Here is a 72,089-nt window from a genome sequence, read left to right as displayed (position 1 = left end):
CTTACCTATTACTTAGAAGCATTAGTTTATATTTTATTGCAGCTTGTAATAACTCTATCATAAAATCTTCTCCATTATTTACTTCAACTTCATCTGTATAAATCCATCGGATCATAGCATACCCTACTTCAGATTTAACATCTAAATAAATAATATAATATTATATTTATACCCTACCTCATATTTAACATCTAAATAAACAATATAATATACTATTCAAAAAAAAGAAATGCAATGTGACTTTTCGCCGTCAGTATACCCTCACTCTATCATCGCAACAGGAACCGCGACACGTCGCTGAACCAAGCTGCTCTCCAGTGTTGCTGTGGCCATACCCTGTGTCTGGACCCACTGAAGGTGTCGGCGTATTTTAAAACAGCAGCTCTAACAGGACGGGACGTCTGGCTCGTAATTCGGTTTCACGAAGGCGTTTAAGGACTGTATGGTCTGAGATTCTATGCCGTCCGGGAATTGCTGCTGCAGTAGAGGTTGCTGTTGAGAACCGTTTCCGTCAAGGACGTAACCGGAAGTGACAATCCAGGACAGGTGGGGTCACTCTTGTTTGGCCTGGGCTTGAGTGGTCACGTGTTGAACTTCGCTCTCTGTACCTATCTCAAAGGCGAGAAATGGTACTCAGGAAAACATTCAGCAGCCTGGTTACATCTGTCTGGGATTCACCTGCTTGTAATCGACCTATAGCGTTGGTCTTTGTTCGGATGTGGTATTACTTGGTTCGTTGGGTGTTTACATGTGCAACTGATTTCGAAACCAGGAACCCCGGGATTTTAAAGGCCTTAGATTTAGGTTCCATGTCAAAAGTTCGCGAAGTTGTTAAATTCATGTGTCTTGGTACAATCAAGCAAAAACAAATTTCGACAAAAAGGATGATCAGTCCCAATTAGTGACCCTACATTTAAAACCAATAATGAATTTCTTTTATCCTTACATAATGACATTAAAAACAAGTAAGATTTATGGAAACAACTACCTCGTTAAAATAAAACAATTATGAAAAATAGCACACCTCATCTAAATATACAATATAATATCATAAAATCATCTTATCATGACATACCCCACCTCATATTTAACATCTAAACAAACAATATAATATTATTATTTATAAACCCATCTTATAGCATACGTCACCCTAAAATTTAATATTCTAAACTCATCTAAATAAACAATGTAATACTGATATTCTAAACTCATCTAAATAAATAATAATATTATTAACTCATCTAAATAAATAATATAATATTATTAACTCATCTAAATAAATAATAATAATATCAACTAAATAAATAATATAATATCATTAACTCAACTAAATAAATAATATAATATTATTAACTCATCTAAATAAATAATATAATATTATTAACTCATCTAAATAAATAATATAATAAACCCAGCTAAGACAGTAAAGTATTAAAGTAATGAAAAGGGGTTTATAATACCTTACTTTTCTGTACAGATTGGGTAAATGAAGATGAGCTTATGCCATACAGTGTAATGAAATGAAATGAAATAAAATGGGGTTAAACGTCCTACTGTTCTGCTCCTGTGCTGGGCTAATGAAGACGGGCATACGCCATACAGTGTGCTATGAGGGAAATTTTGCCCGGGCAGTGGCACTATCGCCTACTCTTATATCGATTTCCAACTGCCATGGGATCTTTTACGTGCATTCCAATGTATACACGGGACCTCGGTTTTTCGTCTCATCCGAAGGACGCCATACAGTGTAACATGAAGGAAATTTTGGCCGGACAGCGTTTCCCCTTGTCAGTGGTGCATGAAGGAGGGCTTGACAAAAACAGCTGTCTAGTTGTTCAGATGTGACGAATAAAAACGAGGTCTTGTATACGCATTGGTGTGCACGTAAAAGATCGCTTTGCCGTTGAAATTCGATATAAGAGTAGACCGTAGCATTGCTGTCCAAGCAAAATTTACCTCATAGTACACTGTATGGTGTACATGTATGCCCGTCTTCATTAGCCCAGTCGGAGCAGAACAGTAGGACGTTAAACCCCATTTCATTTCATTTTTCCATCCTAGACCAGTGACAAAGGGGAAACCCTGAGAGTAAAAATAATATACATTATATAAAAATAACCCACCTGTTAGAGCTAATTCATCAAGTTTTTGTAGATTTGTATTACACCACTCATCACTTCTTGACAACAAAATTAATTTATGAGCAAATATTTCACGTCCACCTTCCAATACAATCTTCAAATCACTGAAACAGTGAAATTAGAAATATAATACACAAATTCTACTAATGATATAAATTCAAATATTTGTGCATTCATACATTTACGGTAATAAAGGCACCATGCGATGGTGCACTATGTCAGTAATGTGCTGGCTCACCAAACTGTTGGGAGGCCACATGGTTAACGTATGTGCGTCGGATCAGAAGGTCTGTCATTGAGTCAAATGGCATGTTTTCAATACCCCGCTTATACCTGACAAGGAGTAGGGTCTTCTGTCCAACCTCATCAGTTTTCTCCGGGTCCTCTGGTTTCCTCCCACTGCTAAAGACCCCTACGCGCAAGTGAATTATTGAAATAAAATACATTTACCGTAATAAAGGCACCATATGATGGTGCGCTTTGTCAGTAATGTGCTGGTTCACCAAACAGAGGTTGGTTGGGTGGCCGCATGGTTATCGTGTGCACATGTTATATCATAAGGTCTGTCATTAAGTAGGTCTGTCATTGAGTCAACTAGCGTGGTTTCGATTCCCCACTTGTATGTGACAAGGAGTAGGTCACCTGTACAACCTCATTGGTTTTCCTCCCACTGCTAAAGACTCTTACGTACAAGCGAATTATTGAAATAAAATTGAATGATATGTTAGTTCTGAAATGACCTAGTTTGTGTGTGTGTGTGTGGGTGAGTGTGTGTGTGCGTGTGTGTGTGTGTGTCTCTCTCTCTCTCTCTCTCTCTCTCTCTCTCTCAAAATGTATATTTTCCCCTTTAATGATCAGTCACACTTCCCCTTTGAGACGGATTAACTTCATTTGAACAAATCAGAATAAAAAATACCAAAAACAGCATACCTATGAACTTTGGTTAGATTCTGCCAAGTGGATCAATAGAAGAAATGTAAAATTTTTACCCCCCAGACTGATGGAAGTAGGCAGGTGCATTATATAGGCCAGATGGCATTATAAAAAAAACAGTGCCTTGCCTACCTGTAACAAGGTTTATCAAACAGATCATAAATAAATTTCAATAAATCTGTTGTAAATGTATTTTGAACACCATAGCAACCAGAATTCAGTTCCATCTGATGCTTATGCTTGACAGCTACAAGATGATTCTGCTCCATTCTCAGTTTACTGATGACCAGTCTAGCTAAAACACAAAACAGATTAATTTACCATGTTCATTCATGTCATATAGAATAAGAAAATTCTTTGGGATTTATCTGGGCGTTATCCCCTTATCAGTGGTGAAGGACGACGGGCATGACAACTGAGCACCCTAAACAATGTTATCTAGTCAGTGTAATATAGAGTGAAGCTTTAAGCGGTGCTTGAGCAAAGCTCTTTTCCGGTAACACAGGAGCATAACTAAAACTGTCACCCACAGACTGTCGATTTAAAAAAATTCAGACCGGAACCGGATACACTGGGCAAAACTGGTAAACGCGTATGCCGACTTACCAAATCTCGCCCAAGCGAAATTACGCATCTCATAGAAATTTCTATGACGTGTCTAATCAATGACGTCACATATTTTTGACGTTAATGAAAACAATTCTCACACTTTTTTTTTTTTTAAAACAAAATTAATCATACAATTTAGATTTAAATTAAAATCAATTCGGAAAAACAAAATTTTTTAACATTATTTGTATCACTTGAGATACTTAATTGTGAAGGTTTAATATTTAGCCTAACAATTGAATTTGAACAATCACATCAGCTTCGCTCTACACAGTCAATGCCTGTTACACAATATGAACCAGTGGTTCTCAACCTTTTTTGCCAACGGCACACCTTGGAACACATGAAGAAATAGTGGCACGCTTGGCTAAATATATATGAAAAATATCTGAATTTTGCAAAATAAAAATATTGTAAGTCAGACGGCATACAACTGTAGACAGAGACTAGTCATAGACACTTAGAATGATTCAGACTAAAAGAAGGAAAAAAATTATTAGTGGATATTCAATTGGCATCTCGTGTTTTTTCACATTTTCGTAGTGTGCCGTTCAAAATTTCGCGGCACACTTAGGAGGATCTCACGGCACACTTAGGAGGATCTCACGGCACACTGGTGAGAATCACTGATATACACTATCGAAGCTGAAGAAAACTAATCTATAAGAAGTGTGGGGTTGGGGGAGGGGGGGGGGGGGAATTTGGTATTGATACTAATGAATGATAGCAGTTTTTAACCAAGTAATGGACCCTAGAAACGTCCATGGATGGTAAACTAAGTAAAGTAAACGTCAACGTCCAACTGAATCCAAGCCAAGGAAGTAATTTAAACTTGTCATTGTTATGTAATGATCCTTTCTGTTGGTCTAGTCGGGCTAATTTGTTGTAACTGCAGCTAAGACTTTGGTCAAGCAGTATTAATCAATGTTATGAATTTGACACTTACAATCAACAAAACCGGCCATTTTGACTCTGTGTATTGTTTATCCGGTGCATGGTGAAGTTCGGCCGATAACTACCGACTGAGAACATAGCTGAAACAATGGTCGACCGAACGTGTCCATGTGGACAGTCATTAAATGTAGTTACCTCCCCTAGAATAGCTTGTTTCAGCTGAGCCACGGATTAACGTAATATTTCCCGGTTGGTGTTGACGTGCAATTAAAACCATACAACGAGATTTATTAAGAATAACAATCTCCATCTAGTTAAAATTTTCCGAATTATTTTATACCTGGGACCGTGCATGGTGTATCTTTTATTGGCTGACGCTCCACGAATTATAGGGCATTATGTAAGATTAGACAAAGAACTGACAGTTCTCGACATAATAGTTCAAAAATAGATGATGAAAAGTTAAACATACATTATGCAAGAGCTAAATTTGCCCATTGCAGGTCCTTCTTTGGGCCTGAAATGTTATCTAAATTATTAATTAGACATTAATTAACTTATCCAGATCATAATCATATTTCGATGCCATCACTAGCCTGCGATATTTAGCGGATTGGTATACATTTTTGAAAAATAATTAAACGTAAAAGTGGATAATCGAGACTTTGTTTATTTTATCGTACCGACTTTAGCAATGATGATCGAGGCTAGCTTAAAATTCAAAAGCTAATATTTATTATTTTGGTTCAGAGTGGAGCATTTTGACCGATATTTGCAGCATGTTCTATTTACGTTATCTCTTATAGCGAGAACAGTCAACTCTTTATCTAATCTCCCATAATGCCCTTTAATAAATGTCAAATTAATAATTTATTTAACATTTAAGGCATAAAGAAAGACCTGCAATAGACAGATTTAATTCATGCATATAATGCCTGTTTAATCTACCAAGCAAAATGTCCCCATGCTATACATGTCTTTCCCACCCACCGTTCAATGATTATTTTCTAGAAAAATGATATTATTAAGCCCCTGTTGGAACGTTTGTGATAATGATGAGATAGCCTGGTGTAGGAGTATGGCATATGCCCTTTTCAGTTAATTTTAGGTACCGGTAAAAATAATTTCAAATACTTTATTTTCACGGCGCATTTAAAGAAATGAAATGAAATGGGGTTTAACGTCCTACTCTTCTGCTCCTATGCTGGGCTAATGAAGACGGGCATACGCCATACAGTGTGCTATGAGGGAAATTTTGCCCGGGCAGCGGCACTATTGCCTACTCTTATATCGAATTCCAACTGCCAAGGGATCTTTTACGCGCATTCCAATATATACACGGGACCTCGGTTTTTCGTCTCATCCGAAGGACTAGACAGCTGTCCTTGTCAGGCCCTCCGCATTTAAAGAAGAGTTATGCAAGAGCTAAATCTGTCGATTACACAACTTTCTGTATGCCTTAAATGTTATATAAGTTATTAATTAGACATTTATTCACTTGTTAAGACCATAATCAACTCTCGATGCCATCGGATGCTCGAGATTTTTAACGAATTTAAACAAGATTGGTGGTCAATGACTTAATTATAAAAGTTTTTACATATTCCATTTTCATTTATCTATTTTTGACCTATTTTAGCGAAAACTGTCAGCTCTTTATCTAAATCTTACATAATGTACCTTCAAGCGTGACATTATATACAGAACAAGCGCTTGTATATTAAATTTCAAAGTTTATAACGAACCGAAAATATTTTTTTGAGTGCGTGGTCTATTGGACACTGTCACTGTAATAAAATTAAAGCCTATTGAATGATCGAAAAATTAAAACATTTTGTAGATTTTTTGAGCCTCGCTGTTTTCGGCAAGCCTCTGTTTTACATGGTGGTTTAACGTCCTGCTTTTCTGTTCCGACTGGGCTAATTATTTAAGCTGATAAAGATCCTCTCGCTTACCAGGTGCGAAGGCGAAGCTAAGAAGCCGAGGCAAATGGTCCTAATTTCGCCCCTTCGCGCCTTCACGTCGCTACGAGTAACACTGCAAAGCCAAGAAGGCATGAAATAATCAGTGCGAAGCCTAGAAGTCGAGTTATGTTATATAATTATTTTTGGTTTATTATAAACTGGTTTGACTTTTGAGTTCCATTTTCCTTTCAACTGATTGCAATTATACGTTTCACACAAAAGACACAAACTTACGCAATTAATCTGCTAAAACACAGTCTTAAAGGAGCTAAGTCGCTAATATTTGGGACCTAGAAATTGACACAAATGGGTCGCAACGCATATAATACTGTAATATGAATGTATATAAATTGACTTACATTCAATCGTTTCTTTTTTACTGTAATTTCTAATCAGTTAGGTTCGGCGACATACGCCAGTATTCTCAATCGAATTTTAATCTCTAGCTTCTGGTTATTCCAGTCTACGCCGATAGTATTTATTGGGCATGCTCTCCAGATAAGAATATAGCGTCACCGTTAGACATGACTTGTGGAATATGCCTAGCCTCGTTTTCGAGTCCCTTATTACAAATAGCGCTGAAACGCATTATGGTACACGATTCGTGTACCAATTGTAAAATGTTTATTTTCTCTTAAATATTGGATATCAGAAGCCCATCTTTTCTCGGTAAGATCACAACATCAATGTAGATTTAAACCGACAAATAAATCGTGTTTTCAATGTCGAAGATTTTGGATGATATTGAATTAGAGACTTAGTTACTTTAAATAGGCCTATTAGTTACTTTAAATAGGCCTATTAGTTACTTTAAATAGGCCTATTAGTTACTTTAAATAGGCCTATTTGAATGTTAATCAACAATCCGATTAAAATACTTTCCATGGCCTCTACTACACGAATATTTGACCGGTTGTAATGAAAGGTCACGTCAGGGTTCATACGAGCGGTTTTTGATCTTATAACGTTAGACATTGATTAATTAATCAGCGTTGATGTTTTTAGGGGGTTACCAACAGTTTCGTCCGCAGCACACCAAGAACTCGTCGTAACAGACCGTTTCATTGGCTAATCCCTCCCATCAACCAAAACGCCGGTAATATAACAACTCTTCTCATTTAATTATAAAAAAATGATCTCGGTCGGGTGGGTCTTACGAGTTTATAAATACCAATAAATTGAGAGAGAGAGAGAGAGAGAGAGAGAGAGAGAGATGGGGTTTAACGTCCACTCGACACAAACTAGGTCATTTCGGGACTAACATATGGTTTAATTTTATTTACATAATTCGCTTGCGCGTAGGGGTCTTTAGCAGTAGGAGGAAACCGGAGGCCCCGGAGAAAACCCACGAGGTTGGACAGGCGACCCTACTCCTTGCCACGTACAACCGGGGATTCGAAACCACGCCAGTCGACTCAATGACAGACTTTATGAAACAGCGCGCGCACGCTAACCATTCAGCCCCCCCCCCCCAATAAATTAAGCAGTGTGATATAGTACTAATGGGTATGCTAATATAGCTGGTTGTGGTTTTATCTGGTTTATTATATAAACAAAAACAGGGACAACTATATAAACAAAAATAGGAACAACGTGATAATTCTATTATAACTATTAGGTACTAGAAGAATGCCCGGCTTCGCTCGGGGGTCATAACCCCGAAACCGGAAGTGGTAGACTAACGTCACCTGGGCTATGTTACTCCCCGGTCCAAGCTACCCCTATACCCCAAATTTCAGACCAGGGTCAGACCTAGTGTAGCCGCCAACCCCGAACAGACAGACAAACAGACAGACAAACGACAGTCACAAATATTAGTATAGATAGACAGATAGATTCTGTGGGGTTAGATGGCAGAATTTTTAGTACGTGTGTCATAAAGTCTGTCATTGAGTCAACTGGTGTGGTTTCGGATCCCCGGTTGTACGTAACAAGGTGTAGGTTCGCCTGTCCAACCTCGTGGGTTTTCTCATGGGTCCTCTGGTTCCCCCCAGCTGCTAAAGATCCCAACGCGCAAGCGAATTATTGGTGATATCGCAGACAAGTCTTATTTCATTATGCTTAACGCATGCGCAGAGGTCTTTCCTGTGGGAGGAAACTGGAGAACCCGGAGTATACCCACGAGGTTGAGAAGGCGACGTACCCTATCTCCAAGCCACATACGCTCACACCAGGGATAGAAATCAAGGCCGCGAGCAAGAGGTCCGGAACCGGAAGACGAAGTGAAATCACTTCGTGGATTCTTGCCTTCGCTTTCCGTTTATAGGCTCATAGCGAAGGCTTCGTATCGCTATGAGTTGGCAGCGCAATGCCAAGAACGAGCGAGAGGGTACTTCTCGACTTCCATAACCAACGAAGGGCGATACGTGCTATATTGAATTGAATTGGTGTTTAACGTCTTACTCTTGGGCTAATCAATATTATGCCGTGCAGTGCGCAATTTGAGAAATTTAGCCCTGACAGCGGTTTAAGTGCTGCCGATAGTATATACGGAAACCCGTTTTCGTCCTAGAATGACTAGTGTCGCGTGTTCGATCCCTGCATTGGCCGAGAAAGTTCATCTGGATTTTCCGGTGTGGTTTTTCCCCTTGTCAGTGGTGCAGGGCGGAGGGTCTGATAAGGACAGTTGTCTAGCTGTCGGGTGGGACGAAAACCGAGGTCCCGTGTATACATTGGAGTGCACGTAAAAAATCCCTTGGCATTTGGAAATTTCCCCCATAGCACACTGTATGGCGTATGCCCGTCTTCATTAACCCAGTCGGAGCAGAACAGTAGGAAGGTAAACCCCATTTCAGTTTAGAATGACTATTCCTTTACCACGGACGGGGGGGGGGGGGGGGTCAGGCTGAGCAGGACAGTAGGACGATAAAACCCATTTCATTTTAGAATGACTATTCCTGCACCACGAACGAGGGGATATCAGACTGGAGCACTCGTCGGAACTTTCTCGGCCATCTCCACGATCAAACGAATTAATGAGATAGATTCATACTCCAAGAAACCTCCTTAACTCCCGTATCGATTCCAGATATTTTGTTGATAATGTTCCCAGCAGTTGTCACTATAATATATTGTATCATATCGTATAGTGTAGACCAACCGTGACTTAGAAATATCGAGTCAAGTCGATCAATTTTTTTAATAAACAATAAAACGTGGCCAGAAATACAAGAATACTAGAACATAGGGATCCTATATACACGTTAACGTGACAAATGTCAATATATACCACGTTTTTTGTTGGTTATTTTAAAGTATGGACAGTCAATGTCAATATACCTAATACAGGTCTTGATTCTTCTTCATTAATCTATAAAACGGTCTTAGTTTGGTTTCTTGGTAATTGGATGATTAAACGGTTTACCAATAATCTTATCTTATCTGAAGTGGTGTGTATCCAACGCTTTCCATTAATCAATATTACTTCATTGTTCTAGCTCTCTCCCACTGTTAAAATATGTTTTATCATTGAAAATATTTTAATATAAGCCGCATATACAATTCGTACATGTATGCATGGCATATTATAGAACATATGATGACATTTTGATTACTATTATTTTATATGCCTATTTGTTTTTAATTACTTATTGTTTACTTATTTTCTTATTTTTAAACGATTTATATCGTGATTGCTAGCATATTATATAGGGCATGTATTAGTAAAATGTTATTGTCTGTACGTTTCAAATTTTTCATTTATTTATTTATTTATTTATTATCTTCGAATGTAAATGATTTATCATACTTGTTGTGTCTCGTAGGCCTTATGCCCTCGTCAGACCGGGGTGGCGTCCTTACTGCGCTGCAGCGACCGTACGGCAACAAGAAAATGCACAAGGTCGCCGGAAAACGTGAACACAACGTGCGAAAATGTCCCAAAATATTACAATCTTTAAAAAAAAAAGTCACGTTTTCACACCTTTCCAGGGCAGATCGCAGAACCTTGGCGATTATTGTGAACATGCTCAAAACAAACGCTGTGACTTGGCGATCATTTGCGACCACGGAGACCACAGTGCGATATCTGGCGTTTCCACCACACTTTTACCACGCTTATGGCGATCTTGACGCGCTCTGGGGCCATTTTACGTCGCCGTAACAGCGCAGTAAAGGCGCCACCCGGTCTGACGGGGGTATTAAAGGCCGGACATTGTACACTTTTGTTTGTTTGTTTTTTTCACATTGTATTTTTAAACATAAATTATGCAAGAGCTAAATCTGCCTATTGCAGGCCTTTCTTTAGGCCTCAAATGTTATATAAATTATTAATTAGAAATTTATTAACAAAACAAGACCATAATCAACTCTCGATGGCATCGGATACTCGAGATTTTAACTAGATTAAAACGTTTCGCAATTTAAAAATCTAATTTAAAAATGTGAAAGCGAGGCTAAGTCCCGATTATACCAGTGCCCTGGTTACCACTGTGCACACATTTTGTCAAAACTACAAACAACGATAACTTGGCTGAGAATGAAGTAATTTGAATGAAATTTTCAATGTTTTCTTTTTTTATCATCTATTTTTGAATTATTATAGCAAGAATGACCAACTCTTTATTAAACTCTTAACTAATGTATCTTTAATGTTCCTCTTCTTCTACGGAGGGCCTGACAAGGACAGCTGTCTAGTACTTCGGATGAGACGAAAAACCAAGGTCCCGTGTATACATTGGAATGCACTAAAAGATCCCTTGGCAGTTGGAATTCGATATAAGAGTAGGCGATAGTGCCGCTGCCCGGGCAAAATTTCCCCTCATAGCACACTGTATGGCGTATGCTCGTCTTCATTAGCCCAGTATAGGAGCAGAACAGTAGGACGTTAAACCCCATTTCATTTCATTTCATTTCTTCTTCTTCTTCTATAAGTGGGGTTAGATGGACTGTCATTGAGTCAACTGGCGTGGTTTCGATTCTCCGGTTGTACGTGACAAGGAGTAGGGTCGCCTGTCCAACCTCGTGGGTTTTCTCCGGGTCCTTCGGTTTCCCCCATTGCTAAAGACTCCTGTGGCCATTAACCCAGTCGGAGCAGAATTACAGTAAGACGTTAAATCCCATTTCATTTCATTTCAGTTCGAAAAAAGTGTATAACGTTAAAAAAGTAAGAAAGTCCTTCTGAATGCACTGATTACCTACCCCTTGATTGGACTACTTCAAATCGTTACAATTTGGATTTAAAATGAAATGAAATGAAATGAAATGAAATGGGGTTTAACGTCCTACTGTTCTGCTCCTAACCTGGGCTAATGAAGACGGGCATACGCCATACAGTGTGCTATGGAGGAAATTTTGCCCGGGCAACGGCGCTACGGCCTACTCTTATATCGAATTCCAACTGCCAAGGGATCTTCTACGTGCATACCAATGTGTACACGGGACCTCGGTTTTTCTTCCCATCCGTACGACTCGACAGCTGTCCTTGTCAGGTCCCCCGTCCTGCATCCCTGACAAGGGGAAACCACGCCGGAAAATCGGGATGAACTTTCTCGGCCAACGCAGGGATCGAACACCCGACCTCCAGGCTAGCGAGCCAGCGCCTTACCCACTTAGCCACGTGATCCCACATTTGGATTTAAACTTCCCCCAACATGACGATCGGCGTCTTTAAAGATGCATTATGTAAGATTTAGATAAAGAGCCGACTGTTCTCGCTATAATAGTACCCCTCCCCCCCCCCCCGCAAAAAAAAAAAAACAAAAAAAAAACCCAAAAAAACAACCTAGATAATGAAAAGTGAATATCTTGAAAATGTCAGTCAAATTACTTCATTCGGAGTGACGTTGGAACTGGTTGGAAAATAGCAGTGTCTCGATTGTCATGGCTACCATTGTTACGATAGTAAACAAATTCTCGATTATCCATTTTTTAATCAAATCATTAACCACCCATCGTGTTTGAATTCTTGGGAAATCTAGAACATCCGATGGCACCGAGAGTTATGGTCTGACAAGTTAATAAATTTCCAATTAATAATTTATGTAACGCCTAAAGAAAGACCTGCAATGGGCAGATTTAGGTTTTGCATTATGTACCTTTAAGTGTTTTAAGTATTTTTATGGGTATATATCTTCGGTGTTGGTAATGTTTCATACTGTGCTCACTCCAGGTTCCAGCGGTTAGTTTAATTGTTCGCCCAAAAAATTAAAATATCTTTTAGTAATATATTTTATAAATTTTATTACCATGTATTTTTTAAAAAGCACAGGATAAACGCATACAATATACCTAATAAAATAATTATAAAATTCCAATCTGTTTTACATATGTGTTTCAGTTTCAGATGCGGCAAGGAACACCGAGGCCTAGTGTACACGTTGGCTTGTACTTAAAAGACGATACACCAAGGCCCAGTGGACACATTGGCATGTGCTTAAAATACGATACATCGAGGCCCAGTGTACACGTTGGCTTGTACTTAAAAAAGACGATACGCCAAAGCCCAGTGTACACATTGGCATATGCTTAAAGATGATACACCGAGGCCTATAGTGTATACGTTGGCATCCCTTTTTTTGGCGTTCGCCATTCGCCGTTTTAGAAGAATCACAGCTAGTAGTTGCACTTATGTAACACTTACTTACAATAGCTACACTTCATGTGTAATAAGCCAAATGAAATATTTTGGACTACGGCCCCACAAAACCTTAACCAGGCCTTGGTTATTATTACTTCAAGCTTATAGACATGGATAAGTACCAAAAGAGTGTAAATAGTTGCTATGTACGAATTCCCAAAAGGATCATTGTATGAAAGACAATAGGAAAAAGTCATCAGTCGCTTGTTAAAGCTCGCTAACGTTTACATATCAAATGAATTTATCCTTATGGACAGAACGAGCTTTATCAATATCTATTTGAGTTTTTGCCGGTACGAATTAAAATTCAAAAAAAAAAGCGCACAAAATATTTTTCTAGCAACAAGCTTCAATATAATAGGCTTTTCTCGTTTGAAGCGAAGGAATCAAAATACAAAATGGCGCTAAGTTTGAATTAGTGAACTTTCTACACGTGTAGCTTTCTATACGATTATGAGACACGGGGAGGCTGTGACGGTAGGAAATTTTTTAATTTCGTTTCTTAAACATTCATATAAAGTATTATCTCAAAAGAATCGGGTCCCCTTTTTCTTGTTTTATTTGCTTGATCACAGAATAATTAGTGCGTCAGGGTAATGAAACTTTTCAAATTCAGGAACCATATTGCAACAAGGCCCGCCAAGTCAACAAGTAATTTCATTTCTGACTTTTTTATTTCCTATGTAGAACAAAAACACGTTTCTGAATTTGTGTAGGACCGGAGACGTGTAAAATCAGCGATTGAAGATAATTAGATGCTGATTGCATTAAAATGATAATTTATATGATTTATGAGACACCCATCCAACTTACAACCATTCAAAAAAATCAAATTAGACAGCATTTTGGCGCAATGAAAATGCGTATATTTTTTTTTCTCACAAAGATTATTGCTAACTACGAGTCGAGTGTCTATTTAGCAATATGTTCGCTTAATTATCACTGATTTTGAACATATGCCACGAAAAGGCAGTGAAAGGTATAGAAGAGTTAGGATGACCCTGTTCCAGGATTGTGTCTGAGTCTGGTAATAGCACAACAACTTTACAATGCAAACAGTAGAACGAAAACCTTTAGCAATATGAGATGACATGAAATGGGGTTTAACGTCCTGTTTTTCTGGACTAACCGGGATAAAGGGGATAAAGACGACGGGCATACGCCATGCAGTGTGACGTGAGGGCAATTGTCCTGGATAGTGGCTTTTCCTGACCCTCCTCATCGAAGCTGTCCGTGGTTCTTTTACGTGAATGCCAACTTCTTGGCGGGACCTCGACCTATCCGATCGACTAAACGCTATTCCTTGCCAAACCCTCCTTCCTGCATCGCTGACAAGGGGGAACCGCGTCGGAAAATCCAAATCGACTTTCTCGGCCAACACCGTGATCGAATAGAGTATCGGTTAGTGAGCCTTACTCACTGAGCCACCGTTACTCCCGTTAACTATATGAACCAACTGAATAAAAAGTCGTATCAGGTGTTCTGGAACGTTAAAAAGATTCGGGATTATGGGCGCCCCCACCTCGTGCAAAGAACCCGCCAATGCCAACCGTCCCCTTTATTTTATAATCCAAATTTCTTTGTTTCTTTGTTATGTTCAGTTTTAAAATTCGATATAAATCGTGGCGCTGCTGTTCGGGCAAAATTCCCCTTATATATAGAGAGAGAGGGAGAGAGAGAGAGAGAGAGATGGGGTTTAACGTCCACTCGACACAAACTAGGTCATTTCGGGACTAACAACATATGGTTCAATTTTTTATTTCAATAATTCGCTTGCAGTGGGAGGAAACCGGAGGACCCGGAGAAAACCCACGAGGTTGGACAGGCGACCATACTCCTTGTCACGTACAACCGGGGATTCGAACCACGCCAGTTGACTCAATGACAGGTCGTATGATACAGCACGCACGTGCTAACCATTCGGCCATCCACCCACCGTATACACAAGGACTACACACTTTTCCTTGTCATATACTCCGTTTTGCATCACAGGAAAAGGAAAAACCGGCTGGAAAATTCCGAGTAACTTCCTCGACCAACCTCGGGATCTTGGGAAAACACTGCATGCTGTATGCAAATGAAATGAAATGGGGTTTAACGTCCTACTTTTCTGCACCAACTGGGCTAATGGAGACAGGTATACACCATACAGTGTTCTATCAGTGAAATTTGGCCCGGGCAGCGGCACTACGGAATATCCGTATATCGAATAATTAAACTCTCAAGGGTCTTTTACACCATTGTGTACTCGGAACCTCGGATTTTCGTCCCACCCGAAAGACTACACATCTGTCCTTGTCTTACCATCCGCTCTGCGCCTCTTGGGGGAACCACCCTGAAATATCCCGATGAACTTTCTCGGCCGGTTCATTCAATGTCTCGGGTCAAGTGTGCATCTTTAGAAGCGCGTTAAAGATCGTATGAATATTTGAAATCAAACTATGAGTAAGTAATTATGCTGCTGTCCGGTCAAAATTCCCTCCATAGCACACACATCGTGACGCAATATTCCCGTCTTCATTATCTCGGTTGGTGCAGAAAAGTAAGACGCTAAACCCCATTTCATTTCAATTCATCGCCCCCGTTCAACCATAAAAAGAATAAAGCGACATCCAAACATATAAAACGTAATGGCTCTCAATGGTTCAATAGCACAGATGTGTTGATCATCATTACACGTGCCAGTCCACGTGCATGCAAGGAATCATGCATGGACATAAAATGTCAACCCACTTTCTTTACTGGTAAAAATAGAATATGTCAGGCTATGGAAACATGATTTAAAAATTTGATGATTTATCTCCTATTCATAATAATTATTCATAATATTAATTAGGGGACAGATTACATAAAGAGTAGACATTGTCACAAAATATAATTTGTATATATTAAACATACATTATGCAAGAGCTAAATCTGCTTATTGCAGGTCTTTTTTTAGGCCTGAAATGTTATCTAAATTATTAATTAGACATTCAGACCATAATCGACTCTCGATGGCATCGCCAGCCTGCGATGTTTATTGGATTAGTTTCCGATTTGCTGTTTGGCTTCCATTCATAATTAAATCAAAAAAATGGATAATCGAGACTATTTTTTTTTTATCCTACCCACTTTAGTAATGATGATCGAGGCTAGTCCCACTATTCAATCGCTAAAATCTAGGTTCAAAATGGATCAATTTGACTGAAATTTTTCAGCAAATTCCCTTTATGTTATCTAGTTTTTATCTATTATAGTGAGAACTGCCAGTTCTTTATCTAATCTCCCATTATGTATCTTTAAAATAGCAATATGGTTATTAATTTACAAAAAATGAACTGAGTTAAAAATTAAAAACACGAATTTCAATCAATATTGATCTTGTGATCTTACATACTAAACTTGCGGTGTCTGTCTACAGTTAGCTTCCATTGAGAACAGACACTAAGCTAGTTGACCGACATATTAAACCCTAAATCGACAATATTAGTCGAAAATACTACGTATATTTCGAGAATTTTGAGAAGAATATATTCTGCTATCATTTAATGAAATTGAAAAGGTTTAATTAATCTTTTTGTGTGTAACAGATGTGAACTGGAGTAGGACCGCATTACAAAACAGTATACTGATTTTTGGATATGGCGGCCATTTAGGACAGAGATCTATTCTCGAAGTAGAGTAGATAGTTCTCTGTGCAGAAAGTTATCTTATTGTGAAAATATGGGATCCTAATATCAACTGTTTAAAGGCACAATACCACTCTTGTTGTAACTGAATAATATGTCCCAATCTTTATTCTGGTCAACAAATTGTACTATTTTACAGTATTCCAATTACATGTAATTGATGATACAAATTTCATCTTAACACACCTAATTTAAAAAATTAGAAAAATTCAACTAAATGATTTGAAAAGCCTGACGTAAAGCTTTTCAAATGTGACTTGGATCTAAAAATATTTTTGAACCCTCTGGACAAGTAAAATAGGATTTAATGGATAATTTACACAACAGGTTGGACACTAACACATCTAGTACTTAGAATAAGGCTATTTTTTTATTTTGTGGAGCTGTCAAGCCAGCAAGAGTGTTATTGTCCCTTTAAGACAAAGTGAACATTTTAAAATCAGTACTATGTCTATGGACATAATGGTTTTACGCGCCATTTGTAATGAACAAAGAAAAACATATCCCAAAATACAACGCTTCACAAACGACAAAATAATAATAAAAAAAAAACATGTTGAATGGACCAAGCAGGCGCAAACGTATTTCACCAAATATAATTGATTAGATATTACAATATCAAATTTAAAAACTGAATCTACACCCTTTAAATACATTTATATTACATATTATGTGCTTTAGGGCCTACTTTAAGTGTCCAAAGAATAGAGATATACGCCCTTTAATTCTGGACTAAACCAATTAGCGAAGATCATACCAGTATCTTGGAAATCACACCGAATTGTGTTTACCAATACAAATGAAATGAAATGGGGTTTAACGTACTACTGTTCTGCTCCGAACTAGGCTAATGAAAACGGGCATACGCCATACAGTGTGCTATGAGGGGAACTTTGCCCGGACAGCGGCACTACGGCCTACTCTTATATCGAATTCCAGCTGTCAAGTGATCTTTTACGTGCACGCCAATGTGTAGGCCTACACGGGACTTCGTTTTTTATCCCATCCGAACGACTAGACAGCTGTCCTTGTCAGGCCCTCCGTCCTGCATTAGGTTACCTATACAAAGTTAGGATGCCAGTGGTGTTTTAAGTGCACGCCACGGTTTTCCTCGCTGTACCTCCGCCATGTACCCTTGCCAATTTCGAAGAACTTTTTCAGCCAACACAACCAGCACCACCTGATTAGCGAGCTATCGCCTTCAGCTTCATGGCTGCAATTCAACGCAATACGCGTCCCTATTTATCAATAAAAGATGATCTGATTAGTCAATAGGCGCACGTGACCTAAACGCGACTCCAAAACAAAATATATCAGATATTAAATGAAGTACAACGTAATAAATAAATGAAACGAAACAAAACTGAAAGACCTGATTAAAATCAGATCCGATGAGATATTACAGGTTTTTATTTTAAACAATGCCTGCCATTGTTACCATCGTTACACCTGACGCCACTTCCTGTTAGATGTCACACATAGGTTAAATAAAAAAATAATAATAACGTACGTTTGAAACCATTATTTAGAATCCAAATGGCAATACTTTTAACAAATTATTTCAGGGAAATACATTTTAGGCCTACCATTCGGAAACTATTTCCAAATTGCAGTTCATTATAGATTGTTGAGGTTTCAAAATATCGCAGTTCACATATAAATAAAAATATATTATAGACCTACTTTTAAAAATTTATTTATGGAAAGGTACCGTAGACCTACCATTTTGAAACCATTTTTTCATGTTTCCAATTTGCAGTTTACATAATATGGATAAAAATATATTGTACTTTTAAACATTTATTTCAGGAAATGCTAGGCTCGCCATTTTAAAATCATATTATTTTTTCAAATAGCAGTTCACATATAAATAAATCCAAAATGGTCCATTTTTTTTTTTTTTCGGGCAACATAGTAAACCAGTTTGAGATCATTATTTCTGTGTTTTGTAATCGATAGTTTTGATATAAAGGAGTCCGTGGGTATTTTAACGAAAATTATTCAGAAGATGTACCTTTCGATTTTTAAACCGTAATTTTGGTTTTCGAATCGCAGTTTTTCAAACAGAACTGAAGTCATGTTTTATGAACAACTGGCGAGGTTTCGAATCTCCAGTTGTACGTGACAAGGAGTAGGGTCGCCTGTTCAACCTCGTGGGTTTTCTTCGGGTCCTCCGGTTTCCCCCCACTGCTAAAGACCCTTACAAGCAAAAGAAGTGTTGAAATAAAATTAAACCATTGATTAGTCCTGAAATGACCTAGTCTGTGTCGAGTGGACGTTAAACCCCATTTCTCTCTCTCTCTTTGTTTTATGAAACGATGGTTTTGATATACACGGAGAGAATGAAATGTATATTTACGTCCATCCAACAACATCTAGGTAATTTTGGGACTAACATAATTCTCTTGACCAAAATGTCTCGGGTTTTGAATTCCGGCGTGAGATTTTTCAAGCCCAATTCTGACTTGTCTGGTGGGATCGGTGGTGAAGATGACAACCAAAGCGTGTCCAGTCCTTCAGATGGTGCAATAAAACCAAGGTATCATGATGTACACATTGGCGTGCACATAAAGAACCTTTGTTAATAGGAATTAGAAGAACAGGTTGAAATGCCGCTGACATGGCAACTTTATCCCACTTGCATTGCACACGTTACCACTGAAATGGTAATTAGCATTTGTTACTCTCAAAATGACGGAAGCATTGCCTTGGCGACAAGCTAGATCCCATTACATTCCAAATACTGTTTAACATTTGAGTTTCATTTCCGAATCGGCTTATTTTCATAAACAATGGGGTTGGATGGCCGAATGGTTAGCACGTGCGTATTGTATCGTACGGCCTGTCATTGAGTCAACTGGCGTGGTTTCGAATCCCCGGTTGTACGTGACAAGGAGTAGGTTTCCTCCCACTACTAAAGACCCCTACGCGCAAGCGAATTAATGAAATAAAATTAAACCATATGTTAGTCCCGAAATGACCTAGTTTATGTCCAGTGGACGTTAAACCCCATTTCTCTCTGTCTCTCATAAACAATGTGTTTGATTTCTAAGGAACGGTATCTGATCGGACGACGTCCTTTCACCGTGAATGTTCGTCCGTATGAGAGGACATCGCCCGATCAGAGACTGTTCCTAAAGGAACTATTTGATTCCAGAAACACAATTTGTTTTCAAATTTAAGCAAAATATAACATTACCATTTATCAAACGGCCCAGTAATAGACCAAAATGTATACTTTGTCACGGAATAGACTACAAATTGAATATATTGCCTCCGAAAAGACAACAAATTGTACATCCTCTCGCCGAATAGACAACAACATGTATATCTTGCCTCCGAATAGACAACAGATTGATCATTTTTTTATCCGAATAGACCGCAAAATGTAAATCTTGCCTCCGAATAGATAACAAATTGTAAATCGTGCCTCCGAATAAACAACAAATTGTAAATCTTGCCTCCGAATAGACAACAAATTGTTAATGCACCCTCCGAAAAGACAACAAATTGATCATCTCCTCTCCGAACAGACCACAAAATGTACATCCTGTCGCCGGAATAGACAACGAATTGATCATCTTCCCTCCGAACAGACAACAAATTGTAAATCTTGCCCCCGAATAGACAACAAATTGACAATCTTCTCTCCGAACAGACCACAGAATGTACATCTTGTCGCTGGAATAGACAGCAAATTGATCATCTTCCCTCCGAACAGACAACAAATTGTAAATCTTGCCTCCGAATAAACAACAAATTGTAAATCGTGCCTCCGAATAGACAACAAATTGTAAATCTTGGGTCCGATTAGATAAAAAATTGACCCTCTTCTCTCCGGACAGATCACAAAATGTACAACCTGTCGCCAAGAAGACAACAAATTATTGGGTAATATTTTCTTTAAAACAACATGAAAATAAGGGAAACTTTAGTGTATATAAACCGTAACAAGCGATGGATGTTTTTGTGTAAAACAATATCAACAGTCCTTTTTATATATTTAACATTGACGGTAAAAGGTAATTCGATAATATTATGAGTGATACGTTATGTCGTCATGGTGACCAATTATTAATCAACGCGAGCACAAATCATAACATTTTGAATTATTTCGCTTAAAAAATTTGTAAATGGAATATAAGGCTTCTTTGTCTCTTCTTCAAGCCAGGTGCAGCGCCATTTGTTAGAACGTCGTTGGAAGCAGTCCCTCATATCAAATATAAGACATTTCATCTGCGTTCAGAGACTAATTGTCAGTGCGCACGCGTCAGTCTCAATTCGACATACCGCTAGTCACGTGTCGCAGCCAGACGCCCAATTCTTCGCTGTATTTGTTTGAATTAGTAAAAAGGCACTCTAGTAAAATCAGAGAATATGCGAGGACCAAGCGAGCGAAGTAGTTAATAGAAAAGCTTTTCGGCCTCCGCGCGTGAATGGTTAATATTTGGAACAAATAAAAACGGGCAACGAGAAATGACGAGACACGCTGGTGCACGTGCCATTACTCTCGTGTCATCTCGTTGAGACGAGATCTGCAATTCCAAGCGCGCGGACTCCTATTAGTTAACATAAAAGATATCTATCAATTATGCCTGCAGTTTGGAAATTAAGAGCCGTTCGAAATGGAATATGAACGCAGAACATTTTTGTAGCGGGAATCAAACCCAGCATGCACACGTTTGACACATGCACGAGCGACGGTCTTACATCTGTCGTATCGTCTGCTTTAAAAAAAGCCCCTCTTTCATTTCTATTAAACGTAGTAAAATCCTAGGTTTCAAAGAACTGCATTGCATATTCATATGTCTCCCCCAATAAGATGCGGGTATTTTCTTGGCATTTTGAGAATCACGCCGACTCGGTGAGTTAGACGCTGGCTCACTGACTAGAAGGTACCTGGCTCGACTGCAGTGTTGGCAAAACGCCTAGTCGTTCGGATGGGACGAAAAACTGATGTCCCGTGTTCATGTTGGCGTGCACGTTAAAGAAACCTTCGATGAAGAGTGAAGACTGAATGGCAAAATTTCCCTCACAGGACACTGTATGACGTATGATTTTATTCATTTTCCGAGTTTGTGCAGAAAAAAGGACGTTAAACCCCATTGCAGTTTTCATTTTATTTTGGTTTACGTATATTTTTAAATATTGATTATTAACCGTCAGTGTAAACTGTAGAATAAAACAATTTCATTAAAATTAAGGGGGGTGGGGTGGATGGCCGAATGGTTAGCACGTGCGTGCTGTATCATAAAGCCTGTCATTGTGTCAACTGGCGTGGTTTCGAATCCCCGGTTGCACGTGACAAGGAATGGGGGCGCCTGTCTAACCTCGTGGGTTTTCTTCGGGTCCTTCGGTTTCCTCCCACTCCTAATGACCCCTACGCGCTTGCGAATTATTGAAATAAAATTGAACCATATGTTAGTCCCGAAATGACCTAGTTTGTGTCGAGTAAACGTTAAACCCCATTTCTCTCTCTCTGGTTCCGGATTAAAACCCTGTGGCGCTGATAAGCAAAATGTGGCCTGGGTGCTCGGATGGGATAAAACAAAATGAGGCCCATACCCGTTGGCGTGCTTAAATCCTGGCCGAGGGGTGAGAACTATCTTGTGTTGTTTGTTTTTTTTCAAGCGCCTTTTGGGGCTGATAAGCAGAGTGTGGTCTAGTTGCTCGGATGGAATGGAAAACCGAGGCCCACCAGTGCACTGCACACGTCACCACAGAAAACATAACCTTATGCTAAATTTCAAAACGACCGATGATTTGAACTCCACTCCCAAACGTTTCATTAGATTAGTAAATAACATCACCGATTCTTGTTCCTTTCGATTTTTGATACCATTTTCAGAATAACATTTTAGTATTTTACAAAGAATCGTGAGCAGATCCCATGCACAAAATAAAAATCTACGCAGTAGACTACGATGGGCTGTTTACTTCCTGTGACGTAGCAGAATACTATGGGCTGTTTACTTCCTGTGGCGTCATGGTTATTCATTTGACCCATATAAATGAAGTAGTCTATATTATAATTATAGTTTATGGAAATCTCCATATTCATTACCTCGGTTCGTGCAGAACAGTGGGAGATTAAACCCCTTTTGTGTCATTTCCTCCTATTCTTGACGTCACCACCGCCATCTTGAAATTGTGACGTCATCAAAAATCCAAGTCCGCCAATCGATGCTTTCCACGTCACGAAAATATCCTCCACTGTCTTTACTTCCAACTAACATTACTCGTCTCTTAAAAAACCCCCAAAACCCGGAAAACTGAAATGTCCAAAAGATTGACACATGATTGAACATTGTCTCCCATCCTCATATTTGTTTATACCCTAGGCGGAGCCACGGTGGCTAGGTGGTTAAGACGCTGGATCGCTAGCCTGAAGGTCGGGTGTTCGATCCCTGCATTGGCCGAGAAAGTTCATCTGGATTTTCCGACGTGGTTTCCCCTTGTCACTGGTGCAGAACGGAGGGCCTGACAATGACAGCTGTCTAGTCCTACGGATGAGACGAAAAACCGAGGTCCCGTGTATACATTAGAATGCCTGTAAAAGATCCCTTGACAGTTGGAATTCGATATCAGAGTAGGCGATAGTGCTGCTGCCCTTGAAAAATTTCCCTCATAGCACACTGTATGGCGTATGCCCGTCTTCATTAGCCCAGTATAGGAGCAGAACAGTAGGACGTTAAACCCCATTTCATTTCATTTAGATCCTAGGCTTGCCAGTGTTTCTAAGGGGACATCATTGTCGGGGCTTATAAAAGTGGGACGAGCTACAAGTCTCTAACGTTTAGGTTTACTTCATTCTTCACACAAGATATCCATCTACTTCGTCCCTTGAGAATAGATCTCTGTCATAAATGGCTGCCATATCCAAAAATTAGTATACTGTTTTGTAATGCATTTATACGCCATTTTATATCTAGCATATTAAATGGAAGCAGAATAAATACTCAACAGAATTCTAGCAGTTTACTTAGTTATAAAAATGTTAGTTTACAATTTAGTCAACTTTCAAGAATATGACCGGTCAGATAATCAGAGATTAAATCTATGGTTAGCACTAATCTTAGCTCTAATCTACTTTCGAAAATATGGGGTGGGTGAATTAGCTTATTTGCGGAGCTAACTGTAGACAGACAGGGTTCCATATTTTCGAACAGTGTCTAAAATAATCTGTGATTAGGTCTAACCAGTAACTAGCTAATTAGAGATTAGTAGTTGACTAAGTTTGGCATTCTCAAAAGTCAGATTCGCTAATCGTAGACTAGAATTTCTCTTCGTCAACGATTAAGTTTAAGTTTTAAAATTTGATTGTATTTAAATCACTGATGTCATATAATTATTGATTAAAGAGTTTTTGTTTACCATTGACGGAAGGGACCAGTTACAGGAAGTAAGATTACAACAACATGACATTGTGTTTGAGAACAGTGTTTCCCAACCTGGGGTTCAAAGGGATCAGTAGGGTGTAAACAGGGATACAAAGGCGGGTCCGTGTAAAAAGACATCCAAGTAAATTAAAGTTTGAAATTTTTGGTATTGCAGAATTTTTTAGTATTGGGACAGTGAATTTCAGTAGTTGTTATCCGTCACATTGTGTTCATTACAATAGAAAATTCTCTTTGATGAATTTATCATAATTTGTCAATTTTGTATAAACTTGCAATATTTCTATTTAAAGGGAACATTCCGGATTTTAACAGAGTCTCAGAAGCAAAATGTGCCTATGAAATTTAAGTGACAAAATATTGAGGAATGATGTGTTTACCTTGTCTCCAAATTTCAGTTCGAAATATTAAGTCGTTTTGACGTTAACGTCAAAACCGCTTATCCGGATACGTAAACCTTTTAAGGTTATGATTCAATTGTTTCGTTGGGTGACCTGATATTCTATTGCCATTCCTTTAGAGGTCTATACAGTGCATGGTCCACGTGCCTTACTTGATAACGAAGGGTACATTTCACCTACACGTTTTGGACACCGGTCTCTGTTTCCAGATGAAGACTGACGGGTTTAAGTTATTTGAAAACGTATCACGGATATTGAGTTAGTTGCTCGGCCCAAAGGTATACAGAGGCTTTTAAGGGCTTTTAACACAAAATTAAGCAGTTTTATTATCCGAAATATAATCGAGATTGGCACTTCAAATAAGACCTCGGGCTTAGGCCGGTCACCTGGAAGATGAAAATGTAATCATCATTTTTAATAAAGTTGTTCGCATCGCCCCGCTTAGCACGTGGTTATATAAGCATAAAATGTATCTATTTCATGTTTCGATGGAATTTAATTTGCGGTTTAGATACTGCTTTTGCAGTTTTTATACATACAACTGAGTGCCAATTACATGATATTTCATGAGATATATTAAATATAATATCGTTTATTATATAAAAAAAAACACGAACAGTATATTTGTAATTATCAAGCTTCAAAGACCTAAAATAAAATTATTAAGTTCGCTCCGCTTTGAACTTGGCTGTTTTTCATTTTATGCATCTCTTTGTTGGAAATATTGTGTGAACATATGAAACTGCAACAAAGGACGTAACAAACTCTTTTAATGCAACGAATGTCATTTCATTTCTAGTCGACTTTGCCTTGTGTTTTTGTCTCTACGCAATCGCTTGAAAGTGTCACCAGATATGCTGTCCTCGATACGCTCGACGAGACTTTGGTTTGTCTGAACCCCACCCCACCCCTTTTGAAAATCATGTATCCACCCTTGTGAACAGGTCCTATCACCAACAAGGAAGGCCCGGGGCTTTTTTCCGTACATCATACCAAGGTTGTAAACTCTCGGTCGTTGCTTCAGGGACATGCATCCTTTGCGGCTCGAAAATTTCTTGCACTTTGTTGGGTTGGGGTGGGGTGGGGAGGGTGACGTAAGTCGAAAATATACATAATTATAGACAGATAGGGTAAGTTGAGTACTTTGAAGCGTGTGTTTGAATTACAGTGTTAAAAACAGAGAAGGGGAGCTTAGTGGGCAAGACGCTGGCTCGCTAATCAGGAGCTCTCGTGTTCGCTGGCGTTGGTGGCCGAGGAGGTTCATCTGGATTTTCCTGCCTGGTTGATTACCCATTGTCAGTGGTGCAGACCGGAAGGTACGAGAAACCGAGGTCCCGTGCACCTAACAGAGCCCCTTACAGTCGGAATTCAAAATAAAAGTAGTCCATAGTGCTTCTGTCCTTGATAAAATACTCTGTATTAGCAAAGGTAAATGCAGATAAGAAGAACGTTACCCTTTGTCAGTGGTGTTGAGCGGAGGGTGCTAGAAACCGAGGTCCCGTGCACCTAACAGAGCCCCTTACAGTTCCTTGGTGCCGCTGTCCTTGATAAAATACCCTGATTCCAAACTGCATTAGCCGAGTAGATTCAGATAAAAAAGACGTTAAATCCCATTTCATTTCATTTTAATTCAAAATAAATGTTGTTTGGTGCTTATTTGGTTCATAACTGCTTAAATGAATGCATCATAATGGCATATCCATGCACTTAATCCTTCCTTACCCCCCCCCCCCCCCCGAGATAACTAATATCACATTTTATAGTATTCTCGAACAATGATTTACTCAATGATTAGGCTAACCAAGGTTTAAAAAATCAGAGATTAATGCTATGATTAGCACTAATCTACTTTCGAAAATATTGGCCAAAGTGTGGGTCAATAAGCTTAGTGTCTGTTCTCAAGCGGAGCCAACTGTAGACAGACAGCCTAAGTTTCGTATGCGTCTACTATCCAAACAACAACCATGTCAAGTTTCATGTCCATCGGGGGGTTGGATGACCGAATGGTTAGCACGTGCGCGCTGTATCATAAGGTCTATCTTGAGTCAACTAACGTGGTTTGGATTCCCCGGTTGTACGTGACAAGGAGTAGGGTCGCCTGTCCAACCTCTTTAGTTTTCTCCGGGGTCCTCCGGTTTCCTCCCACTGCTAAAGACCCCTACGCGCAAGCGAATTATTGAAATAAAAATGGATCATGTGTTAGTCCCAAAGTGACCTAGTTTGTGTCGAGTGGACGTTAAACCCCATCTCTCTCTCTCTCTCTCTCTCTCTCTCTCTCTCTCTCCCCCTCTCTCACGAGTTGTTGTTTCAATATATCACGCAATGTCTTAAGCTCGAGACCATTAAAAAACTTAAAATGAATACGTCACACCGGTCCAAAATTTGAACTAGTATAAATAATGTACGCTTGGCACATTGCCCGTACCATTATTTGAAATAATGATACGCCAACATCAAAGGGTGACGTCATATATGTATTATAATACTAGTTAAGATCAATATTGTACTTCAACTGTATCATCAAACTGTGATTAATTGGGAGTCAGGGTGCCTCGCTAATCAGGGGGATCACGTGGCTAAGTTGGTAAGACGCTGGTTCGCTAGCCTGGCGGTCGGGTGTTCGATCCCTGCATTGGCCGAGAAAGATCATCCAGATTTTCCGGCGTGGTTTCCCCTTGTCAGCTGTCTAGTCGTTCGGATGGGACGAAAAACCGAGGTCCCGTGTACACATTGGCGTGCACGTAAAAGATCCCTTGGCAATTTGAATTCGATATAAGAGTAGGCCGTAGTGCCGCTGCCCTGGCAAAATTTCCCACATAGCACACTGTATGGCGTATACCCGTCTTCATTAGCCCAGTTTAGGAGCAGAACAGTATGACGTTAAACCACATTTCATTTCATTTTGCCTCGCTAATCAGGGGGGGGGGGGGGTCGATCCCGGTATTGCTCGAGAATGGGGTCGATCCTGGTATTGGTCGAGAACGTTCCGCGGGATTCTCCGACGTGGTTTCTCCACATCAGTGGTGCAGGACGGATGGACTGACATAAAATAACGCTTAACAGCTGGAAATCAACTGCACTCTGGGCAAAACTTGGCTGATAGCACACTACATGGCGCATGTCCGTCTTCATTTACCATGATCGGAGCAGAAAAGTAGGACGTCAAACCTTATTTCATTTCATTTGTTATGACCATCTTTTACTTTAAACTATAAACTTTGTATGCAATCTTATCTGGATCCATAAACGTAAAGATTTGGTACCACGATTGTACATACAGTGGTGTATAACGTCCTAGGTTTTTGCGCGAATCGGACTATTGAAGGTTGCATACGCCATGAAGTTTGCTTTGAGGACAATTTCGCCTGGGCAGTGGTGTTTCTGCGTAGGGATCGTTTTAAGTGCACGTCAACGAGTCTGCGGGACCTCGCTTTTTTTTGTCCCATCCGAACCAATAGACTCTCTCTCACACCCATAAATGAGCCAGTGCCCAATAAGAGAGAGAGAGAGAGAGAGAGAGAGAGAAATGGGGTTTAACGTCCACTCGACACAAACTAGGTCATTTCGCGACTAACATATGGTTTAATTTTTTTTATTTCAATAATTCACTTGGCCGTAGGGGTCTTTAGCAGAGGGAGGAAACCGGAGGACCCGGAGAAAACCCACGAGGTTGAACAGGCGACCCTACTCCTTGTCACATACAACCGGGGAATCGAAACCCCCCAGTTGACTCAATGACAGATTGTATGATACAACGCGCGCGTGCTAACCATTCGGCCATCCCCCCCCCCCCCCCAGTGCCCAATAAAGAACTATTACGACTAGTTAGAGTGAATTGTTTTTCAATTTTGTCTTTGTGGTAAATTATAATGATGTATATGATTGTATCAGTCGATAGAAGTGACTGAAGGGGAAAATATTAATTGACTACGTTACTCATTTCAGATGAAATAATCTTAGCGTAATACTGAAGTAGGATTAAATATGACCGTTGGCTGTTTTACTAAACTAGTTATCTTGGTTAACCAGTCCTTTAATTAACAGTACCGTCTGTACAACAATAGTTGACTGCATGGTTAATTACAATCTGTTTAACAGAGGAATTGCGAAAGCCTTCTTATAACTATATGTAAGATGACTGACCCGTATAAGTTCAAATGCCTTCTACATGTGACGTCACATCACACGGCATCGATCATGGGCACCATGGTCCGGGCAGAATGGCGCATTTTAATCATTTTATATACCCATTTACACTAAATAGGAAATATTTTTTTCAGTCAGATATACTTCAAACACCTTTATTTATTTTACTAACACTTCTAAAAAATGTTGTAGAGTTTAATTTCCAGAAGGAAAAAAGTTAATATCATTTCAACTTCAAAGGGTTCTTTTACGTGTATGCAAATGTATACACAGGACCGCGTTTTTAAGTCACATTCGAACGACTAGACACTGTCTGGCCCGCTACCCCCCCACACGGCTTCAGTAATAAAAAATACAAATACAAAAACAAAAAAAATGACTCCGAGGAAAGTCTCGACTCAAGAAGTCATAAAATCATTTTGCCCATGCCTATACTTATCAGATATTAAACGCATGCTGCTCATAGCTGCAATACCAATTAAATAATAAAATTATGTTGCTCATACCTATACTAATGTCCAACAGAAAGTATACACTGTGCATTTTGTGCTACATCAACCAAAGTCGTTTTTCCATGGTATACGGTATTAGGTTAGAATGTCAATTTGTTTCACATTTTTATTAGGCTTAGAAATGTTGAGTTTGGATGCAAGAGACAAACTCAGTAATGCTTTATCAAATGTTTTTAATCTAAACAAAACTTAGTCATACTTTTAGTGTGTATACTTTCTTTTGGACATCAGTATATATTTATTATAAACTGATCTTGATCATACCTATATCGATTAAATAATAAAATAATGTTGCTCATACCTGAACCAATGAAATTATAAACTCATGTTGCTGATACCTGAACTAATTAAATTATAAACTCATGTTGCTGATACCTGAACTAATTAAATTATAAACTCATGTTGCTGATACCTGAACTAATTAAATTATAAACTCATGTTGCTCATACCTGAACTAATTAAATTATAAACTCATGTTGCTCATACCTGAACTAATTAAATTATAAAAGAGAAAAAGAGAGAGAGAAATGGGGCTTAAAGCCCACTCGACACAACCTAGGTCATTTCGGGACTAAAATATTATGGTTTAATTTTATTTCAATAATTCGCTTGCGCGTAGGGGTCTTTAGCAGTGGGAGGAAACCGGAGGACCCGGAGAAAATCCACGAGGTTCGACAGGCGACCCTACTCCCTGTCACGTACAACCGTTGATTCGAAACCACGCCAGTTGACTCAATGAAAGGCCTTATGATACAGCGCGCACGTGCTAACCATTCGGCCATTCAACCCCCCTCGAATCAACGGTTGTGCGTGACAAGGAGTAGGGCCGCCTGTCCAACCTCGTGGGTTTTCTCCGGGTCCTCCTACTGCTAAAGACCCCTACGCGCAAGCGAATTATTGAAATAAAAATTAAAACATAATATGTTAGTCCCGAAATGACCTAGTTTGTGTCGAGTGGGCGTTAAACCCCATTCCCTCTCTTTGCTCATATCTATGCCAATTAAATAATAAAAGGTCGACCTGGACATTTCCGCGTCCGATTAATTTGTTCAAAGCAGATGAACGCCATTTAAGGGATTTTGAATCATCCCGGATAATGAAAACGGGTATACGCTGGGTAGTGTGCAGTTGGGCCCTCACTCCTGCACACTGACAAGTGGAAACCACATAGTAAAATCACGATGAACCTTCTCCATCCCGGATAAGAGAGAGAGAGAGAGAGAGAGGGAGAGAGAGAGAGAGAAATGGGGTTTAACGTCCACTCGACACAAACTAGGTCATTTCGGGACTAACAAATGGTTTAATTTTATTTCAAGAATTAGCTTGCGCATAGGGGTCTTTAGCAGTGGGAGGAAACCGGAGGAAACGGAGAAAACCCACGAGGTTGGACAGGCGACCCTACTCCTTGCCACGTACAAACGGGGATTCGAAACCAGGCCAGTTGACTCAATGACAGACTTTATGGTACAGCGCACACGTGCTAACCATTCAGCCACCTACCCCCCCCCCCCCCGGATAATGAAAAACGGGCATACACTGGGTAGTGTGCAGTTGGGCCCTTCGTCCTGCACCACTGACAAGTGGAAACCACACAGTAAAATCACGATGAACCTTCTTCACAAACACCGGGATCGAACCCTGGTCGCTTAAAGTTACTCACCGAGTCAACGTGGCTCCATGGTGCTATAATAATAGCAATTTTAACACGTGTGATATTCATGAGTTCAGTGGAATCTGATTTGGTCGAGTTTACACCTTTTGTGGGAAGGGTACCATTAAATCTAACCCCCTGATTCTTCTGCGTCAATTAGTTAGCGGGAATGGTAAATATCCGCTTGTTAAGAGCGTCGTATTTAAATGGCCGATCGATCACGCTCTGTCATTCTATAACCTCTCAACTAAAAACACGACCCGGAAAAATTCATTTTAATCAGCCCTTTCGTGCCTGATTAACTGGTATTCTATTAAAATTAGTCTTTCAGATTTGATTAGATTCCAATTTAAGACACCCGTTCTAAACCACGTGCATAAAACTGGCGAGCTGCGCGTGAGAGCGTGCACGAAAGGAAGTCGCTAGGGGGACTTCTCGTCACGTGATGATGAATGGGCGATTTAGATATGGGACTTTTCTCCGCCGTCTTCAAGAATTTCGTGTGAAATTTGTAGTCGTTAGGTCTCAATAATGCCCCATTCTAAGATCAATTCATCATTAGTTTAGTCTATAATTCGTAAATATTCTTAGAGAACCATTTGAAATCGGTTCCCACTGCGACATTTATTGCCTTCATTAGAGACTAATAAGACGCTGTACTATGTCCGTTAACCTCGGATAGTTGTTGAATCTGATCCGCCATATTGTTCTACATTACGACGTATTTGGTTAATTAATTTTAGAATAATTTCTCGTTGGTACTGTACGTATGCTGAAAACAAATCCGTGTTAATTTCAAGAAGGGACTATATTTCATGTAATTCCAAGACAAAACAGTATTATGTAATTAAAATTTGGCTTGTTTTAGGATAATTCTCGTTGGTATCGTATAGAACATTATATTCTGAAAACAATTGCAGGTTCATCCAAAGAGGAAGTAGTACATATGAGAAAAGGGACTATCTTTCAATTTGATGGTGAGAGAGAGAAATGGGATTTAAGTCCACTTGACACAAACTATGTCATTTCGGGACTAACATGGTTTAATTTTATTTCAATAATTCGCTTACGCGTAGCGGTCTTTAGCAGTGGGGGGAAACCGGAGAACCCGGAGAAAACCCACGATGTTGGACAGGCGACCCTACGTACTCCTTGTCACGTACAACCGGGGATTCGAAACCACGCCAGTTGACTCAATGACAGGCCTTATGATACAGCGCGCACGTGCCTACCATTCGGCAATCCAACCCCCCCTCAATTTCATGGTAATCCAAAGGCGAACTAGTATGTGACACAAGGGACTATTAATATAATTCAAAGCCCCCCCCCCCCCCACATTTTGTATGTGGCGCAAATCGGAGATCTTGGCGAGGAACAGCGTCTAGAAAAACAGAGGTCTAGTGGTGTTGTTATTTTTAGAATTACATCGTCAAGGTATCTAATTACTCAAAAGCTATGCTCAGTTTTAGGTTTAAAGGGACAATAATACTCTTGCTGGCTTGGCAGTTCCAGTAAATAAATATTAGCCTTATTCTAAGTATTAGATGTTTAAGTGTCCTACCTGTTGTGTAAATTATCCATTACATCCTATTTTACTTGTCCAGAGGGTTTGAAAATATTTTTAAATCCAAGTCACATTTGAAAAGGTTTACGTTAGGCTTTTCAAATCATTTAGTTGAATTTTTCCAATTTTTTAAATTAGGTGTCAGGCTTTTCAAATCATTTAGTTGAATTTTTCCAATTTTTTAAATTAGGTGTGTTAAGATGAAATTTGTATCATCAATTAATTGGAATACTGTAAAATAGTACAATTTGTTGACCAGATTAAAGATTGGGGCATATTATTCTGTTACAACGAGAGTGGTATTGAGCCTTTAAGAATGGAAATAAAATTCCATAAGACATCTTTAACGGTTTCAAAGGCGTGATCCGGAAATAATAATTGTATACCAAATCCAAATATGCCAAACGTGATTCCATAGAATAAACAAAAATATTCAACTGAGAATGTTCAAAATAGGCAAAGTAGCGGTACTATAAAAGGTACAAAGTTTCATTATATTGAATAGTTTATGAGATATGCCCTTGAATAAAAAGTGTATATCAAAAAATAAATCCAATTTGTTTCCATGGAAACACAAAAACTATTAAATCCGGTAAATTTCTAATAAGCAAAAGGCACAAATCACAAATGCTATAATAGGTTGATATGGGTAGAAATTTCATAAAGATATATTGAATGGTTTATGAGATATATTCCGGGAAAAAAATTGTATACCAAAAAAGCTAAATTAAATTTGTTTCCATGGAAACACAGAAAAGGATTAAACAGAAGAAATTCCTAAATAGCAAAAGGCACAACTGCAATAATATGTTGACGTTTGTACATAGCTACAAAACATCGACGTAAATGGTTTATGAGACATGCCTCGAAATAATGAGTGTACATGTATACTAAAAACTAACTCCAATTTGTTTCCATGGAAACGCAAAAAATATTAAATCCGAGAAGATGCTAATTTGCAAAAGGCAAAACTACTATATAATAGGTTGATTTGTGTATAAAATTCTAGAATGTATTAAATGGTTTATAAGATATCCTCCTGAATAAAATTATAATACCCCAACAATATTATATCCAAGAAATTTCTAATTGCAAAAGACATGATGTGTATACAAAGTTTCGTGAATATAGCTTCTACCGTTCATGAGATATAGTTCAGAAACAAAATCGGGAAGGACGGACAGAGCCCATTCCTTCGTTCGGGTCCGGATAAAATAAATACCAAAGAAATTAAAGTTGTGCATATTGTGCATATAACTTCGGTCTATAATACCTAATGTGAGCTTTGGTGATTAAATTTGGAATTGAAAAAAAAAATGGTGACAAGTTTCCTAGGGGTTAAAAATTAAACAAATGCACAACAAATATTAATATTCAAGTCTCAGCAGAAAGAAAACGTCACATCAAAAGTTATATTAAAATTTAAGCCGTAGTTACGTATCAATCAAAAGAGATAGACAGGGCATACAAAGGCGAGGTGACGCATGACGAAATCAATATTTGCCCTTTCGATCGTGCATCCAATCATGCGAGACTCACTCAGTTAAGTAAAAAAAAATAGGAACAACCTTATGGTGGGAAAACCTGAATAACAGAGCTCCCACTCGCCTCGCTATCACGTCTCACTTTAATATCGATAAAATCATATGATACGACACCCTCGTGTACATGCGCACTAGGTTTATTGTGCAGTGAGCGTGACATTTGGCGTGAGAAACGCTATAGTACTGGTTGGGGTGTTTTATATTTTATATCTTGCTTCACCTGTGAATTGCTTCATTATCATACGATATTATATTGAGTATTGTTCGTCACATAACAACACCGTTATTCGCACTACAATGCTTCTTGGTGCCCAATGCAGGTCCTTGATTCTTACAACCAGAACGCTTTTATTGGAATCGTTCTAATTACTAAAAAAACGACGGGATTTTTTTTTTGTTTGGAATCTTTTGATTATCGGTACTAAAAACCGGCGGGAACAAAGTTCAGTATTGACACATAAATTAAAATATAATTTTATCGCCCATTTACTCGGATACTCTGTATTTGATGGACTGGAATGGGGTTTACTGTCTCGGCAACACACCGAGAGAGAGAGAGAGAGAGAGAGAGAGAGAGAGAGAGAGAAAGAGAGAGAGAGAGAGATGGGGTTTAACGTCCACTGGGCGCAAACTAGGTCATTTCGGGACTAACACGTGGTTCAATCCTACCCCAACAACTCGCTTGTGGAAGGAAACCGGAGAACCCGGAGAAAACCCACAGACGACACAAATTACGTCATTTCGGGACTAAAATAACGTTCAATTTTATTTTACTACTTCGTTTACTTGTAGGGGTCTGTAGCAGTGGGAGGAAACCGGAGGTCCAGGAGAAAACCCACAAGGTTGGACAGACGACCCTACTCCTTGTCAAGTACAAGGATGCAACAAGCACGCGTTAACCATTCGGACACTCAACCCCCCTCTCGGCAACAGAATTATTCCGTCATTTTGAGACCAGTATGATAAATATCATTGCTGATTAACTGTTTAATACGAGGGGGTGGGGCAGGCACACGCCATACCATGTGCTATGAGGGGAATTTTGCCCGGACAGCAGTGCCACGACCTACTTTTATATCGAATTTCAACTGCCAAGAAATCTTTTACGTGCACGGGAATGTTTTTCGTCCCATCCAAACGACTACACGACTGTTCTTATCAGGGCCGTTCTGCACCACTGACATTATGGGGAAACCACGCCCTAAAATCCCGATGAACTTTCCCGGCCAACACCGGGATCGAACCCGTGACCTCCAGGCTAGGGAGTCAGCGTCTTACTCACTTAGCCACCGTGGCACCCCGTTTTGATGGGACCCGACGTCCACCCGGGTGGGACCCGACGTCTACCCGTGCATAACTTGAGATGCACCACACTCGCCATTCAAATCAGCTACTGAAATTTATTGTCCAAATACCAATAGTTTCATACTGAATTTTACTGTACTAGGTTTTTGCGGATCCCTTTGACCTCTTGGACCCCCAAAATTCTCCAGGGATCACCCAAAAGGTCCGTAGACACTACGTTCGGTAATATTGATTGTATATATGTCGTCAATATGACAAGGCATTAGAGGATATTGGAACAATTCTATGAGAAAAAATGGCAAGTGCTTGTTTTTAATTGATAAATTTACTCGTATTCATGTTGATTATTTATGAGCCAGTAACAAAGATATCAATTGGCCAGTAATGGACAACGGTCACTGTTGACACTGTCGCGTGCTGCTAACATGACACGTTCATGGCACGCGCTGTCTGGAGTAATCAGACACTACTGAATGATCGATGACAATGACCCACTTCTGCTCTTTCACGCTTCAGTGACAAAATATGAATTGAAAATTATAGGAATGAATAAACTAAGAAAGAAAGAAAGAAAAGAAAGAAAGCAACTAAAATATTTAGCAAACGTTATTGACTTTAAATGAAATGGAGTTTAACGTCCTAATTTCCTTCTCTATCCAGGCTAAGAGGAAGACAGGGATGTTTTCCCGTATCCAGCTGTTACCGATGAAATCTCTATATAGAATCACCCTAATGTATTCATTTACCATATCCATACAAAAAGATAAAAAAAAATCTTTATCATTGTTTTTATCTGTATTCATTAACCTTGTCCATACAGCTGTGTGTAAATGTCAAACTTATTTAAGTATATTTAGTAATCATATGGTTTAGCTAGGCAAAGGGGTGGATCCTTTCGTCATACATCTATATCTTTGTTTTATCTGTATCCATTAACCATATCCATACAGCTGTGTGAGTAAATGTCGAACTTTTATTAAAGTGTATTTAGTAATCATATGGTTTAGCTAGGCAAAAGTACGGATCCTTCTGAAATGAAATGGGGTTTAATGTAATACAATATTTTGTCAGATCACGTGTTTATTAGATAACTTGTCTACTATATTCTATAAAATCTCCCCAATGTATTCGTAAATGTCGAACTTATTAAAGTATATTTAGTAATCATATGGACAAGATAGGCAAAATGACGGCTCCTTGTGTCATATCACAGATGTCAAGTTTTAAATATTTTGAAATGGGGTTTAACGTCCAACGGTCCGGCTCCAACTAGGCTAATGAAGATGGGTATACGCCATGCAGTGTCCTACGAGGGAAATTTTGTCCGAACAACGGCGCCACGGCCTACTGTTATTTCAAATTCAAATTTTACCTGCTTACTTACTGGACCTCGGTTTTGTCCCACCCGGACGACTAGACGGTGTTTATTGCTATATGGTGAAAATTGGATCTCCATATGGAACATCGGTCCCAAAATGGGTCTTAACGTCCACTCTACACAAACTGGGTCATTTCGGGACAAACATATAGTTCAATTTTATTTCATTAATTCTAATTTGAATATTTCGGCGTCGTTCAACATCATTTTTCCGTCTTCATTAGCCCAGTCGGTGCAGAATAGTAGGACGTAAAACCCCATTTCATTTCATTTTAACATCAGTTCGTATTTATTAAATTTGATAAAAAGTTGAAACCATCCATTTAAAGAAAAATTTGATAAAAAGTTGAATCCATCCATTTAAAGAAATATTAATAAAATTAACACCCACGGTCCATTAACTAGTGTAACGCTCACGCTGTCGATCGCCATTTCCGTGTGTGATAGTTAACACGGGCTATATAGAATGCCATTAGTTAACACAATATGACGTCATCATAACCAAATTATAATGAAAGTTATTGTTATTAATGGCCATCATCCCGTTACTCGCCAATTCAATATTTCATAATAAACAGGTCAACGGTTGTCGCAATTTTAATTATTCAAGTCAGACACAGAATAAAGCTCGAATCCTTATCAATTTCTGTCTAAATGATAAACGAAATATTATATTCATATAGTCATTTGAAGTCAGTTATGTTTTAAAAAAACAACTGGAGTCTATTAATAACATGAACAAGGAGCGTAGTCTATGAAATTGGCAGCGGAGAATCCGATCTTTCATGAATTAAAGAGATATGTAAGATTTAGATAAAGAACTTGTCACTCGTGCTATAATAGTTCCAAAATAGATAATGTAAAATGAATATATTGAAAATTTCATTCAAATTACTTTATTCTTTATTATCGTAACCACGGTGCTGATTATTCGAGCCCTAGCCTAGCTTCTACATTTTTAAATCAATCATTAAATGGCCGAACTGTTCTAATGTACTTAAAATCGGAACTATCCGATGGCATCGAGAGTTGATTACGGTCTTGCCATGTAATGTCTAATTAACCAATTATATAACATTTAAGGCCTACAGAAAGACCTACAATAGCTTTAACTGTAAATACCTAATGAACTATTGTAAATATCGTGTAATTTTTCATTGTTATTTTTTTTTCTTTGAAAGTGTACAATTAAAGGGACTATTCCGTTTTCAAGAGAGTCTCAAAAATAAAAGTCGGAGTACGTATAAAATTTAATCGCCAAAATATAGAGGAATGGTGTATTTACCTTTTCTCAAAATTCCAGCTGAAAATATTGAGTGGTTTGGATGTGAACGTCAAAACTGCTTATCCGGACACGTAACCCTTTTAAGATTTAGGGTCATTTTTTTCGTTGGGTGACCTGGTAATCGATTCCCGTTCCTTGAGAGGTCTATATAGTGAATGACCCATGTGCTCTATTTGATAACGAAAGGTAAATTTCACCTAAAAAAAATTATTTTTATAAAATAAAAGTCTGGTTTTATCCAGACACCGCATAATACAGTTTTGGACACTGATCTCCATTTCCCGATGAAGACTGACGGGGTGAAGTTGTTTGAAAACTTATCACAAATATTGAGTATAGTTGCTTGGCCCTTAGCTAGAGGATTTTAAGGGATTTTAACACAAAATTAAGCAGTTTTATTCTCCAATAATATCGGGATTAGCTCTTTAAGTACGAATAAAGATGTTATTATTATTAACTCTTAATAATGTATCTTTAAGCTGTTATAAGAACTGTATTTTTAACTAAATTTGTAGCTTTTATATTATTATTATTATTATTTAATACATTTATATAGCGCATCTTTCACCGAAGTGTTCAGATGCGCTTAACAATAACAAAGTAAAATACAATTTATAATAAAAAGAAGTTCCTAAAAATTCAATTTATAATAAAAAAGAAGTTCCTAAAAAAAAACAAAAAAAAAAAACAGTTCCTAAAAATAAAAAAGTAAGAAGAGAGAGACAATGTAAAAATGACATACATTTTTTAAAACTACCCATAAAACAGTCAAATGTGTAAAATCAGTAAAAGGCCTGTTTGAATAAATGAGTTTTCAAGTGCGATTTGAATGTAATGATGGAAGGTGATTTCCGAACAAGATAAGGTAATTTATTCCAAATTAACGGTGCATAAAATGAAAAGGCCCTCTCGCCATAGGATGCTAGTCTGGCTCGAGGTTGTACCAACTGTAAATCGTCACTAGAGGATCTTGTGTTTCTCACCGAAGTGCGGATTTGTATCAATTCAGATAAGTATGGGGGTGCGAAACCATTGAGACATTTGTATGTAATTAACAATATTTTAAAATCAATTCTGAATGATACAGGAAGCCAATGAAGGGTGTAAAGAATTGGAGTTATGTGCTCATGATAACCCACACCAGTAAAGACCCTGATCATCATCTGATGGATTTTGAATCCATTGTAAACTATAACATTGTGAAAGCTGAATCTCTAAAAGGCCAATTCCTTATCAATGGTTATTTCGGGACTAACATATGGTTCCATTTTGTTTCAATAATTCGCTTGCACGTAGTGGTCTTTAGTAGTGGGAGGTAACCGGAGGACCCGGAGAAAACCCACGAGGTTGGACAGGTGACCCTTCCCCTTGTCACGTACAACCGAGAAATCGAAACCACGCCAGTTGACTCAATGACAGACCTAATCAGTGAAACGCGCAAGCGTTAACCCCCCATCGGAAACGAAAGCAAACGAGAATCGACCCCAGAGTAATTATTACGCTTATCAATAATTATGACATATACCCTGTACTTATGACGAATGCCAGTAATTATAACGTGTATCATGTAATTAATTATAACGCATATCAGTAATTATCAAGTATATCAATAAATATATCGTATAGTAACGTAATTCAGTCATTTTGAAATATATCAGTCATTATAACGCAGATCAGTAATTATAACGCATATCAGTAATTATCAAGTATATCAATAAATATATCGTATAGTAACGTAATTCAGTCATTTTGAAATATATCAGTCATTATAACGCAGATCAGTAATTATAACGCATATCAGTAATTATCAAGTATATCAATAAATATATCGTATAGTAACGTAATTCAGTCATTTTGAAATATATCAGTCATTATAACGCAGATCAGTAATTATAACGCATATCAGTAATTATGACATATATCTATAGATATAAAGTATATTAGTAATTACAACGCATATTAGGAATTACAACGCATATTAGTAATTATGAAGTACATCAGTAATTATGACGTATATCAATAATTATATGCGTTTTAATTAATTACTGATAAAGTATATTAGTAATTACATCGCATATCAGTAATTACAACGTGTATCAGTAATTATGAAGTACGTCAGTAATTATGACGTACGTCAGTAATTATGACGTATATCAATAATTATAACGTATATTAGTAACACATATCAGTAATTACAACGTATATCAATAATTATAACGCATATCAGTAATTAATTAAAACGCATATCAGTAATTATGAAGTACGTCAGTCATTATGACGTATATCAATAATTACAACATACATGTATATTAGTAAAGTATATCAGTAATTACGTGTAACAGTTATCAGTAATTACAAAGTGTAACAGTAAGTATCGCGTATATCAATAATTATAACGCATCATGGTAATTATAACGCATATCAGTAATTAATTAAAACGCATATCTGTAATTATATCACATATCAATGATGCTAATAACATAATAAAACATATGCTTAAACATAACTGTCATACTCCATAAATATGTCTTCGGTACTTATAGGCCTCTCGCTATATCTTCCATTTGTAAGTGTGGTTAAGTGGGTAAGACGCTGGCTCGCTAGCCTGGAAGTCGCGTGTTCGACCCCTGAGTTGGTCGAGAAAGTTTATCGGGATTTTGATTTTCCGGCGTGGTTTCCCCTTGTCAGTGGTGCAGGACAACTGTCTAGTCATTGGGATGGGAAAAAAACAGAGGTCCCGGGTATACATTGATGTGCACGTAAAAAGTCCCTTGGAAGTTGGATTTCGATATAAAAGTAGGGTATAGTGCCGTTACCCGGGCAAAATGTCCCTCATAGCACACTGTATGGCGTATGCCCGTCTTCAATAGCCCAGTCGGAGCAGAACAGTAGGACGTTAAACCCCATTTCATTTCATTTGTAAGTAAAGTTTCTTTAATTCGTAAAAGGTAACGTGATGGAAGACTATACGAATTATATTCAAACAAAATGCCGTCACTACAAAGTAAAGCTATGTGAGCTATTTAGAATAAGATATGTTCAAGTGTAGCGAGGTTCTCACGCTCTTAGTTTAAACTTCTGCTTGTCGATATCGACTTCTGTCGTTTTTTACGCTCTCGTGTTGACCGAGGCTCGTAAATCGCCGGTTCTCAGGCCGACTGCATTTCATTTCAGTACAAGTTATCTTCATTATTTCATCGCTGGTGCGAACGACGAAATTAGTCTCGGTCTTATGGTTCTTCTGAATATAATACACCACTAGTAAAATACGACTGGAAAGTCGTGCCTTTAATATTGATTTCCAGGTAGCAGACGACGACACACAACTCTCGCTCCAACACACGACATCACGTGACTGTTGATACGATGAGGAAGTAATTAAGTTGTTCGGTAAAAATTTGTTTTCTTTTAGGCTTTGTTTTCCTTTAAATGCCTAAAAAAGATACCGCCATATTTTTTTGTTTTGTTTTGTTAAATTGTTGACTTTGTATCAGCACACACTCTCTCTCTTTCTTTTTAATAAAATAATCATCGGGCAGTTGAGTAGAATATACATTTGCTATTCCATGATCAGGTATATAGCCTCTCCAATAGAATGGGGTTTAACGTCCTGTCATTGACGCAAACTAGGTCCTTTCGGGACTAACATATGCTTGCGCGCAGTGGGAGGAAACCGGAGAAAACCAACAAGGTTGGACAGGCGACCATACTCTTGTCACGTACAAGCGGGGAATCGAAACCACGCCATTTGACTCAATGATAGATAGACCTTATGATGCAACGCGCACGCATTAACCATTCAGCCATCCAATTCTTGAGTGGCATTTAGCGATTGAGCACATTAAAAAACACAACACAATCACTGGTTTGTACAATAAATGAAATGAAATGGGGTTTAACGTCCTACTATTCTGCTCCGAACTGGGCTAATGAAGACAGGCATACGCCATACAGTGTGCTGAGGGACATTTTGCCCGGACAACGGCACTACGGCCTACTCTCATATCGAATTCAACCTATCAAGGGATCTTTTACGTGTACACCAATGTGTACACCAATGTGTACACGGGAGCACGGTTTTTCGTCCCATCCGAACGACTAGTCTTCTCTTATCGATTTCAGGCACAAATGATAATTAGTAAACTACTGACTGTTTGCCATATAAATTGTGTTGTGTTTTTGAACGGAAATGAAATGGGGCTTAACGTCCTACTGTTCCGCTCCGACTGGGCTAATGAAGACCGGCACACGCCATATAGTGTGCTATGGGGGGAATTTTGCCCGGACAGCGGCACTACGGCCTACTCTTATATCGTATTCCAACTGTTTTTCGTCCCATCCGAACGACTAGACAGCTGCCCTTGGCAGGTCATCCGTCCTGCATCACTGAAAACGGAGAACCACGCCGGAAAATCTGGATGAACTTTCTCGGCCTATGCAAGGATCGAACATCCGACCTCCAGGCTAGCGAGCGTCTTTGATCTGGCAAATCAAGACGGCTCTCCATCCAATAGTCGTTGGGCCTATCATCTCACGATCTGAATTACTTGTTGAAGACTATGCGATTGTGTTCGAAACTGCGTTCCTACCAACACCAAGAATGCGTAGACGGAATTGCAAACACCAAGAACAAACAGGCGAAGGCTCCAGGAGTGGTTTTTTAGATAGAAAAACCCCTGTCATTAAACATAAACATATTTTATCTAAATTTAGGCATTTCATTTGCTACACCTTTGCATAAAGCCGAACGCACACGATGGAACATTTTAGCCGAACATTCATGAAACACTGTTCCGATCAATTTGTTCGCCGTCTGCGGGTTAAAAAAAAACAAAAAAAAAACACGAACAAAAATATTCTGAAAAAACGTTCTTGAAATCGAACGTGTATATTTGGAACTCTGTTCATCGTCTGCGTTGAAGTCGAACATTCGCGAAACAGTTTTTTCCACGCAGCAACAATCAGCGATCACATATACATATCTCACGACATCCAAATGTGATATGTATGCCATTTTGAAATCACGTGACTTTATGTGGCGAAAGCAATGACGTATGTTAATATATAATACGTCATTGGGCGGTAGGTATTGTTCGAGCTAAAACATTCGTTCGTCTACGTTACCATGTTCGTCGTCTGCGGTGATTTTATGTGGCGCTGGACTGATTGTTCGACCTAAAACATTCGTTCGCCTGCGGGACTATGTTCGTCGTCTGCGGACAACAAAAACAAAAATATTTGTTCGGTGTTTTTGTTTGTCGATATAACTGTTCCAACGTCTGCGTTCGGCTTAAAAGAACTCTTGGCAGCTGGAATTCAATGAAGAGTTGACGAAAACGCAACTTTCAGTGTAAAAGTTCCATCATAGCACACTGCATGGCGTATGCAGAAAAGTGCGACGTTAAACCCCATTTTATTTCAAATAATGCGAAAATCGTGTTTGCAATAGTCAGATGAGAGGGAGGGAGAGAGAAATAGTGTTTAACGTGCACTCGTGCATTTTATGGACAATATCTAATTTTACACAGATCTACCCAAATTAATTATTTAAAGAGAGAGAGAGAAATGGGGTTTAACGTCCACCCGACACAAACTAGGTTATTTCGGGACTAACATATGGTTCAGTTTTATTTCAATAATTCGCTTGCGCGTAGGGGTCTTTAGCAGTGGGAGGAAACCGGAGGACCCGGAGAAAACCCACGAGGTTGGACAGGCGACCCTACAATTGCCACGTACAACCGGGGAATCGAAACCATGCCAGTTGACTCAATGACAGACTTTGTGATACATCGCGCACACGCTAACCATTCACCCCCCCCCCCCCCGATACATTATGCAATAGTCAGATGACTTGAATAGTTAATATAATACGTAAGAGACGAATGTCATGAGTCGTTGGACAAACTTTGTGGAGACTAGGGGATGAAAGTGGATCAAGAATATTAATTTATTTGGACATAAACTGATATAAACTAGGGACAGATCTGGTAGTGTCTAGTCGTTCGGGTGGAACGTACAAACTTTATCGTGCACGTTAAAGACATCCGACGAAAAGTAGACGGAAATCGACCCTACATGCCCGACTGGTACAGAAAAGCAGAACGTATAAACCCCCATTTCATTTTCCTAAATTAGCTCCTTTCTTTTCAAAGCCACGTGGTTTCATCTTTTGGGAATAGTAAAGTTCGTCTTAAATCACCCCACTTAGGGAGAAAACGGTCAGCGTTAAATCTATACCATACGCATGCGTGTCGCGAGCCACAAGACGAGGGTCACGCGGGTGGCACGAGGACTAATAACGAGTCGCGTGCGGTCAGTATGTTGACATTAGAAGAGAATTCTCACGGTTCTGTGATAGGAAGTGTTTAACAGTGTAAAACAGTAGTACCGTGTGATAGTCCTCTAAAACATTATTAACAATTAAATCACGCCAATGGTTTAATAACAAAACCATATGATTAAATTTCAAATAACTAAGAGAGAGATGGAAAGCAGAAAACATGTGGGAAAATGCAAGATAGCCTAAAGACAAACCGAAAGCTTTTATTCCCCCATAGTCCAATGTAAATCCGACAAAAAATTTAAAGTATTTGACGTTACTAAAAGTCTTTTTTTTTTATTAACTATAGTACTTGGTTCCAATGGCTTTGAGTAAAAGCATGGTCCTCTATAGTACAATATTAGAGCCGCTTTTCAAATCTCATCTGTAGATAACAAATGAAATGGGGTTTAACGTCCCACTGTTCTGCCCCGACTGAGCTAATGAAGACGGGCAAACGCCATACAGTGTGCTATGAGGTCAATTTTGCCTATGGCCTACTCTTAGTTATATCGAATTCCAACTGCCAAGGCATATGTTACGCGCACGCCAATGTGTACATGGGACCTCGGTTTTTTTGTCCCATCTAAACGACTAGACAGCTGTCCTTGTCAGACCCTCAATTCTGCACCACTGACAAGGAAAAATCACCCCGGAAAATCCCGATGAACCTTCTCGACCAATACCGGGAGCGAACCCACGACCTCCAGGTTAGCGAGCAAGGTCGTAGTCACTTAGCCATCGTGACCCCCTTTAACTGTAGATAATAAAGACCCGAAATGAGATGAAATGGGCTTTAACGTCCTACTTATCTGTACTAGCCGGGAATACGCCATGCAGTGTACTATCGGTGTGTGCTTGTGTGTGTGGGTGTGTGTGGGTGTGTGTGGGGGTGGGGGGCGGAGTGACCCCGGCGGACAATTTCCGCCTACTCGAGCTTCGAATTCTAACTGCCAAAGGTTCATTACGCGGGACCTCAAGTTAACACCTCACCCGAAAGACTAAATGCTTTTTCATGTCAGATCCCTCCCCCAGTCCTACAGCACTGACAAGGAAACATTCCTATAGGAACTTTCTCTTAGCTCATTCGGAGCAAAACAGTAGGACGTTGTATACATGTTACACTACTAGAATCTACAAGTTTGTTTATTGACTCAAGGTGTAAAAAACAACTCTATTCATTATTCTTTTGGTGTGGAATCTGTAATCCTTTTTTCCCACCTACAATTATTAGATTTAAAGGTCAGATAGGACCACGACCGTTTGAATTTATAACAAGAGAGAGAGAGAGAGAGAGAGAGTGGGGTAGAGAGAGAGAGAGAAAGAGAAACAGAGAGAGAGAGAGAGGGGCCCGGAAATGCTGATAGCTTTTGACAGCATTTTTAACACCTATCAACCAGAGTATAAGTGGTTTTGTATGGATATAAATTTCAGCACCTGTATATATATACATTTTTTGAATGAAACCGTAGTTTCCTTGTTGGTTGCATTTACCAGGAAACGTAAATATATAAATATTGAATCAAGTAAACACCCTAGCTAATTAATACAACTCATCAGATTTAACATAGGTTATCAATATCCTTGTTTGTACAGTGGGATGGAAGCTTCTAACTGGACCTCTGTGAGTAATGCCAATAAATTAGCAATTACAAATTGTAAATCTAGAAAATATTAGCCTTTGTATATATTTTTTTCGGGTTAACAGGCTGTTCATTTGAAATAAATATTTGTGAACTCAACAAATGAGAAGTGACATCGTGTGTTCCAGAAAGAGTAGTCAGACCCTGCCTCGGGAACAGCACTCATCGCTACTTATTGCCAACTGCAGCGACAATATGGCGCAGGGGCGTTACCGAGTCCAAAAGGAACTGGAGAGTTAACACCCCATTTGGGTTTAGAAACGTTTGTATGTCGCCAACTTGCAGATAGTTTTTAATGCATTTAACAATACTTGTCAGGGGTATTTTTGTGATATTCAGTACATGGGCCCGAATCCAATTAGCACTACTTCATACCTCTAGTTTGTCTGTTCTTTTTTACTGTTTCCCTTTTTAATGGCGATACACCCCCACCCACCCCAACTCAACCCATCGCCTATCCAACAGATTTCAAAAATGCATTACATTTCAATCATAGCTCCCTTCCTTTCTACTTTACGCTAAGATGCAACTGATTTTGTTGACTATGTTTCTTGTCCGGGACATATTCCAAATATCACATTTCTACGGGCGTGGACCCCAACGCACCCACCCCTCCCTACTTTTACTGGGAAATCCTAGCGTCGCCACTGTTTCTTTTTTTACGATCGCTCATTAACAAAACCATCATTCAATCATTTGCTTCGTCTCTTTCTCAAAACAATAGCGATCCGTTAGTGGGAAGAAAGAATTTGAACAAATCTCAGCAGTTCACAGAAAAATCAAGATCGTCTGCCAGTACAAGGTTATTTGCCAAGTTAGCCGCAATTAAATCAGGCGACGACACCGGGCACACTATATTTTACAAATCGCTACTCTTCGTATCAACGCGGCATCACGCTCTCATGCTCTATAGCTAAAAATAAACAGGAATACGAGAAAGAGGCGTGGGAACTTTAGTCTCACAATGTTAATGATGTTAAAGGAACGTCACACGCTCTCGGTGACGGCTACACGAGAATAACCGCCATCCAATATAATGTCAATTACTTCCGAATTTGAAGGATTTAGAAAGTACATGTCCTTGTTATCGAAGTTTTAACAGGGATGGCATAGTTTGTGTCACGACACAACCCGCTTTAAGACACATTGCTGTAATGTCGTAAAGTGCTTTAAAGTTGATAACGTGTTTTCACCTGAGCTAATCTTGTTCTAATATTGGATCTCAGCGACTATAATCGTTAGTGAATTTTCTATTTCTGTCGATTTTACATAACAGAGGTGTCAAGAGAAAACATGTCAACATTTTTTGTTCTGTTTTGTTCTTTTATTTATATATTTTAACAGTTTTCACAAAATCATTATGCAATAGCTGCAGAGAGAGAGAGAGAGAGAGAGAGAGAGAGATGGGTTTAACGTCCACTCGACACAAACTAGGTCATTTCGAGACTAACACATAGTTCAATCCTACCCCAACAACTCGCTTGCGCGTAGGGGTCTTTAGCAGTGGGAGGAAACCGGAGGGCCCGGAGAAAACCCACTAGGTTTTGTACAGGCGACAGCTGCTGATTGAGAAATATAATGACATGAAATGGTTACTTTGCATACACCGGATTGATGAAGGTTGGCACAGCCTTGCAGTATGCTATGAGGAAAATTTCCCCTACCCAAGCGGCACTACGACCTACTGTTCTTTCGATTTCCCCTACTCCAGCGGCACTACGATCTACTTTTGATTTTCAACTGTCAGGGGATCTTTAACGTTCAGGCAATGGTATACACAAGGACTATACGCTTGTCATATACTCCGTTTTGCATCACTAAAAAGGGGAAAATCGGCTGCAAAATTCCAAGTAACTGCCTCGACCAACCCCGGGATCTGGGAAAACGCTGCATGCCGTATGCAAATGAAATGCAATAGGATTTAACGTCCTTTTTTCTGGCACAATACTAGATTTGTACGATCTGGAAAATATCTTTCTCTAGGGTTAGGGTTAGGTTTAAGAATTTGGGTTAGGTTTACAAATTACATGTCAAACGTACAAATTGAAACTGTAAAAACGGTGGATTGTGGGTAAAACTATTCTGAAGGGTTAGGGTTAGAATTGTGGGTATAAACACGGAAAGATATTTTCCAGATCGTACAAAGATCTAGTATCGTGCACTTTTCTGCACCGATTGGGAATGACGTATTTCCGTCTTCATTATATCGGTTGGTGCAAGAAGGTGGGACGATAAACCCCATTTTATTTCTGAAGCTCTTGTTTTAAATTTGCATATTATTTTCACTAGCACATCTTGAAAATTCGAATTTTTATGGAAAGCTCTTGAGCCATATCGAAATTCAGAATTTTTAGATTGCATATAACAAGATATTTATATTTTGTGGGTTTGGTGCTTAAGTTCTTAGGGAGTCACGGTGGCTAAGTGAGTAAGACGCTGTCCGGGCAAGACTTCCCCCATAGCACACTGTGTGGTGTATGCCCGTCTTCATTAGCCCAGTAGGAGCAGAACAAAAGAACGTTAAACCCTATTTCATTTCATTTATTTTATTACAGACAAGTAAAAAAATAATGATTTGGGGAATTTTAAATAGTATTTACAAAGTTATGACGAATTGAAAGTTTCGTAACATTCGGCACCCTTCGTAGACGATATAAACACGCTAGCGCATCTATAAGTGTTGGGTAAAATTCTTTTCATCCGATTGAATCTAAGACGGAAGATAATCCTCTGATATAAATTTTAGTTGTTTTTGTTTTTAATTAAATGTTAAACAGGCATTGTCCAAGAGTTAAATCTGCCTATTGTATACCTTTCTTTATGCCTTAAACTTTATATAAAGTATTAATTAGACATTAATTAACTTACCTAGACCATAATCAACTCTCGATGCCATCATATAGTCTTGATTTTCAACAGATTTAACGGCGGTTCAACAGCGGTTCAACGATTAACCGTAAAATGGATAACCGAGACGTTGTTTATTATCGCAACAACAGTAACAATGACAATCGAGGCTACAGTGTTATTGAAATGAGGATTTCACGTCTGAGAGTGAAGTAATTTTACTGAAATTTTCAACATATTCAATTTACATTATCTATTATTTTAACTAATATAGCGAGAACTGTCAGCTCTTTATCTTCCAGAGTGAAGTAATTTTACTGCAATTTTCAACATATTCAATTTACATTATCTACTATTTTAACTATTATAGTGAGAACTGTCAACTTTTATCTAAATCTTACATAATGTATCGGGGGGGGGGGGGGGGTGAATGGTTAGCGTGTGCGCGATGTATCACAAAGTCTGTCATTGAGTCAACTGGCGTGGTTTCGGTTCCCCGGTTGTACGTGACAAGGAGTAGGGTCGCCTGTCCAACCTCGTGGGACTTCTCCGGGTCCACCGGTTTCCCCCCATTGCTAAAGACCCTACGCGCAAGCGAATCATTGAAATGAAATTGAATCTTATGTTAGTCCCGAAATGACCTGTTTTGTGTCGGGTGGATGTTACCCCCCTCTCTCTCTCTACATAATGTATCTTTAAATAATTAATTTGGGTAGATCTGTGTAAAATTAGATATTGTCCATAAAATGCAAGATCGGAATATAGCTCTTAAAACAGATAATCTTAAAATGTGCGAAATATGAATATTTTGTAGCCTTATTTATGGAGATACTCCATCATTAGCATCATTATCACTAAAATATTACATACAAACGTGTATGTCTAAAAGAAATGCGTGATGGGTATAGTGCTCTTACAAAAGACAATCTTTTAAAGTGGCAAATGTAAGTATTACTTTGGTAAACATAATATGCGTCACATAACTAATTATGGCTTTATTGTTAATGAAGAATTACTTTCAATCGGCGAATCGACGGTAGTATGAGTGGCCGGGTGTGTTTACGTGTTGCGGTCATTCCTGTTTAATTTGTCAAGAGGATTAAAAGCCTCCTAGGCGCGCGTAATGCCAGTCTGACATGCCTAATACATGGGTTTAATGACGGAGCGACAGACCGGTGGAATTACTCGCTTAACAATCTTCCCACGCCGAGCTCGTGTCAGTCTCGCGTTCAACGCAATCACCTAGCACCTGCTTAGCCGGGCCATGAATTATTAATTTTCAAATTTATAAACAAATCGCGAGAATATCAATAAAAACGGAATAAAAATCTGTTGTGTTTTTAATCAAATAAATGTTAGGTGTCTACACTGACATATTTCACAAAAACAAAGTTGGAAATTCGCTTACGTATTTGAAGATGTAGGTCTCCCAATGTCTATGTCGCCCCACGTGGTTCAACGGAAAATTTAGCAGACGATTATATCGTTATCCATAACACCAGGCGACTTTACCGAAAGGATCACGCATGCAGCCAATCAGAGGCGTGAGTGGCGAACGGTGTCTCAGGAGCGTGCACGAGAAACGGCCGCGCGCCTGTCAATCAACGGACGCTTGTCACAGCGACTGTGCATAGCGTGCACGCGGCTGAACTTTTATCTCACGTATTGCTCGACCGTGTGTTAGTTATAACAGAACGTCGGTCAGGAAAGGACCTATATCCGCTAGGATCCACTTCTTCTAAATTGTGCCTTCCGTATAAACCTAAGTCAACATGAAACGAAGCTACAGTGATGTGGAAAGCGATGGTGATGATGTATTTGATGACGATTCATTAAAAGCAGGGTAAGTAAAAATAACTTATTACACTTATCAACAAATATATAGTACCATTCGGTTCTCTCCGGCAAATTTAACGGGACTTTACGTTTTTCTTTGGACAAATCGAGCTGACGTGCGATGGTATGACTTTGCTTGTGGACGCGCACGTGCGTAACATTGTGCATGCTCGTGAACTACATGTGCATGCATTCGCCCACCGGACATGCGTTTGCTATATCAAGAACTTTCTTGAATATTATCTCACTTTAAGTTTATCCTTCCATTGGACACAGGTCTGGATTTCTTTAACTAAATATGGCATTTGTTGTGTCCCTGGAAATATTCGCAATGACGTAACTATAGTTGTGTGATATTGTGCAGGACTTGTGAATCACCCTGACCCAAAGAACAATGGGTTGCTCATCTTAATGATTATGATTTTATTCCGGCCAGGATTACATATTATGATTACAATGTGTAAGTTTTATATACATATATGGGCCATGATAATACGTCACTCATCTATGTTTTTACTTATCAACGTAACTGTTATAGCGTCTCTTTGTAAACTTTTAAATTTTTTATTAGTTTTTGTTCAATTTCTTTGATAGGCATTTAGTAATTGACAATGCTAATTAAGACAAGAATGTAACATTATGTATCTTTGTAGAATTTTTGTTCAACTTCTTTGATATGCAATTAAAAATTGAACATGCTGGTAAAGACTAAAGTATCATCGTCGAGACGTAGCATAATAAATTCAGTAAATGTGTTTCCATAAAATTGTATTAAAGTAGCAAATTTTTGTTTACCGTTAGCCAGTTTTGGACACTTGTTTACGAAAAGTAGAGTTTTAGCCATTTAGCTGAGTTAACTTTATATTTTAAAAAAAATCACTTTGGCTTAGTATTTAATATTTGTTACATCTTTGGTTTATAAATTTTTTTTCTAGAACTTAGGAAAATTCTAACATTTTATTTATGTGGCCTATATTGTCATAATTAGGTAGCCTAATAATACATTAAATCAGACAGGGTTTTTATATATTTTTTTTAAGAAAATATTTTTTTATAAATAATATTTTATTAACCATTGGGGGAACATGCTTAGCCTGTGTTAAATCCGGCACCCAAAGTAGGACATGTATATTACGAAATAGTTCACTGATATTATATTGCACAGTTTAAGTTCATAATCACTTTTTGGTTGTTTTTCATTTTACGATTCATTGTGGGCTATTAGAGAAGTAACATAGACCTCGTCTGTTCCTCGGTCTCTTTCTACAATGAATTATATTATTTATATAAAAACATGTATTTAACAAAACAGCGACCCATTATTTAACAAAATGTATAATTTTATAATCATATAAGCGACTTCTTGTTTTGTTGACACGACGAGGACGTTGCTAAAATGTTAAACGCGTTTTTAATTCGAACCACGCCTTACCCGCTCTAAAATTCCACTATCCGCGAAAATGAAACACGAAACATCTCCAAGTAAATAAAATAAATGTCGGGATATTAGGATTATTTTGTTAAAAAGTGTGTATTTATGATGGACATTGAAGCATTTTCCATCTTGATTTATACATTAAATAGGAATAAATATCGAGAACTTAGTAATTTTTTTAAATATGTGTATAGAATTTATATTGGACATTGAAGCATTTGACAGTTTGTTAATACATTAGCTAGAAAACAACAGTTAGACTACTTATTATGAACAGTTAAGAAACGGGAAATTCAGAGCCTCTGAAATTAGCAGAACAGAGGGACGCTAAAACCCATTTCATTTCGTTTAGAAGAACTTGGAGAGAATTGCATTTTTCAAAACAAATCGGGAATTACGAATATTTCTTAACCTACAAATACGTAAAAATTAAAAAAAAAGAAGTAGAAGAAGAAGCTATTGGGTTGGGCATCAGAAAAGTAAATTACTCTTGAACAATCTACTGACATTCCTGCGTTAAATTCAGTCATTTAGTTTCTTCAGATTTACCTTAAAGACAACTCTGTTTTAAAATGGCATTTTATGTGTTAAATCTGTATTTGTCATATGCTTTGAAATAACTCTTAGTCTTGGCGTTACGTTTATGAAAAATCTTCATTTTGTCACATACATAACAGCGCTAAAGTCATTAATAAAATTGTCAATATCATCATAAAATACGGCACAAAATACCACATATATATATATAACACAAAGTCCCTGTAAGAAAAAATTTAAAAGTTAAATCTAAAATCTATATGATCAACTGTTTGGTTTTCTATTGTAAGCAAACAAACACAACAACAAACTTCATCTTTTATACATGTATCAAGAAAGATATACCGCATAAAGGAAGTTAAGCTCCATTTCATTTCATAGAGGACAATCCGTAATAACATAATGATAGTAATAGCAATAATGGTGTACTTCGTTTTGTTAAGAAATAAAGGTAAATTAACAATTGTTATGTGTCAACGTGTCTGAATATTTTATTTGACGTTAACAAAGAAAAGTATTATAAGTTAATATATTTCTTTTCGCAGATCGCCCTCAGGACAGAGTTGTCAAGTAACAGATAGAAAGAAAAGACGAGGGGTAATTTTTTTTTGTTTTGTTTTTTTTTCAAATATAATTATTTTGTTTAAATATTATTTATTTCGAATTTATTGTATAATTCAAAGGAATTAAGAATAACATCTCTATATTAATGGTATAAAATGTTATATTTATTGTTTAATATATTATATCAGTGGTCACATTTTCCATTAGTTATTTTGTTGATTTGATGACGTCATGATTTGAATTTTGTGATGTAATGATTTGATCAATATTATGGTGTATATTATGATGACGTAACGAATTGATATATCATGAGTATTTATTTTGCTTTATAGATTATTGAAAAAAGACGACGAGACAGAATTAATTCCAGTTTAACCGAATTACGTCGATTAGTTCCCTCTGCTTTTGAAAAACAGGTAAATCTATATAATTTTTAAACTTTTTTTTTTAAAATCAATTATTTAAAGAACATTGTATTTTCCACCCACAAGTCAATTTTTATTTAATAATATTTAAAATTTTAAATATATAAATATCGACAATGTTGGTTATTTTTGTGTGTGTGTTTTTGAACAACATATTGCTAGCGCTTGCAACCAGATCTGGTGCCATCATGACATTGTAAATATAATTGATGACATTTCCGGTAATGTTAAAATGTAATCATTACAATTACTCTCGTTTTTAGCATTGTAATTAATTATCGATACTCATTGCGTTGAAAATAATTACCTATCCTGTAATTCATGGCATTGAAACCAATTAGTTACCATTTCCCACTATTTTATGGTATTACAAAGGCGACTCCCCTTTTTATACAGCCAATAATATTTGATTGACAATAATCAGATGTTTAATCTGTATGAATTGTAATGATTAAATGTCACATCAACGCAAAGAATAAAGTGAAGAGCGCTGGTGATAAAAACTGCATGGCTTTTAAAAATGAATTTAAAATATACGTCAACACATTTTAGTTTCTAATCAAACGTAGGCCGTAGCGCCGCTGTCCAGGCAAAATGTTCCACAAACCACACGGCATGGGGTATACCCGTCTTCATTATCCCGGTTGGTGAATAACAGTAGGACGTTAAACCCCAGTATTTTCGCAATGTCTTAAATTTTGTGGTATGACACAAGGAGCTGCCCTTTCTCATATCTTATCCATATGATTACTAAATATACTTTAATAAGTTCAACATTTACACACACGGCTGTATGGATGTGGTTAATGAATACATTGGGGAGATTTTATAGAATATAGTAGACAAGTTATCTAATAAACACGTGTTTTATTCGGCGATAATTGTAAGGCATCCACTTCTTCGTCTTCAGGATATCAGTAAATCCTTTCAATGGTATTTAGTAATAGAACTGGGAATACACGGGTCACAATTTTATGGAATAATTATGTTTTCAGTGATAATTGTAAGGCTTCGCTATCTTCGTCTTTAGGATATCAGTAAATTAATTCTGGAAATTCTGACATAATGTTTGTGTCCGGTAGGTGACGCTATAGAAAGATAAACATTTGGTATTATTAAAGAACATGAACTTTAAACGGCGGTTATTGGCGATAATGGTTAACGCGTGGCATGGTTTCGATCCCCCTTGGTACGTGACAAGGAGTAGGTTCGCCTGTCCAGCCTCGTGGTTTTTCTCCGGGTCCTCCGCCCCCCCCCCCCAACGCGCAAGCGAAGTAATGAAATAAAATTTAACCATATGTTATTCCCGAAATAACCTTATTTAAACAGAACATTTGTTCAAGATGTCCAACATTGTGCAATTTGCGAACTCATATTAGTGCATACTAAACTTAAGCTGTCTGTCTAAAGTAAACTCCGTTTGAGAACAGACACTAAGCTAGTTGACCGACATTTTACGTCTTTAACCGACGATTTTAGTCGAAAATACTAAGTATACTTCTAGCCTTTGTTTAGTATTTATTCTGCTTCCATTTGATAAAATCTTTGTGTGTACGACAGAAGTGAAACGGGGTAGAACCGCATTACTAATTTTGGATATGGCGGCCATGTAGGTAAGAGATCTATTCTCGGAGTATTAAGTAGATGGATCCCTGTGTGTAGAATGATTTAAGTGGTTATTAAGACTACACTATTTCAAAATAGAACAATTACTCAATAAATAAATAGTAGTTAAATTTCAGCGGTTACAATTTCATTTGATTAGGAATTTCCATAGAATAATAGAAAGTATTAAGTTGCATATGTAACGCGAGTAATTAACGAGTAACCTAAACTAGATCAAATACACCAGATAGAAATAAACATAAGATTTAGTAGGCGATATATTAACAGCTCCGTTTAGTTAAAGCGCCAATACGTTAACGTCATTAATTAGTTTTTAATCATATTCGTTATGAAATTTTCATATTAATTTTAAAGAAAACGTTGAACGTTAAACTACATTTATTTTAATTCGTTTATATATTCAAGCACTATGTATAAGCCCAGGCCCGAGTTCACAAAGCATTTTGGGACTTAATTCAAGAATTTACTCAACGTTCAATCACCGTTTATGAGAAATATATTTGATCCAGAAACACAAAACTTTCTTGAGAAATATATATTTTAAATAAATTAATATAGTATGTGTGGAAGTGTTTTCATTATTATAAATTAATAAGAATAGTGCTACTTTAATATAATAATTAGTGGCATTAATCAGATATTAGGAAACCCGACAGCTTTGTATAAAAGTAAACCGTGAAGAAAAAAAGGAAATGAACTAAAGGAAATAACTTATTAAGATTACTTTGTGTTCGTGCCGCAGGTCATATTATAAAATATTGGTGGTAGGAGAAATATGTTATTACATGTTAATACAAGAGGTATATATAAGAGCTATTAGAGGACAATACTTATACTTATAGCTACGCGTATACTTACACGGAGTATTCTATATTGTACTATTCACCGATGGTCGCCTGTCAAGCCACGTGGGTTTTCTCCAAGTCCCCCGGTTTCCTCACCCTTGTAAAAGACACCTACGCACAAGCGAATTGTTGAAATATGTATATTGTACTATTTACTTATAATACTAGAATACATGCTATATTGTACTTAGTATTTTTGCTTGAAAACGAATTTTTAAATCTGGTTGAAACGTTACAGTATCATAAACAAAGTGATTATATTATATCCTCCATACGAAGTATTCTGGTATTGTAAACCAATTGATAAATGCCTCTCAATTGAACCATATGTTAGTCCCGAAATGACCTAGTTTGTGTCTATCTAGAGGACATTACCCCCCACCACCACCACCTTAGATGCACGTATACGTGCACGGGTTAATATATTATATATACATATTGTATTATTCACGTGTAATCCTAGATAATAATATGTAGGGGAGCCGCGGTGGGTCACAATGAGGTATATTATATGTGTTTGAAATGACGTTAACCATTTCTTGCTGCAATATTTTTTTAAAGGTGTGGATTTTGTGCAGATCTTTTAAAAGCTTTTTTTGCCTTTTATTTTAAATGATTGAGTCTACCTTGGTGTGAAATGGAACTTGAGTATATTTACTTTAATTGCTTTTCAAATGAAAGTAAAATGTCAGTTTAGCTTCCCTTAAGTCTATTAAATTTCTCGGATAGAGTTCCCGGAGTCGCATGTCGCTGTAAACGAACATAGTTTCTTATATAGACCATTCGCAACTTTTCGCTATCCGAACATTTGCTCACCGTTTTCTTTTATTGACATGCGCGCTAATCGTATGTATTTGCTTCCGTATCAGCCAATCGCTGTGTTGATTCAAAGCCATTTTCTCTGTTTGAAAAATTTATTTGATTAAAACCTACGGTGGAGTTACATGTATTATTAACTTAGAACCGCAAGAAGGTAAAGTTCGAGCGGAGTGAGAAATTTTCACAGTTTATACTGGTTGTATTTGTATTTGCTTATATTGGTGTTAAATGTGATACCTTGTAAACAACATTACGACATCTACACTTAGTTTATTTATCTACTTTATTGGTCCTCGATAATCTCTCTATCAAATGTAAACATTTTTATATGTAATTCGTTATTTTAAAGAATTTGTTTCGTCTTGATATAAATACATTGTGTCGTGTTTCTATAGAATAAATGCAAACCGCCCGAATTTGTAAAGTCGTTATAAATACACCAGGTAGATAATGATATTTTCAATTGGAATTTCAGAGTCAATCCTTAGAATAAATTCAAACCGCCTGAAATTCACAATTTTATTTCCATAGTTCCGGGTGTGGATATTTTCAAATGTAAACCGCCCGAACTTGATCAATATAAAGGAATGTGTTTTTGTCAAACATGACTCTTATTCTCTTCTGTTGATTTCTGCTATTGACTGACGTAGACTAATAGCTCATGTTGAAACATTCACTTGTTTTTATTTTCCCTTCGACTTGTTAAAGTGACTCGATAGTCTATATACATGTATGTTATCTCACAGGTCGAGAAGTTCATACAACACGCCGTCATCTGTGTCATTCCGTGTTCAAATCCCTTTCATCCCCATGTAATCGATTATATACGGCTAATCGTTACGTTATTTCGGATTTAGCTAGGTTCAGAATGAAACACCGTAAATGTAGGGATAGAAGAGGAACCAACTCAACTCTCTGCTAACCGGTCGGAAAAACTATTATAACATTTGGTATGTTCATGCGTGTTGGATCGGAAAATCTGTCATGGTTACGGTTGCTTGCTTGTACGTGACAAGGAGTAGGGTCGCCAGTTCAACCTACTGAGTTTTCTCCGGGTCCTCCTGTTTCTTCCCACTGTTAAAGACCCTGCGCGCAAGCGAATTATTGAAATAAAATTGAACCTATGCTAGTCCTGAAATGACCTAGTTTGTGTTGAGTGGGCGTTAAACCCTTGGTCCTTCTTAAGAACGTATATAATAATAATAATAATAATCGTTTTCTATAGCGCTGAACATTCAGAATATTAATTTATATAGGGTGGAAAATAGAATGTTCTTTATAAATTACATCATTTTGTATATAACCAATTATAATTAAAATTCTACTGCTACATTTAATAGTATTTCATGGATATCATGAATTTACAACGAATTATTTGTTACTATTTTACTGTTTCGCAGGGGTCTGCCAAATTGTACTTCAGCATTTAATAAAACTTTATTACTATGAAACATTTCCAAACAATTATTTATTATTCTTCTTTTGTTTCGCAGGGGTCAGCCAAATTAGAAAAGGCAGAGATACTACAGATGGCGGTGGATCATTTGAAAATGCTGCATCAAAAAGGTATGGGAAAAATAAATGATAGACTAACACTTAGCTTTGAACGAAAGGTGTTTAACCACTCGGTTCACTTTGTTGACTTTGGAATTGAATCAAACAGGTTGTTGTGGACTCAGAGAGTTAGCAACCATCTCCGATATTTACACCCTTATCAGCCTAACGCAACCTGTCGTCTGCTGTGGCTAGTCTTAGTTATCCAGGTTGAACGTCCACTTCCATTCTTTAACGACATTAACACGGGGTCTGGATAACACGGGGCTATAATTTCGGCCTGCGAAAACCGCGACAGAACCCCGTTCCCACTTGTCCGTCCTATGTAGATATCACGTGAAGTATATTAGGCAGGATTAACGTGAATTATCGATGCAATCATCGACCGGTGTGAGAACAAAATTTGGACCATTATTTTGCCAAATTATTTTTTTGATCGTGAAGTCATGAGAACGGTTGAAAATCGAAAGCCGTTTGTTTGTCAAGTTAAAGATGAGTAAACGTTCCAATGCGTCAATCTTTCTGTCTGGATAATAAAATATTATTAGCCTAAGGATTTGGTTCACCAGTCTATTATTGTATATAATGTTATTGTTTGAGTTTGAAGTCGAATTGATTTCTTTGATTCTGTTGTTCTTGTTTGGGTTTCGAAAGTAAAATTGTTATTTTTGATGCTGAGCTTTTTGAATAGTAATAATGGAACGAGTCTGGCGTACTGCGGAACCATGTAAGAATCTTCAATTGTGTAGCTTTAAGATTAGACCAAAAACCATTTTGTTAGCAAACCACAATTTTATTGAGACAATAGTTTGCAAGGCCCTCTCTCTATATTTGGCTCCGGTAACCTCATACTTAATGTATTTAATCATTTTGTTGTTTTTGTTATTTTCAGGCATTAATTCATACAACTTTGATCCCCACGCACTGGCTACAGATTACAGAAGTGTTGGATACAGAGAATGCGCTGCCGAAGTAGCCCGATACCTGGTTGCCGTCGAGGGACTGGATATACAAGACCCTCTCCGTATGCGATTATTGAGTCATCTACAGTGTTATTCGGCACAGCGAGAAGCAGCCAAAGCGGCAATGCCAAATTCAAGCTGGCCGCCCATGTCTTATGGAGGATATAATTCACAGTATAGTGGTTCGGCAATCCCGCCAATGGGTGGTGTTTTACAATCCCAGCATACATCTCAACAAGAACACGTTATGACGTCACAACCCCAAACCGGAGTGCCTTCAACAGCTTCGTTCGTAGATACCAGACTTAACCAATCCGATTCCTCGTTACATTCACACATGCGTCTCCAGTCTTCCGGATCTCACGTGTCTTCAATGAACGGAAGTGCGTCACAAGTTTCACAGATCTCGCCACCCCTTCTGTCTTCCTTCCCACAACTACATTCCCAGTTTCCCGTCTCTCTCACAGCTAACTCTGTCATGGCCCAGAACATGCCACCTATTTATAATCCTTCCACCACAACAGCCGGAAACCATAACGGAGTGAAACCATACAGACCGTGGGGTGCGGAATTCGCCTACTAATAACTCTGTTATTAAAAGTACATTTTAAGTCTTTCTGCTGATAAACACAATGGTTTCCGATTGCCGTCGTCAGGCATAATGCCTTAGTTACATTCGTGTCTTAAAGAACTTAAACGGTTGTAAATAAGATTTATATTTATTTATCACGTGACTTCAGCCTCGGCTCCATTGTGTGGCCGAAGCTACGCAATATACCTACTGTATTATAGAGAGGAATGGACTCAAAATGACGTCATCGTTATTGTATGTGTATAATATCCACGCCTATTTGACAATGTGTTTAGTGCTGATTTCCGATGATGAATTTATGCCAAGATCGGAATAACATCTCATAGACTTCTATTATCAATCTTGAACCAAGAACTATTTAAAGATTGTGAGATGGCCATTTGTCGACCCGTGGCCAGTTTAACGACGAATTCGTTGTATTTGTATAATAGACCACCAGAACGGTATATTAGCCTTGTCACAAACTAAGCCTTAACTATTCTGATAGCCTGTATTAATGTCTTCTATCATTTCAACAACAACGATAGTAATAATAATAATAATTTTTTTTAAAACTCTACAACTTTACAAAATATTTAAGCTGTTGATTGTTATCTGCATTATTCGGACAATATCTAAGTTTTCCCACATTAATCCTACGTCACAACCCGCCATACGGGCAACTACGGACAGTTTTCACACTCACGGGTAGTCCGATTTGGTGAAAATGTTGCATGTGCAGGACCAAAAGTCTCTACGGCCAGTCTGCGATCTTCTACGGTGCCGAACCCACCCAATTGACGCGTAAGTCTCACGCACGGTGCGGTTTGCCCAAATTTCCCGCGTAGACTGCCCGTAGTAGCACGTACGGCGTGTTGTGAGCTTGGCTTTAGGATCATGGTTGTAGATTTCAAGGGAATTCCCCATTCCCCCCAAGTCCTTTATACGACGACCAGCAGCGTTAATAAAATGTTAATAAACAAGTAGTTACTTACCTTGTGCCTTTTTAAAAGTATATTCCCTTAAGATAAACGCTTCCATTTCACTTCTATAGTTTTATAACACTTTGTAATTATATAAAAAAAAATTACAACGAAAATATTTTCTTACACCTTTTAAATGTATGCTTATATTTTAGAAATTTTCTATATACTTCAAATGGATGCTTGTGTTATACATAATTGTTGTTATAACAAAACCCAATTAAATCTATGCAATATTTTATGAATTTATTTATTTATTTATTAATTAATTTATTTATGCGTTTTATTTATTTTACTGTCAAGTGCTTCATTTACATGATTTGTTTCATTTTCTGTTCAGTTTGTTTTTGTGCAATATTAACATTTTGTTAGATTCGTTAATTAAGCTAAAATAAATAAAGGCTATGATTTATATTTCCTAAATAATGTTCTTACCATTTTCTCTGTTTAAAACACCGAATGTAGAGGCAATGTATCCCTTTTATTTAACATTTCGGCTATTTAAAATTGGGAACACAATTTAAAATGTATTAAATAAATCAATTATCTTTCTCTTTAAATTGATTGTTTGATTTTTGTGTTTAAAACACCTGGAATAGATGCGTTGCGTCTTCAAAATTTAACATTTCGCCTCTTATAAAAGGGTAACACACCTTAAAATTTAGAAAATATATTCATATGACACGTACGGATATCGTCGTTTTTAACTTGATTGTTGTATACGCTTCCTTATGTTCTTGAACACCGGAAGTAGACACATTGCATCTTCTACATAGATCATTTTAGCCATTTAAAAAATGGGTAACATCCTTCTAAATTTTATAAAGTTCTCTGAAAAGTACAATTGCCTTTCATTTTTAATTCTTGCCTGTATACTCTTCCTAAATAAGCTTCTTGAAAACCAGAAATAGACCACTGCAGTCTATATTTCACGGCTACTGGTTAGGAAAAATGGCGGATACACCATGGTTAGATATGAATTTAATCGACAAAATGGTGGATACACCTTGCTTAGACATGAATTTAATCGACGAAGCTTACTTCTTCATTCCTAATATCAATCAACGACATTTGGTTTTAAACCAGTAAAATTAAGTTTTGATTTGTTTTTGTTGAAATTGTATTTTATTTAAGTATAAGTGTGTTTTGTGTTCGATCTATTTATTTTTGTCGTCAATTTTTATTGAAAATCTGTTTAAAACATTGAAAAAATGTATAAAAAATAAAAATCACATATTGTTAAAATAAAGATCAGCTTTTTGTTGTATATTTCATCTTGAAGGGGGGGGGGGTCACGTGGCTAAGTGGGTAAGAGCCTGTTCGAGTCCTGCATTGGCCGAGAAAGTTCGATATAAGAGTAGGCAATAGTGCCACTGCCCGGGCAAAATTTCCCTCATAGCACACTGTATGGTGTATGCCCGCCTTCATTAGCCCAGTATAGAAGAAGAACAGTAGGACATTAAACCCCATTTCATTTCATTTTGAGGGGATGGGGTGGAGTGGTGGTTTAACGCTGGTACGTGACAAGGAGTCGAGTCCCCTGTCCAACCTCGTGGGTTCTCCGAGTCTTCTTGTTTTCTCCCACTGGTAAAGAAATCTACGCGCAAGCAAATTGTTAAAAAAAATAAAATAAACTGTATGGTACTCCAGAAATGACCTAGTTTGTGTCGAATGGACGTTAAACCCCATTTTCCTCTCCCTCGCTCATCTTGTTGTTCATCGTTATTCCTATTGGTAGCATTTAAGGTCACCTCACAGTTGTAAATTGAAGTGAAATGAAATGGGGTTTAACTGTTCCGCTCCGACTGGACTAATGAAGTACGCCGTGAGAGAAATTTTGTGCAGGCAGCGGCACTATGGTCTACTCTTAATGTCTCTTATATGTAATTCCAACTGCCAGTGATCTTTTACGTTTATGCCAATGTGTACACGTGACCTCGGTCCACCGTCCTAAACCATTTTCTCGAACACGTGACCTCGAGGATAGCGAGCCAGCGTCTTACCCACTTAGCCACCGTGGCTCCCGTAAATTGAAGTAAGAGTAGGCTAAAGCGCGGATGTCTAGGCACATCATAGAACACTTTATCGTGCTTCTAGAAATAGACGGAGATTATTTTGGCCCCATGTAATGCGAAGAAGAGTAGGCTGAAATGCCGCTGCCTGAGCAAAATCGACCTAGCCGCGGATGCCCGTCTTCATTATCCCGGTTGGTACAGAATAGTAGAACGTTAAACCTCAAATTATTTATTTACAAATCAGTTTAATTTAATGATCGCTTAGCCAGCAGTATATACATGGATGAGAATTGGAGATGGGCACTGTCCAGAGACAAGTAGGATGTTCAACAGCATTGCATTTCATTTCTCATTACAAATGTCATCAATAAAATTAACCCTACTCGATTTAACAAAATTGAATCCCGAAGTCGTTACATTGTACGAAATTGTCTTTCGATCCAATGAAATGAAATTTACTCTTTCCAGAATATCCTGGCATTCGAATGTTCATATTGGTCGAATTAACTATTTTATATTTATTAGAATACGTTGTAAAAGTGAATTAGATTCATTATGATATGTAGTATAAAATGAGGCATTAGAATATGTAGGAGAAAGTAAGAGTTATATTACATCCATTAGAATATGTAGGATAAATTGAGAGTTATATTATATTTATTAGAATATGTAGGATAAATTGAGAGTTATATTACATTAGAATATGTAGGATAAATTGAGAGATATATTACATTCATTAGAATATGTAGGATAAATTGAGAGTTATACTACATCCATTAGAATATGTAAGATAAAATGAGAGTTATATAACATTACAATATGTAGGATAAATTGAGGGATATATTACATCTATTAGAATATGTAGGATAAATTGAAAGATATTACATTCATTAGAATATGTAGGTTAAATTGAGAGTTATATTACATCCATTAGAATATGTAGGATAAACTGAGAGTTATATTACATTAGAATATGTAGGATAAATTGAGAGATATATTACATCTATTAGAATATGTAGGATATATTGAGAGTTATATTGCATCCATTAGAATATGTAGGATAAATTGAGAGTTATATTACATCCAGAATATGTAGGATAAATTGAGAGTTATATTACACCCAATAGAATATGTAGGATAAATTGAGAGTTATATTACATCCAGAATATGTAGGATAAATTGAGAGTTATTTTACACCTATTAGAATATATAGGATAAATATGTAGGATGAATTGAGAATTATTTTAGAATATGTAGGATAAATTGAGAGATATATTATATACATTAGAAAATATAGGATAAATTGAAAGATATATTACATACATTAGAATATGTAGGATAAACTGAGAGATATATTACATCCATTTGAATATGTAGGTTAAACTGAGAGTTATATAACATTCCAATATGTAGGATAAACTGAAAGTTATATTACATATGTAGGATAAATTGAGTTATATTGCATCCATTAGAATATGTAGGATAGATAAATTGAGATTTATATTACATCCAGAATATGTAGGATAAATTGAGAGTTATATTACATCCATTAGAAAATGTAGGATAAATTGAGAGATATATAACATTCATTAGAATATGTAAGATAAAAAGTAATTGTGTTCCATATTATAATAATTGACAACTTAAAATAAATTAAATTAAATTAAATTAAATTAAATTAAATTAAATTAAATTAAATTAAATTAAATTAAATTAAATTAAATTAAATTAATTTAAAATAAATTAAATTAAATTAAATTAAATTAAATTAAATTAAAAAAATAAAGAAAAAATCGATAAGCTTCGGTTTTATATTCTAAAATATATTATTTCGGCATCCAAAACAAAATGTATATGATAAACAAACCATGCTGATTCTATCTTGTATCAGATAAACGTCAAGAGCAAATACATTCGGGCAAGCAGTCTTTCAAAATCTCTCACGCGAAACGAGTCTGGTTAATCGTGTCACAATTTCTTGTGTGTTAAATACCCAAAAATGTCTGGATACTCGAATAAGGTGGTTGTTCAAAGACGGGTAAGGCACACAGATGTGTAGTAAGTGTCACGCGCTGAAATGAACGATTATAATGGAATATTATCCAGATGGTTTAGTATATTATCGACTGACACTTGTTTAATGGCTGACTTATAACTAATATATCAACCAATAGCTACTTTAATTACTCACTTGCCTCTAACCCTAAAGGATGGCAGGCGCGTGACACTTCGCGTCATCATAATTAATATTCAGAAATAACAGTATCGCACCTAACGGGTTCTCTATTCTTCATTATCCTATATATATTTTTACAATTTTGGACAATTTTAAATTATTCATGGCTTTTCCTACATTGTTAAAAATTTTTCAAATTGATTATTTAATGTTTAAATTAATAGTACTGCACCAAACGCATTCTTCCTTGCGCTATTTTTAAAAAAAAAATGATTATAAATATCGTTGTGTGTCAAAGTCACTGATCGATAATGGATTTTTCGGACAATATCCAAATTTTTTATGGCTTTTATTATAATGCTAAAATTTACTCAAAATGATTGTTTAATATTTAATTAACAGTACCGTACCTAACGGGTTCTTATGGTAGGCCGGTCGGGGAGGTTCGGGATTTCCGGAGACCATAATGGCTGCTTTATATAAATGAGGATTTTAGGGAATACTAACCCTACCCTTTACCCTTTTAAGATTAGTAAAAGGTAAACCGAATCCAACTGTGAATTAGCTATTATTTTATGAGGAGTTAGATGGCCTAATGGTTAACGCGTGCGCATTGCGTCATAAGGTCTGCATTGAGATAAGTGGCGTGATTTCGATTCCTTGCTTGTACGTGACAAGGAGTAGAGTCACCTGTCCAACCTCGTGGGTTTTTCTGCCCCCCCCCCCCCGCACAAACAAATTATTGAAATAAAACTGAACCATATGTTAGTCCCGAAATGACATAGTTTGTGTCGAGTGGACGTTAAACCCCATTTTCTCTCTCTCTGTCACTGCAAATCTTTATACAAAATAACACAATGGATTCAAATGAGGGTCTAAATTAATCTATTTTTTAGATTGAACACAGAGAAATAATTTGTTGGATATAGCATAGATAAAGGGGACATAAATTTTCTAAAATGTGTAAATTCATTTATTTAGTTACAAAAAAGCAAAAGATTAAAATATTATAATCTAATTTTAGATGTTATAAACTACATGTAGTTGTATATACATTAATATATGCTGATTTCTTTGTCCAAGAAATTTACAGTCTTGAGAAGAATACAATACACTTCACGCGCATAGTGTCAAGCCTCTATATCACCGTTAACCCAATATCTCCGGATTACCTTCCATTTATACCGTTATACTGCTTTCACCGTTGTTTGTCTCCTTTATTCATTAGACATCTACTAAATAAACCCATTGACAATTACCCCGCACTTCTTTATTATTCCCTGCTTCACGTGCCGACACGTGCCAGTTCTCTATCACCTGCCCATGTCCTTGTCTGCTCGGGATCACTGCCATACTCGTCGCGCGCTATGACACGATGCGTCGCGTGCCATCAGAAAAGATGGTATTGTCAATCACAGACGGCCTTGAATGAATTTAAAATGGAGAAAGGGAGTATAATGAAGGACTGATTTGTTTATAGTCTGTTGTTAATAGAATCTGAACCTTTTATCTTTTCATACACACGGTCTTTAAATTCTGTGACCGAGATAAGTCATATGATGGGTTTCATGTTTAAAGGCCCAATACCACTCTTGTTGTAACTGAATAATATGTCCCAATCTTTATTCTGGTCAACAAATTGTACTATTTTAGAATATTTCAATTAATTGATGATACAAATTTCATCTTAACACACATTATTTAAAAATTTTGAAAAATTCAACATAATGGTTTGAAACGTCTAACGTAAACCTTTTCAAATGAAACTTCGATTTAAAAATATTTTCGAACCCTCTGGACAAGTAAAATAGGATGTGATGGATAATTTACACAACAGGACACTTAAACATCTAGTACTTAGATAGAGATATTATTTATTTTCTGGAGCTTTCAAGCCAGCAAGAGTGTTATTGTCCCTTTAAAAGCTTGTGTGAAAACACAACGACCGTTTGTAGTGAATAATACAATCACTGAATTGTTATAAATTTTCTGATTTTTTAAAAATTTCTTTGCAAACATTAATGTATTTGAAATCTATTTTATTTACCTAATTATTTCTCCTGAACGATATGTGTTACGTTAAATGAAATGAAATGGGGTTTAACGCCCTACTGTTCTGTCCCAATTGGGCTAATGAAGACGGGCATACGCTATACAGTGTGCAATGAGGGAAATTTTGCCCGGAGAGCGGCCTACTCTTATATAGAATTCCAACTGCCAAGGGATCTTTTACGTGCAGATCAATGTGTACACGGGACCTCGGTTTTTCGTTTTCGTCCCACCCGAGCGACTAGAGAGCTGTCCTTGGCAGACAGTCCGTCCTACACCACTGACAAGGGGAAACACACTGGACAATCCCGATGAACCTTCTCGGCCAATGCAGGGTGCGAACCCGCGAAATTGGCACCAGTACAAGAAACCTTTCTTGTGGAGATATAAGACGACTTACTAGTCCTAACTCGACCATACCAATATTTATTATGACATGTTACAATTTAGACAAAGCACTGAAATCTGACCAAAGTTTTTACAACCCATCCATTCATGGGTTATAAATCATTATAATATATTTTGTGAAATTCACCGAGTCAAGATGGTTGCACGATTTCATAATGCTAGCAGTTTTCATTTTTAAATACCTCCATTAATATTTATCCAAATGCAGCCATTTTCGGTTATGGTTAATAGGACTGCCTATTGTATCATGCTCACTGAAAAAAAAATGATTTGTTGAGACATGCATGGACTCTTATAACACGCAATAATTTTCATTTTCTCGGTGTCCCTCCGGTTCCCTCCCACTGCTAAAGACCGCTACGCGCACGCGAATTATTGAAATAAAATTGAACAATATGTTAGTCCCGAAATGACCTAGTTTGTGTCGAGTAGACGTTAACACCCCCCTCTCTCTCTCTCTCTCACTCTCCCTCTCTCTCTCTCTACTTAAAATAACATTAATGTAGATCTATACAATGTTTGGTATTGTTTGTGAAAAAAAATAGGACATAGGCAGTATTGGCTTAAACTTGACGATATGCATTTAATTAAATATAGTTTTATTTTTTTAAAACGTACGCCAAATGTAATTGATTTTAATCTTGAAAAAAAAATTAAATCCTATGTTTATAAAGGACAGCCTGACTTGTTCAGTTTATAAGAATAATGCAAATTGTGGCTTAAATATCATTAAAGATACATTATACAAGAGCTAAATCTGTCTATTGCAGGTCTTTCTTTAGGCTTGAAATGTTATCTAAATTATTAATTAGACATTAATTAACCTATCCAGACCATAAACAACTCCAGGTGGCATCGCTAGTCTGCGATCTTTAGTGGATTATGAGCCGATTTACTGCATAACTTTCCTTCACGATTTAACGATTAAATGGATAATCGAGACTATGCTGTTTAGTGACTTGAGTAATGATGGTTAAAGATACAGTTAAAGCGGAAATTGCAAATTTTTAAGTTATATTTTTAAAATTTATTAAATTAAAGCCTGAATATAGATGGTATCCATAAACAGTCCTACCTTGTTAAAGAATAATCCTATTAATCCTATAATTCACTATTGCCAGCTGAGAAATTGGCAAAAATATCATTTTCCTCTTCATTTTCAAACGTTTGAATATCGCTACTCCATGGTGGAGAATAGAAACAAGGGAGGTAATTGGGGTAATTGTGTTATTATTTCCTGTGTAAATGAATCTTGAGTGTGAGAATGACACCTATGATCGTATAATTGTGAGTTGACAACCTATTGAGCAAAAGACATAGAAAGTATTACGTTTTGACTTTCTTAGAAAATTTGCAATTTCCGCTTTAAGAGTTTAATAAAGAGTTGGTCATTCTTGCTATAATAATTCAAAAATAGATGATATAAAAAAGAAAATATTGAAAATTTCATTCAAACTACTTCATTCTCAGCCAAGTTATCATTCTTTGTAGTTTTGACAAGATGTGTGCACAGTGGTAACCAGGGCTTTCCCATTTTTAAATTAAATTTTTAAATGGCGAACCATTTTAATCTAGTTAAAATCTCGAGTATCCGATGCCATCTAGAGTCGATTATGGTCTTGTTTTGTTAATAAATGTTTAATTAATAGTTTATATAACATTTCAGGCCTAAAGAAAGACCTGCAATAGGCAGATTTAGCTCTTGCATAATGTATGTTTAGGGCTAGCCGGAAAATTCAACCGCTTAGTTCTCGGTTCATAGTGGATCAATTTGAATGAAATTTTCAGCAAATTGCTTTTACATTATCTAGTTTTTAACTATTATAGTGATAACTGCCAACTCGTTATCGAATCTCCCATAATGTATCTTTAATGTAGATTTATATTTGGTATCGTTTGAACAAAAAATAATTAAATATAACATAGGCAGTATTGGCTTTGAAACTTGCGGAAAATTTAATTGATTTTAATCGTGTAAAAAAATAAATCCTATGTTTATCAAGGCCCCTTTAATCTACCAACACCAAATCTGTTGATCATACAAGAGCACGTGACTGTCACGTGGTCCTAATATTGATTTTATGCCAGATTTGGGTACAAAGCGACCAGGTGATCAAGTGTCACAGCAAGAGATCAGTGATATATAGAAACAAACCACAGCTATTGTCTGGATAACGGAGTATGTATTTTGACACTAGCGTGGCACTAGGCGTCGTAAGCCATAACGGTATCGGTGGGTGGGTGTGTGTGGGGGGGGGGGGGATTGGTAGAGATCATAACTTCAAAAGTAAAGTACATGTATTAGATTCCATAAAAAAAATTTTTTAAAAAATACAAAACAAAAAACGTAAAGTACAGGTATTAGGTTCCAAATAAAAAAAACAAACAAAAAAATAACAAAAAAAACCAAAACAAACGACTATGTTATTCAAAATATCATATTTTTATCGCCCGCTTCTTCGTGTTAAATAAATTTAAAAAAAACCAACCGATTATCATTGCACGGTTTGTGCATCCTATATGTTAGTTGAACTGGCGTGCGTGGTCCCATGTGTCTTTTACTTATCAGCAGTATATTATGATTACTTTTTTTACTTAAACATACATTATGCAATTGCAGGTCTTTCTTTAGGCCAGAAATGTTATCTAAATTATTAATTAGAAATTTATTAACTTATTCAGACCATAATTAACTCTCGATGTCACCGCTAGCCTGCGATATTTATTGGATTAAATCCGATTTTCTGCTCAACGCTCATTGATGATTAAATCAAAAACTGGATACCGACTTTAGTAATGATGACCGAGGCTAAGCCCAAAATTCAATCGCTAAATTCTCGGTTCAGAGTGGATCAATTTGACTGAAATTTTAGTCGAATCCCCTTTAGATTAACTAGTTTTTAACAATCATAGTGAGAACTACCAGCTCTTTATCTCATCACCCATAATGTATCTTTAAGAAATCAAATGAAATGGGGTTTAACATCCTACTTTCTACACCAATTGGGTTAATGAATTAGATCTGTACATCTTCATCTGGAGCCACCACGGTGGCTAGGTAAGTAAGTAAGACGCTGACTCACTAGTCTGAAGGTCGGGTGTTCGATCCCTGTATTGGCCGAGTAAGTTCGTCAAGATTTTCCGGTGTGGGTACCCCTTGTCAGTGATGCAGGATAGACGGCCTGGAAGGAACAACGTATAGTCTTTCGGATGGGACGAAAAACCGAGGTATCGTGTACACATTTGCGTGCATGTAAAAGATCCCTTGGCAGTTGGAATTCAATATAAGAGTAGGCCATATACATAGCGCCGCTGTCAGAGCACAATTAATTCCCCCTATGTCACACTGTATGGCGTATGCCTGTCTTCTTTAGCTCAGTGTAGAACAGTTGATGTGGTTGATTACACTGGATTATCAATGGAAAACATATTTTCTCCATATCTTGGGGGGTTGGGTGGCCGAATGGCTAGCACGTGCGTGCTGTATCAACTGGCGTGGTTTCGAATCCCCGGTTGTACGTGACAAGGAGTAGGGTCGCCTCTCCAATCTCATGGGTTTTCTCCGGGTTCTCCGGTTTCCTCCCACTGCTAAAGACCCCTACGCGCAAGCGAATTATTGAAATAAAGTTAAAAATCATATGTTAGTCCCGAAATGACCTAGTTTGTGTCGAGTGGACGTTAAACCCCATTTCTCTCTCTCTCTCCATATCTTATATGCATAGATGACTAGTACCTAACAGGGTCATTGTTAAGATTTTGTGAAGCTACGAAATCAAATCATTTCCTTTGATTATTTCTTCATCAATCATAATAAAAAAGAAGAAAGTCTCGTACAACGAAATATTTGAAATGACAGCCCAAAAAATACCCAATCGAGAGTCCGAGTACCTGCCTTTTCCCGAAGTTTCTTAATCCACTTCTGATACTGTCATGGTAATCGTCACGGTGAATTCCCCAATAATTATTTTCGCAATCCGCTTCACTCGGCAATATTCTTATTTCAATTTTTTGGGGTCGGCTTTCTAGTGTCTAGTCAATGCCAGTACCCCGCTCGCAGTGGAATAGAATTCTCCGTTTGCTGACGCCTCTCGGCTCTCTTGTTCAAAGTATAATGACATTTTTTTTTAAATATATTAAAATTAATATAATTGAAAAAGAAATCTTGGACATATGGCATGGTAATTTTGGCTAATAGTTTTCAAGGATTTTTTTTCAAATTTAAAAAATAAATAAATTACGTTGTAGTGTTTACATGGGCGCTGCAGTTAAATTTTTCTTATATTTTCCTATTAATAATTAAATATTTCAGAAATAGATATATTACCCAGTCCTTCCACAACTATACAACGCAACTAAATAACCGACTGGTGGACGTGGACTAAACCAAGGAGCCACCTGTCCCATAAAGAATTGAATGATGAGACATGCGCATATGACACAGCGTCGCGTGCCGGTATGTCATACGACAATAGGCCCTTATCACTCGTTATTGTTAGCTGGTAC

At 37.5% G+C, this 72,089-nt stretch overlaps 2 protein-coding genes across 2 annotated transcripts in view; one reads left to right on the top strand and one right to left on the bottom strand.

Annotated features, from left to right (window-relative positions):
- The window catches only part of LOC126824477 (zinc finger protein OZF), an 8,902-nt gene extending 5,526 nt beyond the window's left edge, over positions 1-3,376 (bottom strand). Inside the window, exons 1-3 of the mRNA XM_050553717.2 lie at positions 3,207-3,376; positions 2,124-2,245; positions 6-141 (exon numbers count right to left, since the gene is read on the bottom strand). Of these exons, the coding sequence (XP_050409674.1) occupies positions 6-141; positions 2,124-2,245; positions 3,207-3,343 (395 nt within the window). The 5' untranslated portion in view covers positions 3,344-3,376. The remainder of the gene's footprint in view (positions 1-5; positions 142-2,123; positions 2,246-3,206) is intronic.
- Positions 3,377-50,426: 47,050 nt separating this feature from the next.
- Positions 50,427-62,162, top strand: LOC126824916 (hairy/enhancer-of-split related with YRPW motif protein 1). The gene is made up of 5 exons (XM_050554363.2): positions 50,427-50,624; positions 53,135-53,186; positions 53,486-53,569; positions 58,362-58,434; positions 59,315-62,162. The coding sequence occupies exons 1-5, from the start codon at positions 50,554-50,556 to the stop codon at positions 59,965-59,967; spliced, it is 933 nt and encodes a 310-aa protein (XP_050410320.1). The 5' UTR covers positions 50,427-50,553; the 3' UTR covers positions 59,968-62,162.
- Positions 62,163-72,089: the final 9,927 nt, after the last annotated feature.

This window comes from Patella vulgata, chromosome 1, assembly GCF_932274485.2.
Source record: "Patella vulgata chromosome 1, xgPatVulg1.2, whole genome shotgun sequence".
Taxonomy (NCBI): Eukaryota; Metazoa; Mollusca; class Gastropoda; family Patellidae; genus Patella; species Patella vulgata.
Note: the sequence above shows the minus strand (reverse complement) of the source record. Positions and strands in the feature narration are given on the sequence as shown.

Coding starts and splice junctions, on each gene's coding strand:
- LOC126824916 (XM_050554363.2), top strand. CDS start 50,554: ATGAAACGAAGCTACAGTGATGTGGAAAGCGATGGTGATGATGTATTT. Junction 53,570..58,361: donor CCTCTGCTTTTGAAAAACAG/GTAAATCTATAT, acceptor TTTGTTTCGCAG/GGGTCAGCCAAATTAGAAAA. Junction 58,435..59,314: donor GAAAATGCTGCATCAAAAAG/GTATGGGAAAAA, acceptor TGTTATTTTCAG/GCATTAATTCATACAACTTT.